Genomic DNA, 72,089 nt, shown 5'->3' on the forward strand with positions numbered 1-72,089 from the left:
TTTCTTTTTTACAATTTCCCCCATATGCCCAAAAAAGGAATGAGAGGTTTAAATGGTTCATGAAAAAGTATATCCGTTTTAGAACTATCTCTTTGATCCGTTATTGATGTTGCCAAGGTATTGTACAGTAGGTCCAACCCTAATGAGGCAAATCATTCAAGCATTCAGCGTTGCTTGGATTCTCCTCAAAACATTCACATCTGACTGGCTCTGGTTTCCGTCTAGTCCGTTTGGGAAATGCCACTGAACACACAGTAATGAGGCGTTATGCTGGCTCTGTAAGCCACCCTACACATGTTCACATTGTCAGATGCATCTTTTAGTTGCTTGTATAACATGATACTGTATCATCACACCTACAACAATATCAGCATATCCTCTTCCTATTCGAATTCTCCAGTATGCAAGCTCTGCAATACTACCCACCACACAGTACATTTGCTTTGCCTGTGGCGCCACCCTGTGGAGTAAACGATCACAAGAGAAAGACAAAAACAGTCCTCCTGGATATGTCCGAACATCATGTCAATATGCGCAAATCCAAGATGTACAGACTTATAGTATTTTCATATTTTATATTCAGTTCAACACACAAAAGGGGACCAACAAATCTGTTACAGTAGCACATTTTATTAGCCAGCACAGGTTTTATCTGTATTGTAAGGCTCCGTCTTCCTACAAACCAAAGACTTCCAGAGGTTAAACACTAGCGATCAAAAAGGTCACAGAGAGCTACAGAAACCCGCTGAGAGGTTCATAGATTGTTCAAACAACCGGTGATGTATATTTAGAATAGATGGTGTTCTAAATACAGTAAACTGGTACATAGTACATCCCTTAATGTATGTACACAGCGCCGTACAGACATTATACTGCCAATAAAACTTACTGTGACTTATCAAACGATAATGAAATAAAACAATGCTGTTTAAAGAGACTACCCCCCCCTCCGTAGAATACAGTACACCCACCATCAGTAACTGTAAAAGGACATTGACTAGTAGTATGTGATAAAGATAATTGCTGCATGCGGATAATAGTTTTATATCAACGGAGAACGGTGATGACGAAAGACACAGAAGCAAGAAGCAGGAGGGGGGTTAGGGAGTGTGAGTGTAAGTGTATGTGTGTGTGTGTGTGTGTGGGGGGGGGGGGGGGGGGGCGGGGGGTCACCAATTCTGATTCTGCTTATCGATGCAGCACTTTCTCAGTTTTCCATACCAATTCTTAGCATGGTGATGTAATTCATATAAGAAATTGCATAAATCTAAAAATAGACAATTTAATTTCCTTAGTGTCCAAATATTACCTATACATATAGTATTGTAATGTCTTCTTAACCATCTTTTCAACCAACCAGTCTTTACCAAATGCAGTAATAAGTAGTTTAAATGACATCTGCAAAGTCCTAAGTTCAACATCCACAACCAGTGTTACGACATAAAATGTACCGTTTACTCCCTAGTTTAGAAAAGAAACCCAATATTTGGAGAGTCTACAGAAGAGGTATCAGACAGGGATCACATTTGATTCCTTTCCGAATCCCTACCCTGGAGGCGAGGAGGAGGCCACCGCTACAGGATACTCCCTTCCTACAAACTAAGAAATGGGAGGTCACTTGAGGGTACTCACTGGCATTTGTGTTGCACTTAATTAATTCACCTGTTCAGTTCATATTGGTAAGAACATGTATTCACTGGAAATAACACCAACCTGTATGAACAAGGCATCAACTATGTATATGAATAGTTTTCATGGGGAACACGCACCTGGTGTGTAAGGACCTTGAGTCACACTACAAGGCACCAGATGGCCTTCCTCCCAAGAGCATACAAGCTTTACCAGAAGTAATACTTCTACCATTTGATCTTAAGAGTCCATGATCTCCTGACAATGTATTACAGAGACAGAGGGGGATGTGTGTGTCTATCACATAGCTCTATTGCTAGGTGCGTAGCGGTTACTATTATTTAAATAATATTTTAGAGCAGTCCTCTATAACCTGTAATAAGCATCTTAATTCATACGGTAATGCAATGTTTTCTAATAAACCTGAAAACTACATATGCACTCAACAAGGTGATTTTTCTATCTTGCTTATTTCAGCTTAAGTCAATAATTCACACCTCCCAAGGAGGAACAAGTGAAGTTGTTGTTGCTTGGACTTCTAATAAAAAGGTATGCACTGTAGGAATAAATTAATTTAGCACATCTACATTGCAAATATACGATGAAGTTTCACAAAGTGATTGGTTTACTTCATGTTGATGGGTGTTCCAGCCTGCCAGGTTATCATACACACATCTACGTGGAAGGTGCTGGACTGATGTAAATCATGTAGGGTAATTGAAAGGAAGCTTAACTTGCACGACAAGATGTTTGCCAAAGATCCACATCTGGCTTAGAACATTGTCCATCACGTCATCATGAATAATGGTGTGTATGGAGATTTAAATATAATGTATTGGGCTATAGTTTATTTTTTCTTCTTTGTATAAATGATTGCCTGAGGTGTATATAATTGATGGAGGGTGATATGTGACAGCATTCCGATTAAATTATTACTAGGATTAGGATAACTTGTGACCATCTCTTGTACTTGGATTACCCATTTCATACATTATTAATTCATTAATTATATTATTATTTTACTGTCTGTCATTCTGGTTTAATTTACTCATGTCCCACTGTTTATACTTGGTCAAAGATCATGTATTCTTGGTTGCTTGTTTGGACTGCTTTTTTATTTATTTTCATGATGAGCCATGTGTGGAGTAAGCATTGCAACTGATAAGACTGATAAGAGCATGGTATTAAAAATACAACATGCTGAAGACCTACATGAAGCATGTTACAGTACATTTGGAGTCAGCTGTGGTATTGTCAGGAGCCTGTAGCTGCTAGACTGTCGTAACTGGTGATGCCATGCAAGGATACTTGAGAACAACTATCGTACATTAGGCCACATAAACTGTAATTGCATCTGAACAGCGCTCATCTGTATCGATAGGCAGAATCAAAAGTCCTGGTATTGTTTCAATCAAACGCAGAGTTCCAACGCTGAATTTATACTTAATTGCGTGCCGTTGTCGCTCGCCGAAAATAGCAGATCTACAAGCTCATACAACGAGCCGCATCGCAACACTTCAGATTGTACCATGTGCTATTTTTGTTATACATCAGACTTAAGGAATGTGGAACCGTTCATTCCAAACCCTAAAGGCTAGTTTATGCTTCATCGCACTGCCCTTTGACAATCGTCAAAAGGGCCACACGACAATTCAAAATTCAAGTGATGATGTATAAATCAGCCTTAAGACTCTGGGAGTGATTCAGCACTGTGTGTAACACTGTTCCTCATAGTGTTCTCAGGGGGCCAGCGGCCCCAGATGCAGCTCCACATTGTGGGTGAGCCAGATAGCTACGGGCGTAGTACTGCCGCCACCCTCCTCGTTGGGCCTTACGGGAGCCGCCAGGTTGCGGAAGTCATGGCGGATCTTAAACGACACAGTAACGTCTGCGTCCTCCTCCTTCTGGGGGATTACCTTAATGAAGAAACCGATCTTGTTGGATTTTCTGAAGGCCACAACACTGCAAGAGGAGGAAGATGCAAAATGAGTGTGAGTGGGAATGTTGGGAAACTGAAGACGCTTCACAATAGTTGTGCAAGTTTTGGTCTCATGCTCTTCTGCGGACAATGTATAAGGCCTAAATGGAAACAAAATGCAATGACTTTTTGTGGTGCTATCCCTTTTGGACTGAGTGTTTAACTGTAGTCTGTTGCTATACATTTCTGTCTAATAAACTAATCAATTAATCAATGGGAACCTAGAAATGTAAGGCCTAAAAGGAATGTGTATTTTCATGCTTACAAGTTCAAGATGTATTTTTTTTTATATTATGGTTTATCTCAAAGATAAGATTTGTCTCAAAGATGAACTGAATCAATTAGACACAAAATCTTGTAGACCAAGTGGAAATCGTAAGGAATTAGCTAAATGTGCTAAATGACAGTTATAACGTGTACCTGCATGTTTATGTCCGTCCGTCTGTGTGTGTGTGTGTGTGTGTGTGTGTGCGCTTACTCTGGGTCATCCTGGAAGTCTTGAGGTTCAGCTAGCTCGTCGTATTCTGCTGCAGCATCCTTCCCTGCCAGGACCAACTCCTTAGTGGGAACCATCACCTATAAATACAAAGTAAAACACAACATTCAGTGGATTCACACTTTATACAATGTTTCAAATTACTTCATTATTCATTGTCACTGCACAAGACACTAATGAAAATATTTAACCACCTTGTAAATTAAGTGTGTGTTACCATCATTTAGAAGTGATCCTACAGTACATCACACACACAGCACACCCTAGTGCTGAAATGAGGAACTATCAATAATTGATAGTTTGAACCAAATGGACCCTTATGGTTTCACTTGTTCCATTTGTACACTCTCATAGTTAAACACTTTCCCTCCCATTTACGAGTTACACAAGTTAATTGATTGTAGAACAGCTTCTCTCCCAATAACGAGTTACACGAGTTATCATTGTTTTCATTGTTTAATTCACGTTTTTAATACGTTTTAAGACTTCCATCGGTTTCCATCGGACAGAGTGGGATAGGCGACGCGTTCTGATGACGTCACCGCATTTTCTTTGCGTCACACTGGCATGCAAAGGGTTCTGGGAAATTGAGGCCCAATGCATTCCAATGGCGGTGGTGGTGCGGTGCGGGCGCGTTCCTCCTCCGCTGTGTTGTTGATGGCCACTTTGGAGTATTTTTTACTACGACAAAGGATCACACATGATCCTTTGTCGACATGTCACGCACGTGCTGCAGGATGCCGTGATAGAAGCGTGAGACTGACACAGGATGCCTCTCTCTCTCTGCGTGCGCGCCACACACACACAGGAATAGCCAGGCTACACAGGGCGAAATGTTTGCGATATCGTATAGGCATAGCCTACGTGTGCTATAGCGAGACAGGACGTTAAATCTTGATTTATTAAAAAAAAAAAGAATTAGGCTACTGTCTGTCTCTCTCCGTATGCACACACGCACTACTATTTAACAGCAACATTGGGCTACCAATATGTATGACACGGGGACCGCATGTAAATCCGACGGAGCATTAGTCCGACATGCGGACGCATCTCGGACTAGTGCCTGCTCCCGTGCTTGCGGTTATGGTTAGGGTTTGAGGTGGGTTGTCGTTTGTCGGACCAATGACTAGTCTAACTAAAGTACTGCACCCGTATGACACAGGGATTTACCCAAGGAATAAAGGTTATATATTATCATCTGATCATCTATCGATACAGTCGACAGACAATGAGAGCACAACTGTCCTGTGCTCTCATTGGCTATAATACAGGTCTTCTCGGTGTGCGGTCGCAACCCAGTTCATACTGTATGATGTCCAGTCGGCGACAGTCAAATATCAAACCTGCTAGATATTCAGAAATGGTCGGGAAGGCGTCGGCGAGCTCTTTTATCGGCGCTATATCTTCTCGCAGAGCCTTTCACACAGCGAGCAAAACCTCGGCAATCAAAGCCCCATCTTGCGTCAGATCGGGAGTTGTCGGCGAGCGCGAAAAATGCTCCCCAACAGCATAATCGGAGCAAATATCGGGCAGTGTGTACGAGCCATAAAGAGAACAAATGTCCCACCTTGAGAACACCTGCTCTACGGTACCTTAGCAGTGCTGTTGACGTCATCCGAATCTCCCTCCTCGCAGCCAACCAGGGTGACATGGGTGATGTTCTCCACTGGGTTGGTGAGGGTCAGCAGCACTTGGCTCTCCTAAACAGACAACAAAGTACATATGGGGAAGAGGCAATACATGTTTTTCCAATTCCAGGCTGGTTAAGTAGCTCTCGAAACCAGACAACACAGGGCTCAAAGGTTCACGTTCACATAGTGGTTTTTTTCATGCTCATATTTTAACTTTTAACAAATGCCTCCAGGCGCCTCCTGACCTGCGTGGGTTGGCAATATGTACCAGGCTACCAGCACAAATCAATGATTTTTCTTAACTGTATCACTTAAGCAGTGGAAGCGGCAATTACGGCTGCAAGGAATGCATGCAGCCATTTTAATGCCCCTTGTGATGCACGAACATTGCTTGTTTTAAAAAAAAAATGATTTTCAGCAGTGAGTGAAAACACTTTGAAAACACAAAATAGAGGTCTCGATCATCAAGACAGCGTGTCAAACTCATTTCAGGGTAAGGGCACATTGGCTGAAAGATGACTTGATGAGGGCTGCTACCAGTTGCAGACATGCATGTGTGTTTGTGCACTTGCACAGCTGTCACATGGCTCAGTCACTGCTATAACTACAGTAGCCTATATATCAATTTACAGAATTCTAGATTCTGAAATTCCATGACACTTCCTTAAAGGCAGTGCTGTACAATGTTGAAAATGTATGAATAAAAAACTGAGGTCATGAGAAGGGTAAAGCTGAAACTGAATTTAGGCCTACAGCATGACTATAAGGTCCACAAAAAACATCAGCTGGGTGAAATTAAATTGGAATTCCCCCATGTAAGATAAGGTCTACAAAACAAAACCAGAAAACAACAAAAGAGTTAGATTAAAATGCTGAGGTACGAGTTATACAATTATTAATTCACTCACCTTCATGTAGCGGAGATTTGGAATGGACATAATCCTCACTTCAGGAATATAACTCCTTTGGAAGGAAAATAAAGTAATATTATGTTCTGACTGCATTAAAACAAGGCTGTGTCACAAACTACAAGCAGAGGTGGAACTAATTCAAAATATGAGACTCTAGGATTGTTCTTGAATACAAACTTGAATAAAATTGTATATTTTGAGGGGAGGGAGGGACTGGGTCCTACTTTACCCTCAAAATGTTTCGTTTTTGGCAGTAGAATGTTTGGAAAATGCACAAAATGTTTTTGATTCAAATGCAGCTACACTGTAGATTTCTGGTGATTTACTTGAGTCATGCATTCATGATCCAAAGGTCCTTGCTTTTACCCTTTCCACTTCTTATTACGCCTTCAGAAGTTAGTGACTAATACTTACACAGCCACCAGCTGAATTTTGAATTTTATTGAAGTAGGGTTGAATTCTGGCTTGCTCAAATTGTGCTCACATTTCTAGAGGAAGACAACAACAACAACAACAACAACACCACATGTCAGTTTCAAGTAACACATTGAATGATGATGAAGCTGTATGATAATGAGGGGTACTGACCCTGCAGCGCAGCGAGCGTTTCATCAGGAGGTGTTTGTGTTTGGGGTGGAGCTGAGACTCTCCTGCAGGCTGGAAGTCAGGTTGCAGAAGCCGCTGGCGCAGCGTGGTCACTATGAACCCCACAGAACATAAAGGCACAGTTAACAGTAATCACAACATGCACTTAACACATCTTAATACCTGCCAAACCTCACCAAATGTGTCACATCGCTGGCATGCATACGCCAGACTCAATCAGACACCACTGTTGCACACACAACACGGTACATTTGACAAATAGACTGGCATACACCCCCCCCCCCCCCCCCCAACAAATATGACAACATGTGAGTGCCGAGGGTCATCAAAGACCCCACACATCCCCATAATTGTTGCCATCAGGAAAGAGGTATCGGAGCCTCAAAGCTGTATTATTCTTTTAATTCAAGCCTTAATTTTTAAGTCTTAAGTGCAGCCCAACATAAGGATGAATCATTAGTGACTGATGTCAGGTCAGTAGTTTTGTGGAGCAGATCTTACCCTCCGGCAGGCTGATGGGTCTAGTGTAGCAGTCCTCAGGTAGAGGTTCCACCTCATCGAGGGCTTGGGCTGGTTCAATATTGATCTCCTTCTGGTCCTCTCCTTCTTTAAGTCTGTCCGACAACACGTACAGTACATTACCATCAAGCAAGCACACGTTTTATTTTTAGGTTTATGAATTGCTTTGAATGTGAATAATTACATACTAATCACTGTGTCACTAAAATCACTAAAATGTGCATCACTGATCTTATGTTGATGAAAACCGCACCGACATACTGTATGGAACAATGTTGTAAGGGAAAAGCCAGACCAACACAGAATTTACATTTGGGTGCCACCGATATTGTCCCTTATCATTTGACCCATTTAGGCCTGACCTCAATTTTTAAAAATCCTTCTAAATCCTCCAGTTTTCTGAAATAAATATTTTCACGATTTTTCAAAAATAGCAGACCTACAAGCTCATAGCGCGCCACCGAGTGGCGCGCTATGAGCTTGTAGATCTGCTATTTTTCAATAGCTAAATTATAACATGTTTAAAACACCAAAAGGGGTTCCCGCCCAAAATGGTTTAACTGTCCTTTTGCGCAGATCACGCAAACAGCAAAAAGAAAAGGACAATATCGATCCAACTGTACATTGCGCAAGCCTAATTAAGTCAATTCATTTATCCAAACTGTCTCTGTAACTCAAGACTTGGGAACTGGCCTATTGACAATGGATTAGTAAAAACATATTACACACAAAAACCCCAGGAAAGTGTTTCTTGTGTCCTGTAAAATAAGCTCTGGTTGCAAAAGGGGTGAAGTGGCCCTTTAAGTTATTTTGATAACAGAGAGACTAACGGACAGAAAGGAATGGGTGAAAGAATCGTAATAACAGTTTGTGAATTGTAGGGCAGCGTGGCTTTTGCTTTAAAGTTCCCATGAACCTGACAAAACAGAAAAGACTTGAATCACTATATTATGGAACAGTCTATTTTCCGTTAATACTCACGAGAGACCAGCCAGATTTGATACAGGTGCTCCAGGTCTCTGCCTCTGGAGTCTGGTTCCAAGGCCATATTTTTCCTGTGTGAAAGAAAAGAAACGTGTGACTGACTTTAAAGAGGACTGAATAAAGCGTCAAGATTTCTTAATCTAAAATAGTGTTCTAGATGCAACTTTTAACACCGTGTCCGGTATCAGAAGGAACAGTATTTTACACAACATAAATAACAAATGGCACTGCACATTTAAGGAAATAAACCCAAGACAAACAAATAGATAATTTACTTGTCTTATAGGAGACAACAATTAGGAGCTTTTGTGAGGTTAGATGTAGAGATGTGCTTTCTCAAAGACACTTGAGGCACCAACAAGGCTGTTTCAGCGTTAACTGAAATGTTTTGAACGGCCATACCTCAACAGAATGTGTCTTGCTCCCGTCCCTGTCTAACCTCTATAAAGGCTCCTATTGTGTGGGCTAATCTCATTTACACTGGGAGACATTCATGTGATCTGGTTACAACTTAAGACAGGGACCAGAGGGAGAGACGAAGACAAGTCTACTACTGTACACCATTTGACTGTCCAAGTTCAAGTTGTGAAAAAAACAAAATAACTCACCACCACATGAATAGTGTGTTGCTGGGGAAGGGGAGGGGTTAAAACCAAAATATCATTGTGCACAAGCCAAAGAAAAAGGAGAGAAGAAAGATCCAGGTGAAACCAAAGCAATCAAGCATTAGTGGCAACAGGTGTCATGCAACAGCAACAGAAATCTCTGATGGGAAAACTTGCAGGACATTAATGATTAATGTTGAATTTTAGCATTCAACATATATTCCCAGAACCAGTCCATAAAATTATTAATGTCCTCCAACAACAGAAAAAAGGCTGTTCCTCTCAATTAGCACATTACAGAAAGGGAGGATTACTTGAGAGAACACTAAGATGATTTTATAAGTGTATGGATATAATTTATATATCACATAATAGTTTAACATGCAAAAGCTCAAACAAATATCCCATATGGTTCATCTTGAATTCATTGTCATGTAGCATCATAAAGGCTTATTTATTACTAGACAATTTGTGTCCGTTTTCTGGTTGGGAATGGGAACAAGTTATTGTATACACACAAACAATTGAGCAGTACTTGGCCAGTCTCTGAAAAACGATTACACTGAATGGTGCTTTCATTAAGAAAAGCCAGAGGGAATCTGCTGTTACTCATTTTGGATGTGACTTTCAAAATTATAGAAGTCAAAGAAATAATCTATACACAGTTTCTCTGAAGTTTCAGTTACATTTTAGATGGCTTATTTGTCTTTCAACAACAATAGATGATAAAAGCGTTTCTGCAGTTAAACCCTCAAATATTTCAACTTACTAGGTAAACTCAATTATGGGTGATATTATTGACAAAAGAAGATTCTGCTACCACGGTTATATTGTTGCATTAATATGAAGTAAACTTTTCAAGATCAGTGTAGAGTTAAGACACCATGCACACTCAGTTAATTCAAGTAAACACTGTGACGAGAGTTAAAGTGGAAGGTGAGTACGGTAATCCTGCATGATGTCGCTGGTGTGTTGTATATACCGAGAACGCCAGAGGCATGCACTGCCGCCTCCTGGCTAACTTCTTCCTGTCTCTCTCCTGACGCTCTCGCTGGGCCAGCTGCTGGTAATACTCGATCAGCTTGTTGATCTGCAGAGGAAAATAAAATACCATCACAGAGTTCACTTATCACAGGGTCGACATGTGCCGTTCTATGAACAACCACAAGAAATGTTACTCAGCTTTTATTTACATGTCTAATGCACAGACCTACAGTGCATAAAGCTAAATGTATTCTCCATTGCATGATGGTGTATAAATTAGCCATAACCTGCGATCAGGGGACATTTTAACAAATCTTGAGAGAAAGTAGATTCAGGGTAGAACTTACCCGCTGAGCATGAGGGTTCTCTGGCTCTTGCCATCCGCCACTGGCTGGAGTGAATAAAATAGAATTGTATAAATGACCTTGAGCTTGCATAAAGGCAAAGGGTCTCACTCAGGTTAAAACACTGCAGGTTAAAACACTGCAGCTTAAAGGTGCCCGATTATCAGGCATATTTGACGATCGGAGGGGCGGTGGGGCCACGACTCGATCGGAAGCAATTCTCGGGCATAAATAATCGTCTAGTGTGACTGTTCAAAGATCCAATTGTAAACCCTCTGATCTGCTCGGGCCGCTCACAGCACGATCGGGCCGCTCCGATCAGTATTCCCCCCACCTTTTCCTTTTTTCTGTGGGACTGGGAGGCGCTGGGTTATGATATCATTCACTGGCGCCAGACAAGAGAAAAACAAAGCAACAGCAGTGGCAACTAAGTAGCAAATCTTTTTGGTTGGTGTTGAAATTGCATAATTGGACATCAGAAGGACAGATTTCTGGAACTTTGGCAAGAAGATGACTGCCTGTTCAACGTGTCTTCCGAGGCATACCACAACCATCGGAAAAAAGACAGATGGGAATCTGTTCTTAACTGTATGTACCCGCTGAGCATGAGGGTTCTCTGGCACTTACCATCCGCCACTGGCTGGAGTGATTAAAATATTGATGAATAAATGACAGCGATATAAGCCATAAAATACATTTTAACCTCGAGTTGATTAAGGGCAAAGGGTCTCACTCAGGTTAAAATGGGGCTCTCTCCAGGAGTTTGAGACAAATGGAATCAATATACAGTATGATAATCACTGCAGCTAAAGTTGTCCATTTTAGATTCAGTGTTTGAAAATTGAGACACACAACACACCCACATGGTTCCTCTATGACTAGTCAAAGCCTTTCAACCAATAGACAAAACCTCATTCACGCATCGCTGTTTGATGACGTTGCCTAGAGTGGTCCTAATGGGCAAAAGGTTCAGGTGGCTGAAATGTGCCTGAATAATCTGTTTTATATTAACTGTACAATATGTGAAGACTTTGAGGGTGGAATAATACGCCTAGAACCTTGGCAGAGTACTTAAAATAGTGTGGAAGTGTGGAGGCAAGTGGAGTGTTGGTAAGCTCAGCCCTAGCAACCAGACACCACGTCGACCCTATTCTGATTCTGGTAGTGGGATTCAAGTCAACATTTATGTTCTGTTATGGGTTTATTTTGAACCCAAATTAATTATTTTAACTGTTGACCCTGACAGTTATAAAGATATATTTTTATACCGCTCATTATAATATTGGAGAATTCAACACCCACTCACCAACAGATTTATCAGCCATGCCAACATCCCTGGAGGTCCAGCGACAGAAGCCACAGGCCAGGTAGTAGGCCTTCTTCATGGCTGTTTTGGTGGGGTCATCAGGCAGAGGAGCTGGGATATTGGTGGCCCGAGTGGACAGAGTGTGCATACAACATGGGCAGTCAAAACAGTTGGCGCACCTGGAGCACAGAGACAATGACACACCCAACTGAATAAAGGCTTTTGGAGTTGATCATACGGTCTGGCTGATAAATAAATAAATACAAATATGATAAATAGATGCTATAAAAACAAAATCTAATGTCACATTCAGAGACATGTACACGCTTGGCAAGACCTATGCTGTAGACTTAGAGTATCAACGAAAGTGCTGGAATTTGCCGGAGGTGCAGCTCAAAGGAATGACGTTGACGCTTTACAAATCTCTTTACATTCTCCGTGAATGAAAAAAGTGTTGCGATTGGTCGAAAAATATCGTATCCGGGAGAAAATACATCTGACGGATGTTCTGGCCCGACACTTCCGGCTATACACTCAGGTTTTTCACTTCGCAGAAGAGTAAGGCTGGGAACGACACACGGGGACTACAAATTTCACGCCCCCAAAAGAGACAGCGGCCACACTTCTGGTAAGTTAGAACGGTGTACTGCAGGCCAGCCCATAGAAGCCAATTGAAATTCAACTGCAGTTAGTCTACTTTTAAAATAATACGAAATGAACTGAAGACTATATTGATTTGCATGAAAATATCTTTCCTAATGTAGGAGTGTCTTTGTCAACATATCTTCCCATTTAGGAGGACGTGTTTCACATTTAATTTACCACTTGAATGGGTTACCCAGAGCATAGAGGAGACAGCAGACAGACAAGTAGTCGCATTTCAGTGATGTCACGGTCTTTCTTTACGAGGCTACGAGCGCCGACTTTGAAGAGTGGAATTCCCGACTGACTTTGTTCATGTCTATATTTTGACAGGGCTTATAAAAATGTTCTACCTACCGCGGAGCTCCGACGGTACATGAGAAATTAATGCGTGCGTGTTTTACTGTTGTTGTATTAACTCAATGGTCGCCAAGGACTTATTTAACTTCTTTTTCATGATGTCCTGGAGCGCCAAGGACGTGTTTTTCGTGTTTTGAAAAAAATAAAAATATATAAAATAAAATAAAAGATATATGGTGGCGGTCTGGGACTTTTGGCGCCCCCTGGTGGCGGTGGATGAGTTAACTTGGCTGAATGTAGTTGGGGAAATAATAACCCAACTAAATGGCGGAGTGACATATCCTGACATTTTCAACTATTTGATGCGGATTGCATTCACACCTGCAGTGAATCGAAGTACGGTGCACTTGGAAGCGAAGCGAAACCCCTGTTTTTTGGCAAACTAGAATGCGTTTGTTTGATGCGCACCAGAATTCGAATGAGCCTTCACCCCTGCCAAACGAAGCGCACTTTGACAATACGCAGCAGGATTTGTTTTCATTGCAGTATAACAGTCTGGTGTGAAGGAGACGGAGATAGTGGAGGTCAGTCAGCCTCACCTGTTCTTCTTAAGTTTTGCCTCTGCAGAAGGCATGTTCTCCAGACAACTTGGACAGTAATGAGAGTCCACCTGAACGACAGAAACAGTGACATCGTAAAGAGAGTAGCCAGTAGGAGGACTGGGTTATAATAGAGCCTAACGTTATATCGCTCATCTTTCAGTGAGATTGTATCATCAAGTTATAATCTGATACCGTAATCCAACATTCCGTCGTCTAAAAATTGACTGTTACAACCCAATTTAATTCAAAAATATGACCAGATTATTAGATAATTTACTCACTTATGCAAATATAATTTTGCATGATGTAATATTTATAGATGAGGCATAGCGCGCACGCACGCACACGCGCACACGCACACACACACACACACACACACACACACACACACACACACACACACACACACACACACACACACACACACACACACACACACACACACACACACACACACACGAATCTAGAGTTGCAATACCCTCCATTGACTCCCCATTCATCCAATTTGCTTTTGCGATCTGCTTGTATTAAACAACGTTAAACTCACCAACAATGCAGCTGTAGGTCAAGCTTGAATTATCCTCTTTCAATCTGCCAAGCTTTTGTTTCATAAAAATCCACCATAGATATGTTATGAGCTACTTTCTGTCAAGACATTCTCTGCAGGTGATTCGTTGTGTGTTTGAGTTTGGAAACACTTCAAAGTCACTGAACGGCCCTGCGTACCACCTGTTTCGCATTTGCACATAATAGAAAAAGAATCACCTGCAGAGAATTTCTTGACAGAAAGTAGCTCATAACATGTCTATGGTGGATTTTTATGAAACAAAAGCTTGGCAAATTGAAAGAGGATAATTCAAGTTTGGCATAGAGCTGCAATGTTGGTGAGTTTAACGTAATTTAATACAAGCAGATCGCAAAAGCAAATTGGATGAATATGGAGTCAATGGAGGGTATTGCAACTCTAGATTAATCCCATTATAATTTTTTTTTGCAGTATTGCAAATTGCAGCTAAAACATAACATAATATGCATTATTACTATTGCCAAATAGTGATTGCAGCTCCTGGTCATTAGGTTTAAACAAGAAGAGGGGTGTGGCAAATGAAAGTCTTCAAAGAACAATGCAGCTTGATTTAACATTCATGTTAGCATTGTCCACCACAGTTTACAGAAGAACAGCTGACACACCAATACACCATATACCATTCCTTCTTTTTTATATATATATATCTGTGAGTGGGTGTGGTGTGTGTGTGTGTGTGTGTGTGTGTGTGTGTGTGTGTGTGTGTGTGTGTGTGAGTGAGAGAGTTCAGAAACAACTTGTAATTCTGACATTGAACAGTTAAATTAGACCAGTCGCGGTCACTGCTTGTTTCTAGTGACAGAACTTCCATTTAAATAATATTCATAACTAACGGTCTCTCCCTGTTAGCCAGCTAGGTGGTGGAAATGCCGCTGTCATTATTCGGCCCGTTAGCCAGCATTATATGTCTGACAGTTTACAAATGAAGGTACAGGTGTGAAATGAAGCTTGTCAGCTTGACAAGACTGTTGCACAACAACATGACCGAGACGAAGTTAGACCACATCATGGTTTCTGTGGGTTTCTTCGCAGATAACCAGAACCACTGATCTGTCAAACATATAGCTAACTGGGCTAACAAGCTAATAACAGTGTAGCTAACGCTATAACAGCTAGTTCACGTAGGGAAGGACCAACACATACCTCGTGAGAAACACATTCTAGTGATCGCAGTTCACTGCAGTAGCGACAGAAATAAAGCTGAGACAACGACGCCCTGATCTGCTTCTCCCCACGGACCAGATAAAGAACTTTGTCCGGCTGCAGGAGGGACGCCATCGCTGCTAAACGGAGCAGCCAACAAACCAACACAAAAAATAGCTCAATGATAAAGACTAAAGGAATCAAGGATGCGTAGGTGACGTAAGTGTCAAGCGGAAGCCACAGCATCCAAGATGGCCGTATCCGCGAAACGACACTAAGGCCCAATCCCAATTGCCTCCCTCAAGCCCTGAGCCCTGAACCCTCATTGACTTTAGTGACGTCAGCTGTATAAGTGCTTGAGGGTGAGAGGCTGCAAGGGCTCCAAATTGTTGTGAAAGGAATGGGACAGCACTTTGAAGATGAGTCCGCCATTCATGACACTTTGCATCACTTTATAAAACCTGTCCTTATTCACAGCCAGTGCCTACATGCATGACTATCATGTCTATTTATGTCGTTTTATTATTAGTTTCATAAATACACTTTCCTGTGTGATAGGGGTTGTAATATTCATATATAATAATATTAATCATAAATTGCATTTCCATATTATTTTACTTTGCTCATTAGTCATTTCTCATCATGTTTCCCTTATTATTATTATTGTTATTAAATATATACCCTATCCTTCCATTCCGTCTCCCTTTGAGAACAGTGAGAAAGCACTATTGTGTTTGTTGACATTCTAACCGCGGTACATGACTAATTTGCATACTTAAATGATTGACGTTCGGAGGATCCCCCTCATTCCCCTGGTAACGCTATGAACTGTGGGTAATTTCTTTGCCAAAGTCAGCTAAAGTCAGCATCGATGCTGACTTTGGCAAAGGGCACATAAAGGGGCGGGGCTGAGCCCTCACTGACTTACCGATTTCAAATGGGACATCCCTCAAGCCCTCACAGACTTCACATGAACGCGCAGCTAAGTCAGTGAGGGCTCATTGAGTCAGCAAGGGAGTGGATTGGGATTGGGCCTAACATCATCCAGAGAAACACCATCAAAACAATCTGATATTATGATTATGTTTATGTCATAATCATAACAACATAATAACAACAATAATCTAAGTTCATAATCATAATGAACTTAGATTATTGTTGTTATTATTATAAATGTGACTGTCGTCTCGTGCTATGTTAAAGTTTTGGGGGACTTTAACGGCTAATTTTGAAACTACCTTCCAGAGTGGGAAAGTTTGGAGACGCGACTTTCTCGTCTCCGTGTGTATAGCAAATTCCGCCTAATTTGCTGAAACGGTGATGTCATAGTCCCCTCGCCCCCTCCAAACTTTTTTGATTGATTGATTGAAGAATTTATTAACAGTTTGCAGAATTACAGTACATTTCAATCACAAACTCAATACAAAGGCTGTTAACTGTGAGTGGACGACCCAATTAAGCATTACACTTGTTTCCAATAGGGTCCACCATGTTCAAATCATCAAAACATTTAGAGACGTACAACTAGACACTTCTATAGACAGAACAGGAATTCATCATAAAGGAGGTAAAAAGGGAAAAGAAATATATACAGTGAGGGGAAAAAGGGGGGGGGGGGCGGTGGGGGGGGATTCAGATTTTACGGGGGCCAGTTTCGAATTGCAGCCATCCGTAGGTGCCCTTTGAGAGCGGTTTTGAAGGAGTCAAGGGATTCGCATGTCTTAATGACAGTTGGTAGGGCGTTCCACATTTTGGTGGCATAGGAGCGAAAAGAATTTAGTCCCTTGTTTGTGCCGAATCTGGGTTGTACATGGTTCGTTGCACTCCCTCTGGTGTTGTGGGTGTGGACTTCGTTAACATTAAGGAAGTATCTAGACAGGTACATGGGTATCTTGGTGGTGTATCGAATCTTGTGGACCAGACCCATTGCAAGATGCTGTACTCTGTCGTCGACTCTAAGCCATTCCAGCCTGTCGAAGTGGGCAGGGGTGAGGTGGGTTCGGGGGGCTAGATCAAGTAGGAGCCTGACCAGTTTGTTTTGGGAAGTCTGGAGCCTGGTTTTAAGGGCCTTTGAGGTGCTGTGGTACCAGGAGGTGCATGCATAGTCAAAGAAACCCTGTACAAGGGCTCCTGTTAAGGTCTTCAAGGTGTTTTTGTTGACCAGTGAGGAGATCCTGTAGAGGAATCTTGTTCTATGGTTGACTTTTTTGATTACGTTGGTGGCCATTTTATCACCGGAAAGATTAGCCTCCAGGATGGAACCTAGGTAGGTAATTTCATCTTTACGTGTGATAACATTGTCACCCACTCTAACCATGAAGCCATTTGCCTTGCTGAGATTACTAATAGAGCCAAAGAGAATGGATTCAGTTTTTCCCAGGTGTAAAGATAGTTTGTTATCAGCGAGCCAGGTGCAGATTCTACCGAGTTCAGAGCTGAGGGCATTTTCAACCTGCAGTTTGTCCCTGTCCGAGACCAGCAGTGCTGAGTCATCTGCGAACAGGAACAAGTTGCAGTCACAAGCTGAAGTCATGTCGTTTACATATATTAGGAACAGTAGAGGCCCTAGTATGCTTCCTTGTGGAACGCCACAGCTCACTGGGAGGGGGGGGACAGTGTTCCGTTCACTTCCACCATCTGTTCTCTCCCCTCCAGGTAGGATTGCATCCAGCTCACTGATGTGCTATCGAAACCAATTGCTTTTAGCTTGTTAACCAGTATGGAGTGGTTCACGGTGTCAAAAGCCTTTTGGAGGTCCAGCATGACCATGCCGCAGTATTTGCCAGCGTCCACCTCTTGTTTGATGTGGTCGCTCAAATAGAGAAGGCATGTGTCAGTGGAGTGGGATGTTCTGAAGCCAGATTGGAACTCGTACAATAATTTATTAGTGGCAAGATACTTTTCAACCTGTTCATAGACTATTTTTTCCATCACTTTCGAGATGGAACTAAGAATAGAAATAGGGCGGTAGTTGCCGGGGTCTAATTTACTCCCTTTCTTGTGCAAGGGGGTTACTTTGGCCAGTTTGAAATCTTGGGGGACCTGTCCCTACACTAACCAGTGTTAATGGTTTATTTCACCATAACCACTTACATATAAGTATCACAGATATATTTGCACATAATGTCTATAAATCTCTTCTCCAAAAATAGCCGATCTGCAGCCCGCACGCACGCAAACAGTTGCTGAGATTGAGCAGGCATGCACGAGAGAGGAGTTGTGTGTGAGGAGCTGATCACAGATAGAGGGAAAGTGTTATATTTGGCCTATTATTTATGCTATATATTATTGACCGCGTCTGTGTCAGTCTCAGAGAGAGAGAGAGAGAGAGATGCTGCAAAATAGGCAATGTTTAGTGCTGTGCTGCCAGCAGGTGTAATCAATCTAAACGAGCAATTATCTGACATTCAGAGGTGTTGCGCACCAGCGAATATATATATTTCAATCTCCAAAGTCAAACTCATAAATTCACAATGTACCATGCCGCTCCTCGTTGTGAGCTGTGTATGATGATCTGAGCGAGAGAAGGGGTGCGCACGCTCTCTCTCTCTCTCTCTCTCTCTCTCACACTCTCTCTCTCTCTCTCTCTCTCACACTTACTTTGTGCTTGCTGCTGTTTTCAGAAGAATTAATCCAAGGTTTGTCATATATTATGGTTTAGTAGGCATACACTTTAGCTGGTCAGTCAGTGTGTGCAGACTCAGAGAGAGAAGCAGCACTGCTCTGCTCATTAAATTGATATGACCTAGATATGTCATATGCGCATCTGATCAAGATAATTAGTTATTTGGCAACACCTGTGTGAAATACCAACACTTTCATATAGCCTACTTTTAGAATAAGCTTTTTCTTTTTTTTGGTGGCCATCTACAGGCTGTAGATGTGTACTGCATCTTTATCTTGAAAACGGAGCAGTTTACCGGTCTTGTGTGTACAGCAAACATAATTAACATAACCGCAATGTAGACGCAGTATCGTTCACAAACTTAGTCGGGGAACAGCCCGCGACGTCCTTGTGTACCCAGCCTCTTAGCCAAAGAACAAAGCAGGAATTCATCATGAAGGAGGTAAAAAAGGGAAAAGAAACATATATACAGTGAGGGGAAAAAGGGGTGGGGGGGGGGGGGGATTCAGATTTTTCGGGGGCCAGTTTCGAATTGCAGCCGTCCGTAGGTGCCCTTTGAGAGGAGTCAAGGGATTCGCATGTCTTAATGACTGTTGGTAGGGCGTTCCACATTTTGGACTTTTCAAGACTAACATAATAACACAATACAATTACAAGAATAGGCAAATTAGACATATTTTTCTTACACCTTTAAAGGGAATAAAACCTTCCAGTGACCGTATACCTGGTCACTGGACGATATTTTCTGCATCAGAATGGCTTGGTTTCACTCCTGAGTGTTATATTTCAAGGATTATAGCCCATCTAGTCCTTGGAATACAATACTGTATAAGCCATGAAATTGCATTTTTCTACCTGCTGAAAAGTGATCGCAGATCTGCTGACCTAAAATGCCTTGATTTAATTCTCAAGGATTATATTGAAACAGACCACCAGACCAATGTATCTCAAGGAGGGCAATATACAAAAGGCCATAATATGCCATAAAAAGTATGTTTCCTCCTGCCAAAAAGTGATTGCAGCAACTATCTGGTTACTGGAAGGTATTTTCTGCATCAGAATGGCTTGGTTTCATTTTTGTGGGTTATATTTCAAACATTATAGCCCAATTAAACCAAGAAATAATACCCTCGAGAATGAAATCAAGTCATTTTGAGGCAGAAACAAGCTTTCAGTTACTACATTGCAATCATTTTTTGGCAAGAGTAATAATACATAAAGGCCCACTTGCCTTTTCGAGGTATGTCCACGCATGGTCTGATTGGACTATAATGTTTGAATTATAAACAAAGATTCATTCTTGATTCAGAATTAAACCAAGCCATTCTGATGCAGGAGCTGCCATCACTTTTAACCAATTTAGCCAACTAGAAATGCACTCTCTCGAGACGCCAACTTGCGCCTTGCACACAAGTAGGCCATGACGTATGGCCTACTTGGAACGATGCAAGTTGGAAATGCATGTCCCTTTTATGCCCATATGGAGTTCTTTGTCAGGCAGTCTAGATATCAGAACAACAATGTGATGTCAGAACAGGACAGCTCCAAATATGGAGATATATAGGGGTTATCAGGTCCAGATCCCGGGCAGAGGCTTTTGTGCTGGTTCTGGACAACCGGCTATCCGACGGACTCGACACCAGGCACTGCACTCCCTGTGGAGGTGTGGAACGTGTGTGTCGAATTTGAAGTCGGTGGGACTCTTATCTCGAGTTACGTGGACTTGGTGCAATTATAGACAGATGGGTACATTAAATATATTTAAATTCGTAAAAAAAATATATATATATATATATTTATAATCTATGGGAGGCTAGAGCAGATAAAACTATAGAAAAGTCGCAATTTTGAAAAATCGCAACAGGATTTATTCAATAATGTCACACACCACCCAGTAGCCTGCTATGGACGGGTCTTCTAAAAAGTGCACTTGAGAAAAACACAAGCCTCATATTGGTTCATTACTCCAGTCAGTGTGCATATATTATGTTCTGATGCTTCTGGTGAAATGGAAAAATACCAGAAAGAAAAGCATGTTTACCATGCACCTGCAGAGCATAATGGCCAAATCAGCTCACCATGGCAACAGCTGAGGGGAGAGTTGGTCCATGTTTGGGGGAAAAACCCACATCTGGACCGGTTCATGCAACACATTCTTATACTAGTAGCTAAATAAGACAGTCCTAGCCTACTCTAACATTTGGCATAATTTGCTGTTTATCACAATCATTACAATATAGTCTATAATATAATATTGATCCATGCCTCTTTCTCTAATTGAATTTTATTTTGATCTGTAGTGCTGTGAACTTTAAAATCACACACACGTCAGTCCTGACTCCTAGTCCTGAATAGAGTAGCATACTTAGGTAGCATGGTTACCGTACATAAACCTGACATAAACGGTAAACCACCAACCATGGGATCATTGGGATGGTGGCCAGAAACAGAAAGTGAAGCGTGGCAGCCTAGAGTAGCTGGCAGCAGACAGACTCAGGCATGGTCGGACACTGGCGTCTGATTGGCTGAAAATGAAAGGTGCGTCAGCTTTCTATTCTGTCGTTGCGTGTGACCAGCGTCCAGCGGTGCCCACAGCCCAGATTGAACTGAACCCAGAGAGAGAACTTGGTGGTCGTATCGTTATTATGAGCTCACCCAGAATGGGGTGGATGTGGGTCTTACCTTTGGTCCTGCTGGGTCTCCTACGACCCTCTGTGGGAAAATACGCACTAACCCAGGTAGGCAGCACTTTCAGCCTGGCGCCCCTGGGAATTTTATTAGGCAAAACAATTCAAGAATCTAGGAAAATAGCAAAAATAGAAGATCTACAAGCTCAGCTCACACTGTGCTGTACGCTTGAAGATCGCAGATCGACTGTGTGCGTCATTGGTGTGTGACAGAGTATATACGTGGTTAAATTGATAAGTTGACAAGTCGTGCAGTCGCCACTGCTTATTTTAAATCAGTGATTATTTGGGAATTATAGGCTACCCTACAGCAGTTGGAGGACCTATTTTCCGGCCGGGAAGAGGAGAGATTGGTGTTACAATGTCGCAGTCCCACATTACATTTTCAAAGTTTATGCAAGCGCGGTGCTGTTGTTGACGTTTCAAACTCAGAGTTTGTGTTTTAGTTGAATAGGATTTGAGACAACCAGGCAGGTTATAATAGAAAAGCAAGTGCGGGGGGTCCGTTGCTACAGTGTCTATTGTGTATAGTCTTCTAGTTTATTATTGTATTGTATGTCTAAATGTCTTAATGAATTGAATACACAGGACCACGATGGAAACAATTATTAGCCCCTATATGGATTTCTGTGTTATCATTTTAACAATCATTGTAAACCGTACAAATTTCTCTGTACAAAAAACAGACGAGATTGATCGCCTCATGTTTGTTTGGTTGAATCTGGCATTCTGGCATATACTCATATAAATTAATATCATAATATGCATTATATTCCATTCTGCAGCAGAACGTTAAAGTGATAGCTTAATTAACTGTTATGTAGTAGTAGGCCTATATGTCCTATTAGTAACAGTAACATCATTTAGGCCTTGTTTAATGTTATTCCCTCTTTCTCTCTCTCTCTCTCTCTCTCTGTTGACATCAGGATAAGGATAAGGATCAGGATCTGTTTTAGCAGTCATGTCAGTAGGCTACTCTAGTTTAAACAGAGGGTTGAGCCAAAACCTTATTTATCATTATTTAATTATTTCCTTGAAATACTACTTAAGCACATTTATTGTTTTTATATATATTTTTTATCCCACGATTTTGTAACCCATTTTTCACCCCTGTGTCAAACTAATGTGATCCTGGGCTCTACACACCCTCCGCCAACCTAGTCCCCATATATTAAGCACATTTTTGTGTATGATTTCGATAGTTGCGCTGGAATACTGATAAAGATAACAAATATTTACCTAACTTTATCACATTAGACATTGTTTCATAATAGATTACATTCATGTGGGTGTTTTCAGAATAATGCTTTCTACAAAGAAGGAAAATAGTCCACTCCCTCTTGAATGTCATGAGTCACTTTATTGTATTTTGTTTCATCAAAACAAAAATGTGTGCACGGTATGTACACCATGTACCGTATGTTACTATTTTCTGCTAAACAAGCTGACAGTTGACTAGAAGTCAAAGATGTTGAATCCAACAGTGAACACTGAACGGTCAATAGTATACACAGATCTGTTACTCTATCTAGTGTGGGCAGAAGTCAGCTTTAAAACAGGTAGGTTGCTGGTGCTGGACAATAGGTAGTTTAATACCATGTAAAGAAGAGAAGTCTGCACACAGCTCTGCTCCACAGTGTTTAGTTTATTTTAAAACACTGGAATTTCGGCCACGTTTGGCCTTCATCAGTTGACCTGGTGAAATCATGCATCATCTGCATCATTTTGGATGTCAGTGATGTGTCTATTGTCAATTTGGTGTGTAGGCTACTTAACAAAATCACAAAAGGCTTCAGCAGCCTCCATGAATAAAATACTACACTGAGGAGTTATTGATCACTCTGTTGGCTGTTGGCCAGATTAAACAATAATAAGCCCTTCTGATTTGTGTTTTTCTATCCACAGCGGTGTGACTCATCCACAGACGGCACAATTTATAGTCACAGGGCCACAACCTTGAACGGGAGTCGCACGGTCTCTTTCAGCGAGTATGCAGGAAAAACCGTCCTCTTTGTCAACGTAGCCACGTACTGAGGTCTAACCTACCAGTACTTGGGTAAATACTGATATACAGCTTGTATAGGCTGTATTACTTTGTATTTAACAGCAGTGTAAATCACAGTGTATCCATGTGGCAGGTTACCTGTCCTGAATAACATGAATTTTATTTGTCTTTCTTTTGTCAGAGCTGAATGCACTACATGAGGATTTGAAGCATCATAGATTCACCATTCTTGGCTTTCCCTGCAATCAATTTGGGAAACAAGAACCAGGGAATAACCATGAAATCCTAGCAACAATAAAGTGAGGAAAAAATATTTTTTTCTTCTTCCTAGTTCAGCCAAATGCATAAAAACAGAGAAAAGAAAACATGACAATAAGGCTAAAGTCTAAACTAAACTAAATGTCTTTTAATCAGATTGTGTTACGCAGGATGTAGGGAAAGAAAGTGCTATTTGGGAAAATCCCCCATCAATCAACAAAGCTTCATTTATTCTGGCTAAGCATCCTTGGGGGAGTGGGATCACTTTCACTCTTATATGTACATAGAATCTATAATCTTTAGATCCTGTCAGTCTTCTCATATCCATAGCCAGGCTTATGTGATAGAGATTGGCGTTGTGTAACCTGTACTGAATATAGGGCAGCTGCCAGGCCAGGGCTCATGAATTGGCTGGTTGAAGTGCTCACAGGCATGTCCACTGATAAGCTTACCCTTCCTGGATTCCAGGCATGTTAGACCCGGCAATGGATTTGTTCCAAATTTCCTGCTGTTTGAGAAGGCTGATGTGAATGGAGTAAATGAACATGGAGTTTACACATACCTAAAGGTTAGTTCATTTAAGAATTGTGAGTCGAGTATGACATCTACTGGTTCATAATGTCAATAAAGTTATTTGAAGCAGATGCTACACCGGATTGGACACCAGATGCGGACATCTTTATTGTACTTCAGACATCGTTGCAATAGGCCCAAGACAAAAATAGCAAGACTCAACCATCTTCAGTTTACTTCCCCTATATGTGTGAAGTAGGTGGCTGTGCCTTTTTGGAGACCGGAAGCAGGTAGGAGTCTATTAATTCCAATGGAAAAGTGAATGTGATCACAGCTTCTGAACCATACTTTAGCTCCATGGTCTCTGAACTAAATATTGGACCTGATCGCCATAAGCCTCACAATATTCCCAGGAGTTTCATACAAAAATGATCAACCTTTCTCTGTTCCAGCAACACACTCTCTTGTGGTCTTCGAGGCTACACACTCGCACCAGTAAACATAGAATGTTCGCAACATAGAATTGCCGTCAGGCACTGGCACCAACTTAGGAGACCATTAGTGGGATTTGTGTACCACGTCGCCTCTAGTGACCCCATCAACCAAGACAGTTATGGAAAATTATATTATTGAGCATTGGAACTGTTTTTATTTCAATTTTGTCATTTATGTCCATAATGATTTCATGTTATATTTAGAATCTCAGTTTATAATATCTTAAATATGGTGACAGAACCCTCTGTGTCGTCCGTCAGACTGCAGATGGACTCTTCAGATATCGCGATAATCTCGCGAGAGTGTGTTGTGTTGCTGGGATAGAGAAAGGTCGAACAAAGTTAGATTTTCTCCTGATTTGTCTCGCTAAAAAAAGTAATTTTAGTATGAAAATCTTGAAAATCTTGTGTTCCTTGTGACAATCAGATCCAATATTTAGTGACCATAGAAATAAAGAATGGTTCTGAATCTGTGTTAACGTTCACTCTCCCATTGGAATGAATGAAATGAAATGAAATGATTACTATATTTACCCAGGGTATCTGGGCTAAGCTCAAGAACTTGTTTCCAGCCAGGCCCTGCTCATAGAACATTTCATCGTAGTGGTTCAATGCCTTGTTCAAGGGCACTTGAACAGACTCCAACATTCCTCCGGTCTCCTAATAATGTGTCCGCCCACTTCACGCAGATACAAGAAGTAAACCGGAGATTGCGTGTCTTGCAGGGATGTGCTGGGCCCATAATTCAGCCTGGGAAGTGGAGGTGCGGAGGTGCGGAGGCCCTCTAGGCGCGCCAAAGGCTGCGTGCCAGCGAAACGAAACACAGACTAATCAAGGGCGTGTGGGCGCATTTTAGGTAACTTTAGGTCCTACAGTGACCTAAAATCATTGTCCATGGATGTCATGTTTATACCTGCCACAGAAGACAGTGCTGCATTGTTTTACACAAAAGGGATTTTTTTAGTAGCTCAGGGGCCTATTTCACGAAACTTGGATTAACTAATCCAGGATTTAAAGGACCTATAACATAAAATTCAACTTTTTCTATTTCTTTTGTGTTTTTGGGGCTCCCATATGTGTTTTCTATCCCCACAAATAACCAATTTTGAACAATCAGGCTTTCATATCATATGGGTGCTTTAATGGAAATTGCTCTCAGGAACAGCTCGACTGATTTTGGCCTCATCGTGATGTCATCAATGTCACCCTACTTTGTATAATTCCACCTCTTCTTCAGTCTTCAGTTCCAAATTTGCATTTCCACTTTGTTTACAATGTCCGCCATTGTTGATTTTCCAAGCTGGCATGGAATGGAAACAAGCCTGGTTTTATCTAGCATCAGTATTATAATGACTCAAATATTAAATAATCTGCATATCAGCACCCCCGCCACCTCAGGACATTGTGGTACTGCAGCTAAAACTGCTTTCAAAGTCCAGAAAGAAAAGACAAGGACTGGTTATATCAGAGTGGTGATTGAGGGTCAAACATTAGAATTAAGTTTGAGGGACATAGACAATATGATATTAAATATATTTTTTTTAAATGCATGTTATTTGCGCTTTAAGCCAAAACCAGGCTTGTTAAATCCTGTTCTGTACAGCCTGGTTTATTCCGTTCCACTAAAGCCAAGCGAGGCTTAGAATGGGCGGATTTAGCGAGCCAGGATCATAAAACCTGACTGAATAGACAGCCTGGCTTTTTGTCTCTAGACCCATTTGGTGGAACACAGATTTACTGATCCTTCTTCTTCATGGGGTATTATGGCAGTTTGCATCCTTAATAGTTGCATTACTGCCCCCTTCTGTATCTTTACTAATCTATTCAAGACTTACTGATACAAGGACTTAAGCTTCTAAAATAAATACTGCTGCTGTAATTAAAGAGAGAACATACTCTCAATAGTGGATAGACTGAATGATTAACTACCCCAAAAATATAGTTAACATTTTACCACTACTATTAACTTAAAACAGAATTCTTAATATTGTAAGTAAGTAAGTAATGATATTGTCGCATTATGATATTTGGCCATAACTCCCTCCTCTGAGGGAGCTACCTTTGGGGAAGGGGGTTGTTGTCCAGACAGGGGCCAGACTGGTGAACTGTGGGTCATGGGTTCAATAGTGGTTGAAACGTTACAATGGTACTATGTTGTAAAACAATGAGTAATGGTAATATTTAGTGGTTTTCACTTTTACAAAAAAAAAATATATATATATATATAATATAATATATTTCTTAATAATATAATAATAATATATAATATCAAAATAATATAATTCTTCTTAACCGTGCACTTGTACGACAGCAAACCTATTCTGGGGAACGTTCACCAAAAGCAGCTGATCTACAAGCTCACAAGCTGTCATGATGTTGTGCAGCCTATATATTTTGGTTCTTTGATTTTATATAGTGCTTAAATTAGTCCTTTAATGCAGACCGATAAAAATAAGGCAACATAAACCCATAATAATTGAATAAGTGTGGAAAACATCATTGGTTTGTGATTAGTTTGACTGCTTAATGAACAGTATAGACATCAGGATTAGGTTAAACCTGGCTGTTAGCCTGGTCCGGAGCAGGCTAAGTCCAAAGCATTAGTTTCCATGGTAACTAATGTAGCATCACTTTCATGAAACCGAATCAAGCCTCAACATATCCAGGTTAACTGGTTAACTTAATCTGGCAAGATTAACCAGCTTTCATGAAACCGGTTAATCGCTGATCCAGGATAAACCAGGATATCTGTTAAATCCCGGCTTAATCTCTAATCCAAGTTTCGTGGAACGGGCCCCTGGACACAAAGTCCAGAAATTCTAGCTTGATCAAACCAAGTGATGAGACAACCATGGGAAAATCACTAAGGCACACTCCATTTTAAGGTGAAAACAAGTATGATTGGTTCAATCAAATATTGGTTATATTTCACTTTTTGCACAGTTCACACTCGGATACTGTACTGCAAGTAACATTGTGCTACATTCTAACACAATAACAAAAAGAAAGCAATATAATACAAATGCTGCACCGTTCTCCTCCTCATCCAAGACCACCTCCTCCTCCTCCAAGTCAACCACCTCCTCATAAAAATGATAAAATGTATTTATTATAAACCAGAGTACTTAAATAACACACACACACACACACACACACACACACACACACACACACACACACACACACACACACACACACACACACACACACACACACCTTCTACTTGGACTTTAGGTCACCTACAGTGACCTAAAATCATTGTCCATGGATGTCATGTAATACCTGCCATGATGAGACAACCATGGGAAAATCACTAAGGCAAACTTTATTTCTCCTGCTGCTGCCCCCCACCCCCCAGGCAGGCCAGCCCAGGTCATTGTGAGGTCAGCAGCGCGCTGTCTCTCTGCATGTTGCGCGACACGTGACGTCACACGGCCGACCATACTCTAAGGCATCTACCCACAGCTGTAGGCCGTAGGCTATAGTTAATTAGCCGGCCGTGTGGAGTGTGTACTGTGTGTCAGTGTGTGTGACACTGACAGGCTGCAGCCAGGATGGCTGAGGCATTATGTCACAAAGCAACATGATTATATAGGCTGTTACCTTGATAAAAGATAATTGTGTATCTTCGAAATAAAATATATGATTATTATATATATATATATTATTATTATTATTATTATTATTTTAACGGCTGGCCCAGACTGGCCTGGACTGGACCGGCCGTTCGGGAGTTGTCCCGAATTTCCCAATGGCCAGCAGGTGTCTGGTGTCTTGCTATTTCCATCTTGGACTGTAGTCAAATAGATTCTATATAGAGGGCGAAACTCCTAGATGGCGCAGTGGTAGTGCTGCCGGCATCGCTTTGTCTATGTAACACTTACAGTATGTTTTAACAGCGGGCGACAGCCAGACGAATTTTCCGGAAGTGCATTATTTGTCAATGGGCCCCAGAAACTACTGGCGATAGAGGCGATAGCAGGCGAACAGGCGATGGTCGAAAAGTGGGCGGAGGAACGTCGGCCGAAAAGATAAAAATAATTCATCTTTTGGGCGACGTCGCCTGGCGATAGTGGGCGATAGGGCGATAGCCAATGAAATTTAAAGCGACGCTCGCCGTTGGTCTCTACTAGGTCTCCCGCTGTTAAAACGTAGGGTTACAGTGCGTTTTAACAGCGGGCGAGCATCGGCCAACACATCGCCCAATCCCCCAGTATCGCCCGAAAAGATTAATTATTTTTATATTTTCGGGCGACGTTCCTCCGCCCACTTTTCGACTATCGGCCGTTCGCCTGCTGTCGCCGGGTCCCATAGACAAATAATGCACTTCCGGAAAATTCGTCTGGCTGTCGCCCGCTGTTAAAACGTACTGATGTAACACCTCAAACACGCACGTAAACATGCATGGTCGCGCACACACGTGCATACATGCATACGCACACATGCATATGATGAATTCACAATGAATATGATACTTATTTCTGCTTTGATCCTTTCATAAATAGGATAAATAAATTAGTAAATCAATATATGAGAGTAGAATAGGAATTATCTTTGTAAAAGTACATGGGTACACTGGTTGAAAAAATGGGTTGCAAAAAAAAAGAGATAATATCACGCTTGCACTTGGTCACCTTGCCGCCTCATGGTGTTCAGCACAGGATACAGAGGTTCAACTATATTTTTCCAGTAAGCCATACAGAGAACAAACATCGCTTGATATTTAGTATAGAATGTAGAAATATAATAATAGAATGTGTACAAAACTGATGCTTTAGTTTTAAAGGAGCACTTCAACCATTTGCACCTTTACCTTATCTAAAAATGTGTCCTCACTAACTGGTACCATTTTTGTTTACTCGCTCTGCACCTCAGAGGTGGGCTGTGGGTAGTTAGCAAAAAACTCCACAGAGTTTGTGGGTTTTAATCCACCATGGTGCATCCGGGTTTGTCGGGCGTCTATGCCCACCGTTCGGAGAGGGTGATATTGGTCATTGCACGTACTCCTACAGGCTGGTGAGGCACCTGTCAGCAGGGAGTGTTTGGCGGGAGGAGTAGTCCTCCCGGTGGGGGCTCCTTCACTGGCAGGTGAGTCAGTAGGATACAACAGAAGTGACAACACAGAAATGTGTTTGGGGAGGAATTAATTGGCATAACAACTAAATTGGGGAGGAAAAATGGGGTAAAATAATTGGCTAAAAATGATCAATGGTCATTTCAAAGAAGATTTCAAACTTGAAAATGGGTGAAATGCTACTTTAGCTGGGAACTGTTCGGCACAGTTACGGGTTGAGCAGAGCCATGCATGTGATTCATATCTTTTATCTTGCCATCCAGAACTCCTGCCCACCTGTTGGAGACAGCTTTGGAAACCCCACCGATAGGCTGTTCTGGGAGCCTCTGAGGGTTAATGACATCAAGTGGAACTTTGAGAAGTTCCTGGTTGGACCTGACGGGAAGCCAGTGATGAGGTGGTTCCCCCGGGTCAATGTGTCTGTGGTCCGGGCCGACATTATCAAATACCTCAACCAACTCCCACCAACTGCTCAGCAGGTTGTTAATTAGAGTCATTAAAATAAGCTTATTGTTATCTTTCATCTTCTGATGAAAGGTATCCAACCGATTCTAATGAAAACCCCTTTCTGTTCAAGTAAGAGTAAAATATGATTGTGTAGATTTTAGCTATTAACACACAAAGCATTTGACTAACCATGCATGTTTAGAGCCTACCAGTGTGTAACAGGTCCTGGAACATGGAGTTGATGTGTTGAATGAAGAGGAGGCTTGAAAACAGTCATTCTGTGGTGCCTACTTCGGAGTCTGGGGTCCATGCCAGCTATTCAGTGCATTCAGGCTGCCCTGCGATCTCAGAATCACATCATTCTCCCACACCCAGGACCTGTTAGCCACAGTAACTTGGATGTTAATGACTTTCAATAAATCATGTGAAACAAGATGCTGTTGTGTGCAAACTTCTTTCCAGAAACATTGGGCTGTGCACAAATACAAGGTCAATGACAACACAAGCAGGCATACTTCAGAACGACTTGCAAAGTACAAGATCAGAGTAAATGGCATGAACTCGCAACAATTAACAGGGTAAATATAGAACCAATTTAGTGCTACAAAGTATTGTAACCATAATACCAGTTAAACATCAAACCTAGCATCTCTAAACAACATGCACAACAAAATACTTAACATGTGGTACATGTGGTAAAGCAAACTGTCCATATGTCTATCTCAATAACATATGTATCTATCCTAAAATAGGTACAAAGTAAAACAAGGAAAGGGGTGTTAGAGGGTGAGGTAGCTCAAGAGGTGAGTTTTCAGAAAGCCATGAAAAACCAGACCATGAAGCGAACAGACATTTAGTATATATTTATTAAGCCAGTCAAATACAAAAATTCTCACTTTAATGTGCTTTTCCTACAGCAAAAAAATAAAATAAAATAAAAAGATAGAAAAAAACAAAACAAAAAAACTAGGCTACAAACCAAGAAAATACAACTGCCAGTAATTACAGCATACCTTTCAAAGTGCAATTCAGCTAATGTCTCATTTCAGCTCTCACCAAACAGGAATATGTTCCCTGTGGATAACATGTTGGTTCATATGGAGGCTTGTTCTAATTTAATCTACATACATCTGGAGGCCCCTCCATCTCAAAGTCTGAAATACACACATTAGGGAAAACTCGATGGATATTCAGCTAAACATTGGGTTGATTAAAAAAGGAGATACATGGCGAGTTTACCGTCACATTAGTCACAGCCATTATCTAGAGGGGTGAAGCTTGTGTGAGGGTGCGTGCGTGGGTCTTTTATTAACGATGCAATACAGCAGTTCACAGGTCAGTCGGCAAGGTGTGGGTTGCTGGTCATAGAGGTGTTTAGTAAGCGAAGCCAGACGTCCTGGCAGAGTATTTGTTTTATCTCTGAGGGGAGGCAGCGCTGTTGTGACACTCTGGATACTGGTGAAAAGCATCCTCAAACAGGCTATTTATAATGTTACAGATAAAGACCCACAGGAAAAAGCTGGAATGTTATACAGTCTACATACAGTACATTGTTGCAACCCAGCCTTTACAGACAGTCTGCAATGCCTGCTGGGTCAAGGTCTAAATGCTGCAGTTAATTCCACTTAAGCCCTATTTTATACTTAATCACACAATGGTGTTGATCTACAAGCCTCACGTCATATCGCACCACACTGTGAGCAAAGAAAATAGGGATGGCGACCACTTTCAACCTTAGGGCACTAATATTATCTGGGATTTATATAGCGCATTTCACAAGTAGATGCTTCTCATGTGTGAGGGCCAGGGGAGAGAACATAATATGCACATTTGTGTACAGGTGACTCAGTCGGTAGAGCACTCGCCTATCAGACCAGGTTCTGGGTTAGACCCCGGGCACTGGCATATGAGTAGCAGAGGTTTCTAATTCATGCGGTATTGGCAGCTGCCGGTAGGTGTAGTGCTCCACCTCAGCATTCCATCACCCAGCTCTCTGTAGCATATTAAAAAGGGGATAGCCACGCTCGTTGGGCTGATAAGCCACGCCGGCCTACAGTACTTACTAACTTACTTCATTGTACGATGGTGAACACAGCCGATCTACAAGCTCATAACGTGGCATATCGGAACATGCTTTGAGCAAAGAATATAGGGATGGCAACCACTTTCAACCTGTCATCACTATTTTGGTCATTATAAGCAAAATGTTTCACATTTGGGTTTTTTGCCACATTGTAAGCTTGTAAATTGGCTATATTTGAAATATTCAAAAGTATAAAATAGGGCCTAAGTAGCTCAACACTGATCTCAATCTGCTAGATAATGTTGAGACTAAGCCGAGGGCAACTATTCATTATTAAGTAGGATACTGCAAGACGGGTGTTCAAATTGGAATGAGAGATCAAATCAAATAAATTATGGTAAAGCAAAAGTGTCGCAATCAATGAGATTAGGTCCATCGGATGCTGATATATGAATGATACTAAAACCAAAACTTGGTTGTATGTGTATGTACTGTACGTTTTGTGTGTCTGATACAAACATACAATCTCAATAGCTACAATATATTGGGAATACACTAACAACATAGAAAGAACAGCATTACTAAAGACAATGATTTACACTTAGTCAATGCAACTATCAAAACAGTAGATTATAAATAAATTATCAATAATCACAATCATGTTTTTTAGAATTTTTTTTCTTCCTTTTTTCCTTTTTTTGTTTTGGCTGTGATGCCATCAAAATTCATTTCCCAAAATTTTAGTATTTGAACAATCACTTTGGAACAGTTACACATAATGGGACAGTTCTATAACATCAATGATACTGAGGAAATTATCATAAATGAGTTAACATTCACATTACAATTCCTATGAGTCAATGTACCTATATATAATCATTCATTGTAGGAATGAATATATGTAGTCTTTGTCATATTGGGGAATGGCTTCCGTTAACTCTACAAGTAACAAACTAAGTGTAAAGTTGTTACACATTTGCAGAGAAACAATCACATAGGTATTATTGTCTGAGAAGAAAACAAAAACCTAATCAATTTTGATCATTGCCAACCTATTGAACAAATGACTTCAGTTTCCTGCATAGAATCATATGAAGCAGATTGAGTCTCGAAAAAAGAAACAAAAGAAAAAAAATAGATTAAAAAAATCTAAATAATATTTCATGTATATATATATTCAGAATAGCGAAACAGTGTTTCACAAATAGGTTTATAAAACGCAAGTGTATAAACAACATTACAATAGGATATCTACAGTTTCAGTAGGAAAAATTATAGTTCAAAATCACACCTTTTTTTCAACTCAAACAAACTGGTTCATGCTACTACCCGCGCTCCCTTTGGAAGCGGCGATGCTTCGTTTAGTGCTTTCCAGGGTCGATGTTCTGTCTCTCCCTTTTGCCAAATCCTGTAGCTGTGGACTGATCTGAAATTACAGTGGTGGGAATAAAGATCTGTTAGCACACAGAAAATTACCTAAACTGAAACAGTACTGTACTATACTGTACTTCTCGTACTGTACTGTACAAGCCCTCCTCCCTGGCCTCTGTGTGTGTGTGTGTGTGTGTGTGTGTGTGTGTGTGTGTGTGTGTGTGTGTGTGAGACACTGCGCAATAGTGCCATCCAGGGGTATTGCTCGGACAGACACAGCCACACATAGCTGTGTACTGGAGCGGAGGCACCGCTCAAAGATCTCTGGTTATATGTTGTATTGCATGTATATTTTATTCAGCTGGTACTTGTAGTATACCTGCATTCTCTGGTGGGGGTCTGGAGCCCTCCCCTGTGCCTCTGGCCACTCTAGGCTGCGGGAAGGACGACTGCCACGGAAAACCCTGAACAGAGAACAACATCATCACCCAATGCCACTTTTCTATTAGATGGTACCGGCTTATAACCTGACCCCGCCAATCAGCGGCAGCACTGTGTATGCCTTGATCCCGCCTCTAGCTGCCACTGATTGGCCAGGCCGTTTGGTCTGCCTGAGAGTTCCCAGATGGGAGCAGGAGGGGGGAACCCAGTGTACTCTCTGCTGCCCCATCTGACGGAGTCAGGTTAACCGGCTTAACCTGCCCCGGCAATTTATTTTGTATCTTCTCTTTGTTCTTTGTGAGGACATCTACATTTTGTTTGTGAGACAGGAATTCGTTATTAGATTTGCAGACTGTTTTCATTAGCAATAAATCACACATTTTCTTGAATTTATTACATTCTCTCTTTTGTGTTGTTGTGCGCTCAGACTCGACAAGGGCATTAACAAACTAACTGAAGGAAAACCGAGTAAGCTGAGGACCGTAGAGTAGAGCCACGCTGATTCTATGGCTATGCAATGGAAAAGTATCATAACCTCCCTCAGCACATCTAGTACTCCACAACAGAGGTTCCCAACCACCGGTCCACGGACCGGACATGTGCCACTGGTACGCGAGTAGGGAATCCCAAGTTTTCCCAACCGTCACCAGGATTTTCCAAACAGCGGTGAAAAGTTGCCTGTCCACTGTCCGGTCGAATGAAAATACCAAGGATTCGTCAGCAGACGAGTCAGTGACTGTGATTTATAAACGGCTTTGAGTCTGTGTTACTTCTGTGATGCGTAACAGTGACATCACTGTCCAACCTTGTTATCTTTACCGTTCATGTGTGCTCAGCGAGCAGCAACAAGCTGTAGGCTATTTTGTCCGTCGCTCATGCTAATGAAACAAAACGCTACATGGTGACCGTATAGGATTATTATTTCATGTCAAAACAGTCAAGTATCAGAAGATGATGCTGCTACCCAGGTAAAGTAATGAGTCACTCTGCATGTTTAACTAAAGTTTTCCACATGTCCAAAGTCATTTCTGAAGAAGACATGAGCCTAACCTTTTTTTAATCATACTATTATTGTTGATATAACGCTATTTAGGTCAATGAATGATATATCATTATGTTGTGATATAATAATTATATAGCAGCGGGTAGCCTGACTACAGTCAACTGTCTTCCGTGAGTTAGGTTTTGGTACGATGACGCGCGGCGCCTACGACCCATTACATAAATGTCAACCAATGTCCCTTGCGACCCTGAAGGGCTAGAGGACGGTTTTCTGTTCCCTCACACGGCCAGCCTTGGTGGGTTTCTTACCGGGGCAACAGGCTGGAAGTCTCGTCCGGGAGGCGGTGCTGCTGCGGCGGCTGCTGCTGCGGCTGCTGCGTTGGGCATCCGAGGGGGGAAGTGTATAGGCCAGCCCTCCAGGCCCTGCGGTCCCACCTGCACAAACGGACCACAGTATGGAGGGCTCAGCGGGCCGTTCACTGAGCCTGACGTGGGGTCTGAGGTACGTCTTTCCTGCTGCTGCCCCTACGAGGGATCACAAGTACACACGTGACCCCCGTCAGAACGCAGCCGCTACGCTGCCTCAGTCACGGCATGGGGATTCTACTGGACTTTAGACCCTCTGCCTGCCTGCACCGCCTCCCACAAAGGGAATGATGTAAACGTTCCACTTTCTGTCCCTGTCCCAGCACTGACAACAAACGACCAGAGGGGAGCGAGGCTTGTGTCATGGAGTATCGAGTGCTCTAGTCTAGTGTGCACCTGGTACAGTCTGTGTGTGTCTTGACAGCTTTCCGCCACAAGGGGGTACTGCTGCACTGGGGTTTGCATTCGGGTCTCAAAAAGACACAAACTTTCAATGAAACGCTATTCCATAAGAGGAATGTACGTTTCAGAAACGTTGATATTGAGATCATTTGGAAGACTGACTCATTTGTACCTGTTTGTGATGCTGCATCTGCAGTCTCTCCAGCTTACATCTCTCCGTGCGCTCCCTCTGACACTCGTTCTGTGCCTGGTGAAGCTGAAAAGTATGAAAAATAAGACCACCCATTAATGCTTACATCATTTAAAAATATGATATGATATATGATATGATATATGATATGATAATGATAACAATGCCTAATTACTAGTACAGATACCTGATTGGTCAGATTTGTCATCTGACCCTGCAGCCTCTCCACTTGCCGTCTCAAGTCCTCCTTCTCCTCGTTCATACGTTCCCTGTCGCTCCTCTCTTTTCTGAAGTCTTCTTCAAAGATCTTCACCTGAAGAGCAGCACAGGGACTGTAAGAAGTGAAGTCGGTGTGTGTGTGTGTGTGTGTGTGTGTGTGTGTGTGTGTGTGTGTGTGTGTGTGTGTGTGTGTGTGTGTGTGTGTGTGAATGTTTTGATTTAGTCTTAGGCTTTTGAATAACACCCCATTTAGTCTTAGTCCTATTTAGGCCTCACTCACACGTAAGACGCACGCAAGACACACTTGTGTTCTGTGTGTCATGTTGCATGGGGGGGGGGGGGGGGGGGGGGGCAGAAGACAGCCATGCAACAATGTTGTGTCATGAAACCATGTGACTCCCATTGGAAATGCATTGAGGCAGCCATAACACACAGAAGACACAGGACACAAGTGTGTCTTGCGTGTGTCTTAGGTGTGAGTGAGGCCTAAGTCTTCTGAAAAACCTTAGTCTTTTAGTCTTAGTCAACATCAGTGGCCTTGTGGTTAGAGTGTCTGCCCTGAGACTGGGAGGTCGGGGTTCAATCCCCGGCCGGGTCATACCAAAGACTGTGGGACCCAGTGCCTCACTGCTTGACACTCAGCATCAAGGGTTGGATTGGGGGTAAGTCCCTGCGACATACTAGCGTCATGTCCAGGGGGTGTACTTGTACATCAAGCTGCCTCACGCTACAGAAACAGGAGATAGGCTCCTACCCTATGGGCCTCGTGGCTCGGCAAGGCTACAACAAAATTAACACTGGTGTGTGTGTGTGTGTGTGTGTGTGTGTGTGTGTGTGTGTGTGTGTGTGTGTGTGTGTGTGTGTGTGTGTGTGTGTGTGTGTGTGTCTGTGAGGCCAAGCAATGCCAGAGTTTGGAGAGTCCTAGGCCACCACATGCCAATGTTTTGACATGTTTTGACAAATAGATACACACAAACATTTTGATCATTTTTGAAGGATTTTGCATGACAGGTTGAAGAAATTGAAAAATCAGGAGGACACCTAGCTCCTTTTCTGCCAAGGACAGGATTGTACGACTTTAATTAATGATCACAGATCACCAAGGACGAGATTGGACGAGATACGATTTTATACTGATTTTCTTTTTTTTTGTAAGATTTTCTTTTTCAGCGTATGTGACCTCATCGGTTATATTCCATCCAGGTCCCGGCCTAGCGCCGATCGAAAACACTCTTTGCATTGGAATTGAGCTCAGATTGAGTTGATCATACAAAATATCTATTTTTTGGAGCTCAATAAAAGAAATTGGTGACTGCGCTGGACCGTTTCACCATGTATCTAGGGTGCACCCCTGAAATGCTTCTGTGTTCCCGGAAGTACGTAAATTTTGTCGGTCTCGCTTCTTAAAGGGCTGCATAGGGCTAAACCCATGGCGGTCTGAGCCATTTCTAGATGGTGCTGTTGGGCAGCCATAATTGCCAGTACCGATGTACTGAGGTCGTCAAAAACGTTAAACAGTGGCTGGCTCTAGTGTGTGTGTGTGCGCGCGCACGCACGCGCGCATAGATATGTTTTAATGCCTAACCTGTTCTTTTAGCACAGCTATTTGGGTGAGCAGTTCCTGCTTTCTTAGGTTGCTGGCTGCGTCCCCCTGTCCAGGTGGCTGCTGGGAAGAGGAGGAGGAGTGTAGGTTCAGGGCCTCCTCTAAAGCCTGGCGGAGAGGGAAACAAGAGGACACATTTATACCAGTTGTCTCCATTTCATTCTGTCCTTCTCTTGTTGTCTCTCTCATTTGCATGAGCAGGAATACAAAAATGCATTCATAATCATGCATGCACAAAAAATGCATGCACGCACACACACACACACACGTATAAGCATTTGCACAAAACACACAACCACCCTCACCCTGTTGAGACGTTGGATCTCCTTCTCCTGGTATTCTCTCTGCTTGCTGAGGGGGAGCAGCTGGTCCTGCAAGTAGCGAACTTTCTGTTTCAGCTCAGCAGTTTCAGTGTTCAGACACTCTTTCTCCCCCTGAGAACGCACGCACGCACACACACACACACACACACACACACACACACACACACACACACGCACGCGCACACACACTCAATATTGTGTTTAATTTGTATTTCTCATTTGTGATAAATTATTTCAATTGAGTGTCAGTTTGCAGTAAGACATTTCAGACAATCTGTGTATTCTTACCTGTACATTTTCGATCTTGGACTTGGCTAACAACAGTTTCTTGTCGTAGTCTCGCTGCCGCTGTTCACGCTCTGCCTCCAACTCTGTCACAGCCTTCTGGGACTCAGCCAGGCGCTGTCTTAGGTCAGTGATCTGGGGGGGGGGGGGGGGGGGTATATAGGTTGTTTACTTGAGGGCACTCACTATGTCCAACAGTGACGACAGTAAACAATTCTCACAAACATGAAGAGACACAAGGACTCTGATTAAGGTAATGTTTTACATATCACCATGAGCCAGACCCCCCTAATTTGCGCGTTAATTACGAAATGGGTGGGCAAATGAATGAATGTTTGAATTTTTGACTAGCTGTACATCTCTACATTTTTGTATACTTAGTGGTAGTTATCATGCATTGAATACATGCACCCCTATATTTTCACACGCACATTGGGATCAACTTTTGAACCTTACTTTGTGCAGAGACCAATGAAACCACTTTTCTGCATACTTCATGGGGAATTGATTGGAATGGTTATTTTACTTCCACAAAACTTATATGCTTAAATGGCCTTTTAATGCAGTATTTTGCACACAAGAAATTGAAATTAAGGCTTATAAATATCCCCATTTTCGAAGTGTGTTCCTAATGGCTATAGAAGACTGCTCACCATTCTAAGCTTTAATATGAGTGGTAACATGTGTTCGTACGTTTTGTAACTCTAGAGATACAATCAGAAACACTGTTATAGTATAACACGAGCCAGGGCGAGCTATAGAATCAAATGGGTGGCAAAGCAGGTGTGATTTTTTTTTAATTTGCTGTGCATCTCTACTTCAGTTTGGCATGATAACCATTGCAGAGACATATCTTAGTGGTCGTTATCATGCATTGAATATGTGGACTCCTATATTACCACGCACACACACACATTGTTACAACAAATATATGATTAACTTTTGAGCCATTATTGTGTAGAGACCTATAAGCACACCCTTCTGCATAATGTATGGGTAATTGATTAGAATAGTTATTTTACTTAGTCAATACTTTCATATATGCTTAAATGGCTTTTTAATGCAAAATTCTGAACACAAATTGAATAATTTGAAAATAAGTCTTTGCTGCAAGTCTTCACATGCAAATTGTACTCGGCATCCACAACAACAGAGAACATCAACACATTACGCCACCAGCTTTTTTCTGTGCATAACGTGGGGCACTTGAGTCGAGCCAGCTGCCACCATGTGAGGACTGTCTTTTCATGCATGCCATGTGTGCCAACTACCAGGCTGGCATTTGGAGAGGGAGTCTTCAACAACACCAGCCCAGTTCAGCATGGCAGGGCCAGAAATGATGATGGTCGGCTCACTGTCGAATGGATGCAGGGATCGACTCCAACTCCTGATATAGTGTTGCAGCTGCTGTCCTGCAACTGCAGTCGCAAATGCAAGCTCCCAGAATGCACATGCTTGACCAATGGCTTGAAATGCACTTCAATGTGCAAATTACAAACATGCAATAACTAACCAAGAAGAGGACCTGATTATCACAGAGGCAGACTTGACTGACTCGGAAATAGAGGACTGAATTTGCTATGCATTAGCCCTGTTATGTCCCAGAACTCCCTGAACCCTCTCCCTGCCACACCCCTCCTTGGCCTTGTCATTCATTCCTCTTTTGTATTTGTCTCTATATATTTTTGGAAAGTAAAAATGAAATGTTCACCAATACAACAGCCTCCGTCTGCCTTCTGGGTCCCCACTTTCTGCATACATTTCCACATAACTAATCTTACTTGATAAACTGATCATTTGGTTCTTCAAACTCGTGTCATATGAAGCAAACCATTAGTTCATTTTGACTTGGTGTATAAAAAGGGTAACATGTTTTTTATCGAATTTGGGCCACCAAAGTGTTTATTTTATGCCTGCTCACAGTATTTTCTTATTTTATGCAACTAGAGCGGTGCCTGTTGGAGCCTCTACAGCGGTGCCAAATTGGGCACTGGCCTACTTGGAACGATGCAAGTTGGAAATGCTTTCCCCACCCATATAGTATCTGTGCACCTTTTATGCCTGACATATTCTACAGTATAGCCATGCCCAAATATGGAGTGTTGGGATGTCAGAACAGGCCAGCTTATGGAGTTCTGTGTCAGGCATGCCCAAATATGGAGTGTTGTGAGGTCAGAACAGGCCAGCTCCATAGGCCAGCCCGGGCATAGGCCTTTTTGGCGCGGTTCTGGACAACCGTGGGTCCAATGTGGTGGTGTGGAACGTGTGTGTCATTGAATATTCCCTCGTTTAAAACATTTGACTTTAAAATGTTAACTAAATGAAATAAGAATGTTGACTCTGGCTTTATCCAATAAGCCGAGTTTGATTCTGGAAAGTTAGTCAAAATCGGGGATATTTTCCTATAAAATGCCTAATTTGCATATTTAAATATTAATTAATTTATTTTCAGAAAACCTGTAATACGATAAATCATTGTCTTCATGTAATCAATAAACTAGGGAAGTTTCATGGTGATCAATATTTATTTTTATCCTGTATATAGGTGAAAATAACAAAATGTGTGATAAATATGAAAAAGCTACTCCTGTGGAAGGGTTATCATATATTAATTTACTTATATTGACCCTATAAACAATTTAATATAGGTATGGTTTTGCCCACTTATTTTGTAATGAAAACTTGTCTGGCTCATGGACTACATAGCAGTCTAATTGTGCTCATGTTTTATAGCTTTGAACAAGTCTGAATTCTGAGATGAGCAGTATGATGAAATATGCTGCAGCAACATACCCCTCCTTGACTGCAAAAAATAAAAACAGACGTGGCCTAATGACGTAAATGGATATATCGAGTGGTATGCGGGTTAAACCAAATGTTGCATGGTGTCCCAACTCTCCGTCAAAAACGTGTGAATGTGTGCTGCCAGGTTGTGCGTGGGCGCCAGTCTGAATGTGTGAGCTTGTGAGAACGCGTGCACGTGTATGCGTGCGCTTCTGCTGCCCTGACTGCACCGCAGCAGGAAGTCAGTGGGTACCAGAGAGGTGAGGGGAATTTTCAAGTGAGATGCAACTAGCCTTGTGGTGAGCGTGCTCAGAGAGTATGCCACTGCAGGACAAGTGTCACACGGCTGCTCCAGTTAACACAAACATAACAGATGGAGTCTGTTATGGAGATGGAGTTACTTTAACACATTTCATTTGTAGAAGTCTTGCACAAATCATGAAATGGTGTCCTGTGTTATTCCAATGATGGAAAACATTTAAAATAGCATCTAGCACGGTTTTAGTTTCAAGTAGATAATTTAAGTGCTATAGAGACAACGGTTGCCAACACAGATTCAGACTAAACAATGGCATTTTCTTTCCCATGTTTTCTGGTTGTGCTGTGCAATATTAAATGCGCAATTTACTCGATTCTTATATGAACAGAGAATCTGACAGGTTATTAATATGGCAAACTTTCAACAAATTAATTCACAACTGTCACAGGGCAAGTGACCAACCACATCAAAGTTACCAGCAACAGAAACATAATGGCTAACATCAAATTCCTTAGTAAAGCGTTTGACATTTACTATAATTACAAACATGACAATTTAAGCTACCAAGCTCTTCAAAAACAAGAGTCAGATAGCCACTGTACACATGCAGGGGGCTGAAATAATAGTACAATGGAAAACACTTATGGAATAGGTAGCCTACATCTTACTTAGTTTGACTTTGAACACAAGTTAACTGCTGCAGCAGAGGACATTCTCCTCTATACATGAACTCGAGTTAACAAATGCTTTAGGGAGAAATACATTTCTTTGTTACATTTTGACAGGATACCTAATTTAAGTATTTAGTGTAGAATTGCAAAAGGACACTATACTCTTCATAGATGAACATTGTTTTAACTTTATGAGTGTCTATTTCAACCATCTCTGGCAAGTTGTGGAGGTAGTGTTTTATGCTATGCAGGCTAATCACTAAAGAACATTCAGGCAAAGAATGAGTAAACCTAAATCTGGGGAGGTAAATGACTTCCAACAAGAGTCAGACCGAGTTGACCAGACGTGAGTACTTTTAACTTGGTGTCAATATTTTGGTCATGACATTATAGACGATTTGTGATTACACAACACGTCGCGTCATCTCTCACTCACACACACACACACACACACACACACACACACACACACACACACACACACACACACACACACACACACACACACACACACACACACACACACACACACACACACACACACACACACACACACACACACACACACACACACACACACACACACACACACACACACACACACACACACACACACACACACACACACACACACACACACACACACACACACACACACACACACACACACACACACACACACACACACACACACACACACACACACACACACACACACACACACACACACACACACACACACACACACACACACACACACACACACACACACACACACACGGTTAAAGGACCAAAGCGGTGGTTTGGCATGTTTGCCCTTGACTAACATTACTATCCTGCCATTACTGATGACCATTTTCCAAAGCATGTTGTAATATGTTCTAATTTACAAGGAAGCCATTGGATTCCATTAATTTCAGTATAGTATATGGCATTTGATATTCAACCAGCTGATTGACATTGGTTGAGATGTCAAATACAACACACCACGTTTTGCTGTGGCATTATTTTCTTGTTGACGTTACATTATAATTATGTTTAATAGATTTAACATGTATTTTTTGTATCAACAAAAAAGTCTGTGTTTATGTACAATTCACTGAAGCTGTGAATACAACAGAAACGTGTACAGACTGTGTAATGGTCCTTTGAAAAGAAAACACTTTTGTTGTACCTGATCTAAGAACAGTTAGGCCGTGGGCCATAGGCTGTTATCGTGACTTTCATAGGACGCCACCTCGGAACTGCGTTATTTTTAAGTGGTGCAACCACTTAAGTGACTATGTGTGTGGGTGGCTGGGTGGGTGGGTGGCTGGGTGGGTGGGTGGGTGCGTCTGAGCAGGAAAACAGCATGGTTGTTTTTCACCACCTGTGCGCAACCTAACACACACATAAACACACATATTAACTGTATATATGGTGATTTTGGGTGTGCCAGTACAGTACAGTGACAGTAAGTACAGTACAGTAGAGGGACCCCCACACGGTAACTGTCATTTCTCAACCGTTTCAGATGCGGGGCGGCTCGCCGGAATCGGGCCAGCACCCTGGGTGTGTTCCTGTGGGTCTGGAACAGATCTCGTTTAGTTGGGCATTTTGAAAGTAGCTCTGAAGTCACAAAAGTGTGGGCGCCTCTGTCCTAGAGCATCTTCAATGATATCAAATGAGAAGAATATTCTGAATTCTTTATTTTTTAGTTGAACTCCAAGGCCGTTCACTTCCCCGTTTACCGCTGCAGAAAGAATGCCTCGTATCTCCTAATCTAGGGAGCTCTCCATGGTTTTGATCAGATGGATATACTAAGATCTACATTTCTGACTTCAACATGCCTCTCGTTCCAAATATGAACGCGAGCGATCATCAGCGATGATTACCATAATGTTAGAGGTAAGCGGCCATATCTGCGTGGCCCCCGAGCTGTTATTTTGAAAGAAATCCCGGCACCGATTGTGTTAATGAAACGGAGCAATCCAAACTTCCATTTTAAGCAGGCACATTTTCCCATTGACTTATAAATGGGAAAATGCAAAAACTCACATTTCTCTGAAACTGTAAGGGCTAAAGTTACAACACGTGGCAGGGAGGTTCATAATAATTACAAAAAATAATTACAGTTAAGTTACAGTTAGTTACAGTTAATTCATTATTAGTTAAGTGAACTGGCTGGATTTTATTTCAGTTTTAGGAAACATTATGTACCTTTTGTTCAAATTGTGACTTCATGGAATTCCACTGTATGTCCCACTGCTTGTTCACCTCCAGCACCTAAAGTACAAGAGGTCGTTGACAATGAAAATAATGACAGCGCAGTGAGTGTACGTACATAAAGGAAACTAATTACACACAGATTTTCCCTATGTCGCAAAAGAGGACAGACGGTGTAGGAAAGACACTCACATCCTTTCTCTGCTTCTCCAAAAGCTTGATCTTTTTTTCATACACTTCCTGATCACAAGGTTTCGTCTGGGTTTTGTCTGCAGCTTTCACACTCTGGAGGGGGGATATGAAACATTCCTAAATCCCCAAAGAAGCAAGTCCACTACAATGCCACTGCTGACATCACTGCATTACTGCCAATATCAAATTGGGAGGCACAACGATGCACAGAAAAATAAAAAATATATTTTTTAAGGAAAGATATTCATTGATGGAATTTACTGGTAAGTTTCAAAAACAATGTTACAAAGTGAAGGAATGAAATTTTAAATTATCAACATGACAGAGATAATGTTTACCTTCTGCGGTGTGCTGACCTCCACCTTGGATCTTACGCTGGGGGTTTCGTCTTTTACCGGCTCCTCTCGGGTCTCTGGAGGAGCTGTGTCGGCCGGCGGTGTCGATTCTGTGACCAGCTCCTTAAGTTTATGGTTCTCTTGCCTGGAACAGTCAGAATAGAAACCTAAAGTCAACAAAGGTTCTGTGGCCAAACAACAAAGTCCTCAGGAACACCAAAAGTAAGGCAAACTGTCTTTGATGAAGTCAACTGTGTACATTACAAGGTAAAACAGAAACTAGTTCGACAAATGTGTCCCTTGTTGAGTTATACGAACAATACCACCAAGTCACCTCAGCTGTTCCAAGTCTCGATTCCTGAACTGATGATCTTCTTCCATTTTCTTGCGAAGCTCATTGTTCTCCTGTCTGAGCTGTTCACACAGCGTCTAAAAGGATAAACATCAATAGCCTGGTCATTCTTTTGACTTATTCATGTACTCAACGATTCAAAGACTGAAATGTAGCATTTTCAAAACTAAGCTAATATTCATAAGGGAGTTCCAACCGCGGTGCATCTCAGAGGCAGGACCGGTTACAGGAGGAAGGAATGCACTGGAGCAACTTTATTTTTACTTGCACCCGGATAATAAAATAAGGGCTTAAACTGTCCGAGTTGCTCCAGTGCCTTCCTTCCTCCTAATATTCATAACATTTCAAACACTGAAAGACAGGGTTTTCAAAATTAAGCTAATATAAAGTTAAGTACATTATATAATTTAGAGTAGTATACTCTAGGACCTCAGTATACATCACTGAGGATACGTCCCAGGTGCATCCATGCGATGTATTTTTAGTTATAGTTATTCAATTTATAGTGACTCATAGGAATAGACTAGACAACCGGGTATAGTCTGGTGACCACCGGAGAGACGGGTGACAGCCGGAATGTAGACGGCATCCGGGTGAGCAGTATGGGTTAGCGCACCAGCCTGTGTCCTCCTTGCGGAGGAAGCCCAACAAACCTTGGTGAGGCCTTTAGGAGGGCCATTATAATCCACCACTCCTGAATGAAGTGCCTGGTGCTGGGAGTCTGGTGCAACGCACAGGTCCTGGGCCTGGTGAGAGCAGGAGTGGACCTGGTGAGACGTAGGAGGGGCCCGGACAGGAGTCAACCCACAGAGCCTAGTCCTTCCACGCACCAGAATTTGGTTCTCCCAGTCCCGGCAGAGTAGTTCCCAGAGCAACGGATTGTGTGGCCTTGCTCATTCCCTGATGGACTGATCGAGGGTAGCTACTGGGACGTAAGTCGGTATTTGATCAACCCCGACTGGGTCGCCTGAGTGAGGGGTATGCTGTTGGTAGACCCGAAACCCCGTTGACCTCAGGATACATCACTGAGGATACGTCCCAGGTGCATCCATGCAATGTATTTTTTGTTATATACTATAAACACATTTCTTCCTGAACCAAGGACGAGACAGTTCTTCATTGACAGTTAGGTGTTCAATATGTTGAGTATGGTCCATTTGTAGAAAAGGGTCCATTTGAAGCAGGCTAAGGCTACACTTGCAGTTACAGAGACCCAGCTCCCAGACCCAACTTTGAGAATAGATTAATGGCGATATATTTTTTTAATCGCACGATAAGAGTCTCGCGTTAATGCAGCACGTTAGCGCCGATAACGGCCCAGCAGTGATATATATATATCACTGCTGGGCCGTTATCGGCGCTAACGTGCTGCATTAACGCAAGACTCTTATCGTGCGATTATATATATATCTACAAGCATAGATTTTTGGGCAACATTAGCACTAACAAGAAAATAAGTGCATTTTGTGGGAAAATACAGATGTCGGTCTACTTGGTGCACTTTGAGAGCGATAGAAAGGGGGAGAAGCTTTAATAATTGGGCGGCTGTGGCTCAGGAGGTAGAGCAGGTCGTCCAATGATCCATGGGTCGGCGGTTCGATTCCCGGCTCCTCCTGTCTACATGTCGAAGTGTCCTTGGGCAAGACACTGAACCCCAAATTGCTCCCGATGTGCTGGTTGGTACCTTGCATGGCTTCCGCCGCAATCGGTGTATGAATGTGTGTGTGAATGGGTGAATGTAATGCACAATCTATGTAAAGCGCCTTGGATAAAGGCGCTATATAAATGCACCATTTACCATTTACCATAATAGCCTACTGACAATGTGAATATTAGTTGGCGTGTCAAGATATCAGTGACGTGTTGTGAAGGTGAGACATAATTAGACAGGCTACAGTAATCACGGCCATGCATGGGCTTGGACATCTCATCTCTCCTTTCAATCTTATGTTTTTCTCTTTTGAACTCGCCAGTTAACGCACAGCACGGAAAATATTCAGTGTCTATAGAATAATGTCCGATCAGGGGTTGTATTGGCAGATAGTATACTCAATATCAAATTACTTAGATCAGGGACAAAATAAAATGTTATTTTGAATTTCACTAAGTTATTGACAGTTACTGTTAAATAGAATAGTGCTCCCTAGTAATGTTGACAAATAGGATTCTGTCAGGACTTATTTTTCATCTTCTGCCTTACCCTAACACCAAGGCCTATGTCCTTGTACGTTATTAGGCGCAGTAGGCAGCCACTAAGCAGTGCCTGGAGACCAGCTCCAGCTGTGAAGGTCAGTGCACAGGCAGGAGTATCTCGTTCTCATGTTTGGCCAAGTTAGGCTTAATAGCTTTCCACGAGATATCTCGAGAATGGCATGGATTGTGTTAAGTATAAATCAGGCTTAAGGTAATCGATCTGCTGGCTGGTCACCTGCAGCAGGGACGTCCTCTGTTCGTTCTTCTGGACCTTGGAGGACAGATGGTGAAACTCCACAGCCATGCGGCCAAGGTGGGCTAGGAGCTGGTTCGGGTTAGACTCCTCCGCGAAGATGCTGAAGGAGCTCTCCAGTCTCTGGAGTTGGCTGGCCAGCTCCATGTTCTCCTGGGGGATGAGCAAAGGGATCACTCCGGCTCCCGTAACCGTGGCTGCTGCTCCTGTCTGTTGATGCACAGTCACAAAGAGTCAGCTGCTGAGTCACTGGGGTCAAGTACACATTACAGCTCCATTACTCATCATTTGAGCAGTCAATGGGGGTCTCAACAAGGAGATGATTAGCATTATGAATGGGATTTCGCAGTGTTGAATTACAAAAGTATTTTCCATCACACTGTTGAAAGATGCATACAAATTTAGCCACACCACAGGCAATCAACCAGAATAAAGGATGTAATTGTTTAATTTTGTTGTGTATATTCTTGGAATTGTGTCTAGAGTTTAAAGACATGCGACTGTCTGGTGAACCATGTGACAAGACAACTACATTCTCACAACAACAGTGTCTTGTTAAGGCATTGACTGGGACGCTGTGTGTGAATCATTGGAGTAATTCTGGTCAGTAATAATTCTGGACTTTCCCTTGGCTGAGTCAGGCTGGAGCTAACAGCATTGAGTCACCACCCAGAGGATGAGTTCCTGATACAGCATAACTAATTACACAGAGCACAAGATGAATTTAGATGGAAGATATTCCTCGGATGAGTGGACGAAGATGGATAGATATTATATATTTAGGGCTGTAACCAACAACTATTTTCATAACCGATTAATATGTTGAATATTTTATCGATAAATATAGTAGATACAATGATGGTAAAATAATAATGTTATTTGGACCGCATTTTTATATATAGTGAATATATATAATTATTACTATTTATAATATGGAACAACATCCAGCATGAAAGGTTTCAGCCCTAGCACATGGGTGATATTGTATATGAAAGGTCTACTGTCTTGCATAATAAAACATGAACAAAAAAAAACATTTAGCTTTCATATACATGGAGCAACTCTAAATTTAGTAGAGCTGGGTGAATAGATCAATATAATATCAATATTATGATATGGTCTGGGATTTTGGATCGTACTAACTTTATAGGGCATAAGTGTTTTTTCCTGGTTCAATTTAGGCCTATTTTTTTTATCTTTCACAACAATTGTCAAAAATAGCTGATCTATCTATTCAAGAAATGTGAAAATCCTACCATTGTCAAAATATCAATGTTGATGTTAGATCTTGTCCTAGGTCTACCCACTAGAATCAAGAGCATTGTGATAAATCTAATGATGACTTCTAATTAAACCTGCTGCAGAACTACAATTTATGCAATGGAAATAACAATGTTATACTATGGAAAAAGCAGGGGGAAAATAGCACTAAGACTATTCAGAGAACCATGATATTTGACCATGCCTGCGGATAATCCCGGATATTATTATTATTTATTTATTTTACATACTTTATTTGGATTTTTTTGGTCAAATACAAGACAACACAACAATACATCAAATGACAGAAAAGTAGGCTTAACACTACATACAAGAGACACACACACACACAAAAAAACAAGGGGACACATGGGTGGGATCAATGACCATCAGAAAGCAGGGATAGTTATGTCCAATATTATTTGTTACATATATCCAGGATAGGTACTTACAGTAAGAGCATCCGATGTCTTCTCTTCCATATTAACAACCTCAAACTCTGTTAAGGCTTCCTGTGAATAAGTTAATGAAAGAACATGGAGAAAGGGGTCACATTCCTGGGGAAACTACTCAAGAGTCAAGACAAGCGGTGCCTCAAGTTCAAAACATAGCATGGTGAGCCTCTGAGGACAAACACACATGCGTTTGTTTTGGTTTACCACAGACTGAGCCTCCCAATACCTGCAGAGACAACCATCCAAAGGAACACCTGATGTTACACATCATTACCATACAGTACAGTCTTCACAAACCTGTTTGTTCACTCATAAAAAAACACAAACAAAGCTCTGAACATACAACTGACAGTCACTCGTACTCGTCACTTGTACTCCTCTTAACATAACTCACATTGGGCTTTTCCGATTGGAGAGCCTTCCCCGCAGAGCACGGCTGCTCTTCTTTCTGGTCTGCACTGGGATTTCCACGAGGCTTACCCTGGCCTGGAAAGATCCAGAGTTAATATTAACCTTGCGTATCCATAGAGCAGAAAGTTATATTGGAGCAACATACATGGCTGCAATGTGCAATATGGGTGCCTGTGGCTTGCCAAGCAAAAGTTATCTTTACCAGTGAAGGTGTGACACGTCCCCTGGGACTCCATGTGAACGCCCATACACATGCTGGCTGCAAAGCTGGACGACTTGAGGGCCTCGTTGTCTCTCACCAGCTCTTCTACTCTCTGACGAAGCTTTGAGGCCTCTGTCTGGGACTCCTCCAGCAGGTCTCCTATACACAACACATTATAATCACTGAGCACACGTTGACATCTTAACATATCACTTAACCTATTTTAATAATTAATTTCAACCTGAGAGTGTAGGCATGCGTCACTGGGACCAGACAAAGTAAGCAGATTAACGAGTCGTTCGATGAGTAGCCATCAAATAGGATGTGGTGAAGAACAAGCTTCAGGAGAACTTAGCTTTGTTGTAACTTAGTATCTTTTGGGTGACTCATGAAAGGAAAGGAGCCATGAGACGTTCTAAGAACATTCACTTGAGGGAGGCTCCCCTGACATGGCGACATCACAGCGGCACGATATCGGTAAACGGAATCAGGTGTCACGGCATTCCTCCTTTTGTGGCACAAGACAATGGCATCCCTAATCCCTTCCCCATTGCATGATGCAGTTCCAAGAAAAAAAATTGCATTGTGTCCACTCGAAGTTCACAGAAGCATTTTAAATGCAGCTCCATGAATCTACAAGACGACTTCTGTACTGACAAGAATTTAGGACTGACTACAAAAGAAACCTGGAGGTTCTCCACATACATTTCACAATTTTGCACACATACAAATCAATGTCAGGACACGATGTCAACACTATTTGACCATATGCAAACAGCGGTGGTGCATTGAGCCAGCACCACCGCGGAAATGAAATGAAATGAAATGAAATTCCACCTACCCCAAATGTGAGGTAAGCGCAAAATGGCTGCAGCAGTGTGTACAACAGTCAATGTCAGTGAACAGCTGGCACTTGCCCTCAGTCCACAGCCATGATTTAACCATGCTGTTTTTAGGCACCTACCTAAGCTCTTTAGTCCCTTCATCCGTTCCCTTAGGATGCTGTTCTCCTCCAGTAGCTGTCGATAGCTGCTTCCCCCGCCGGCCTCTTCTCTGGCCTTCGCCTCACTCCCGCCTGGGTCGTATATGCGGTACGGGCCTTTCCCTTCCATCGCCACTGTGTCACTCAAAAGGCATGCTGCTCTGAACTGAGAAGATACAACACAAACTGTTTAAAAATGGTTACTGGACACTGTAAAAGAAATATGCATGGCCATTTGCCCTTAACAGAAAACAAACAACTGTGGAAGCAGCAGAGGCCCTCAATATAAGAGCATACTGTGTTACATAATATCTCTGAAGTATCACTCCTCGCACTTCGCTATTTACAATGCAAAGAGTCATATTTGAATGGCACCATCACACTGGGGGACTTCTGCAAAAATAAATTCATGGAAGCGACTTGAATGCACACGATCACATTATAAAAGGGACTTGAATGCACACGATCACATTATAAAAGGGACTTGAATGCACACGATCACATTATAAAAGGGACTTGAATGCACACGACCACATTATAAAAAGGGACTTGAATGCACACGACCACATTATAAAAGGAAAGAAAGATAGGCCATGAAAGCAATGAAATTTCTCAAATGTCAAGCCAGTGATCATGCATCATAAAGTCACATGTTTAACAGAAGCACTGAATGAGGTGAATTCATCACTGCCAACTGCCAAGTCTTGACAACACTGGAACTCCACTGTAACAGTCACTGAGAAATACACAGCGATGTAATGCTCCCGTCACTGGTCATGATGACAGTGGTTTACGTTTCATGCACCAGACATCCTGTGTAAAGAGTTACTGTACCCCCTTGGATTCTTTTCGACCTCGCTTCCTCTCTTCGTTCATAATTCATTGAATGGTGATGTCTAAAGGTTCCAGTCAGCAAAAAGGATAAGGACCAATTGACAGGTTAGTGGCGACGATATCATGTCATGCAGGATGGCAACTATCTCAGATACAGGACCCTTTAGTTGTTTGGTGCTCAAGGTGGGGTCTGAGGACCCCCAGGGGTCCTTGAGGGGCTTCCCTGCAGCGCCCAGCAAAATGGACAGTTTAATGTCACTATTATTTAACAGCTAGAAGTTAAACCAATGAAAGAACATTATAAGAATGACTAGTCATATCATAGGTTTCACTCGCTCCACTCACTGTTATCACCATGTACAGTAGGTAGAATTCTGTACCAAAATATCATCCAAAAACAAAAATATTCTCTCCCTGGCACAAAGCCTTTTCAAGTGGTCCTTGACATGAAAATGTTTGAGAACCATTTTGGTTGCTGTCTCTCCTGTGGATACCTGCCCTGATACAGGGCCCTGTGATCATCATATACAGTAGGACTAGGTCGTCTCTCGCAAAGTATACCTACACAACCAGATGGTCCTGCATCAGGGCTAGATGGCAACAAAAGAAACATCAGCGTCCCTTCCTCCCTCCCTCCCTCCCTAGTACTATTTAAGGAAGCATCCATACAGTTGCCATGCAAGCCTCCTAGCTTCCAACTGGCAACATCTGGCAAATGTGAGCCAACGTTCATGTTAGCTACATTGGGAATCTTAGGTAAGATACCATCCTGGGAAATGTAGTAAGCTAAAGTAAAAACAATAGAGGATAGCTGTAGGTCTAACACAAAAACCATCGGGCTGGAAAATAAACAAGTGTCTGCTACAATACAAGCTAGCCTGTGTTGGCTAATGACGGCTAATATTAGTTTTCGCTGTTGTCATGCAAATAGCTTAGCAACAGCGTTAGCTGGCTGCTGTCTAGCTGACGTTACACAGTGCGTGGGGGACAGGACAACAGTCCCTGCATAAATCACACAACCGCTTCATTTCAAGTAAACATGTCTGAGTTTTAAAACGACAAACCGTAGAACAAAGAGGTGTCTCCTTCTTTTTGCCCTGCTACCTTTCAGCTTGAGTGGCCTCTCTTCTTCTTCTGCCCAGAAATCGTATTGCGGAAGTGGTTCTATGATGCTGTGTAAACCAAGGAGTATATAAAAGAAGGAGCGGACCGACACGTCACGTTCCAGGCACTGGGAATATGGGATGCAGAAAGTTTGACGTTGACGTTTGATCTGATTCAGTGCCTGATGATGACCCTATTGCAAGTGTAATGCTTTATGGTGTCGTCCACAGTTAACAGTTTTTGTATTGAGTTGTGCTTGAAATGTACTGTAATTCTGCAAACTGTTAATAAATACTTCAATCAATCAATCAAAGTGCCAGGTGGACAGCTGGGTCAGACAGGTGACAGGTGATAGGTCAGGTGGACAGACTGGACATAAGGAATGGGAGTCGTGTGGGCGAGCAGCAATATTAAAACACTATTTATGATTTGTTTAGAGTAGACCTTTGTCAAACTAAGACACAAGTCACACCACACGTTGTTACTTGTTTTCTGGTCTTTTGACTCTAAAGAGACTTGATCTAGAGGGTGTCCAAACTTTTTTCAAAGGGGGCCATATTAGAAAACATTAAAACACCCAAGGGCCAAGTACATAATGTGTCTTCGGTTCGGTGGGGGGGGGGATTCAGATCATTTTACGATCATTTAAATTTCGAATTGCAGCCGCCCGTAGGTGCCCTGTGAGAGCGGTTTTGAAGGATCGGGATTCACTATAATTTTGATGACAGAGTTACGACATCTCCGTTGGAACCTCAATATCTACGCTGCTACGCTTTAGCTCCGAGATGAGGTTCCGTCCCGTGATATCCCTGCACAGGTCGAAATGGGGTCTACGTAGCTTAGTCAAGGCCGTACACAAACGGTGGATTAAACCCTTTTCGCAGTATTGATTCCAAAAAGTAAACATATCAGAACCGAGATACAGTTGATAAACTTGCATGTAAAAGTTTTCGTCTGGGGTAAAACAACTGCTTAAATCAGGCTTTAAATAAAAATGTAGTCCAGTCACCCCCGTTCGCATGCAAGATAGGCTAGCTGCTTCCGTAAGATTGCATTGGGAAAACATGGTACTGGCTGACAAGCGGTTGTTTTACCCCAATGTTACGTGCCGGCCTTAAGTTTATCAACTGTATCTCGGTTCTGAAATGTTTACTTTTTGGAATCAATGCTGCGAAAAGGGCTTTAATCCACTGTTTGTGGACGGGCTCGACCCAGCATTTCGACCTGTGCAGTGCAGGGATATCACGTGACGAAACCTCATCTCGGAGCTAAAGCGTAGCTCAGCGTAGATATTGAGTTTCCAAACGGAGCTAGTCCAATCTCCAATGGCGGCTCTTCTACAATAAACTGGCAAAGTGCTAGGCGAAGAGTGACAATGGGACCGGAAGTTGGCAGAATGCACTGGACTCAGGCAACAGCCCAGCTTTAATGATCTTAAACTTAAGTTAAGTTAATCCCTTTATTTTAGATCGTTTTTTGGTAATAGTACAAGTGTACTACATAAACATTACAGAGACGGTCCGCCCCAGTAACACGATGTGCACATGCACGCACTACAGTGGGGGGACACGCGGCAGGCCAACAGCACACACACCAAGGCCCTCCCCCGCTCGATCGTGATTGGCGGAAGGCCCCTCTCTATCCTGATTGGATGAAGGCTGAGCGACCTAGCCAAAAACGAAACCTAGGTTTCTTGACCCCCAGGGGTTAACTGGGGACAGGGAGGAACTCCTTATGTGGTCAGCACACTCTATAGTAGGGAGGATTATCACAACAAAACAAAACAAAAATAAGTGATATTTGAATTAAGTGAAATCACTGAATATACCTTTAAAACAGTTGTCATGTTGCACTTGCACACATGCCTAAAATTGCCGATATTTGCCCTCGTTGAAAACAATGTACCGGTATTTCAAACTCCAGCTTGTAACTCTCCAGGGTGCGCAATTTGGAATGGAATCACACCAACGCTCCGCCTTACCGTGTGTCTGATTGGATCTGGGCAGAGACACCAGTTATACTCTATGGTATAACTGGTATTGGTAATATGGCTCATTGGCTCTGGTCAGTAGGCACTGCATGGCAGTATGGGCTGTCAGGGCGAGACTGTCTCCAACTGTCACCTTTTATGTCACAGTTGTCACTTATAGTATGAATGAGCAGTATAAGTCTTATACTGCTCATTCTTGTCTCTTACGCCACCTCCTGATATCAAAAAGTAATAACAATTTTAGTATGCAATATTTTTGAACCATTCACGTTTCCCAGTTCAAAATAATGAATCATATGTTGTAGTGTACACAGTGAATGAAAGGGAGTTATCCTTCACTTTTTGATGATTTAACAGGGAGGGAGCTGCTTCCTTGCTTCTCATCATCATGATGAGTCATCAAGACTATGGGGCTCCACAGAGATCAGTGACAGCCTGGCTGCCATGCAGCTAGACAACTGACAGTCAACGGTGCTGCAGTTCAGACACCCCACAAAATGTGTACAAGCACATCGATGAGTCCAAGTACAAGTTCAACGTGTATATTATGTTGTCTTTTTTATTTCCTGGACCGATTGTTTTCAAATGTCGCAATGATAGGCTAATAATATCTTTAAAAGGTTATTCATACACATGATACACTCCGTTTGGGTCAGATAAGATTATACTAAGATCCCCTGGGCCCTGACCCGTTTGGAGGTCCAAACCGAGCTAATTATACACTATCGCTTCTACACCATTCTACACACGACTACAATGCAAACATCTAGCTCGTTTGCCTCCCAGTTCTGTTACCCAGGAGTAAAATAAAACTTCTGGGAACTCAGATTACCCTTAGAGTATATAATTAATATAACTCTATGCTGGTGTATACTCAGTCCCATAGTGTTACCCCTCCTTCTTCAACACTCCTTGATGTAACCTGGGAAATTCCAGATCCATGGAGTAAGACAGAGTTACGACATTGAGGGGGCAGAAAACAGCCCGGTCACGTGGTTCACTGTCACTCATTCCGTAAACCTCCGGTTCAGGCCTTTGTCACTATTCGCCAATAGAAGTCTATGTAAAAGAGCCGCCATTGGACTGGCCCCATGAAGTGAACGGAGTTGTCGTAACTCTGTCTTACTCTATGGCTCTGGGAAATTCCTCTGGATCCCATGGCCCGGAAATACGTTATGTGATTCGCTAGTTGGCTAACCGCTGGTCTACATAAAGGTTCGTTTTGAAAAGTAATCTATTACAAAGTATTTATTTATTACCATCCTACACATTTAATAATAATTGTATTTCTTCTGACTCGAATAATGTAATCTGAATCTGATACATTTTTTCTTTACATTTATTTTAAGATTATTTTGATTGCTACACTCTAACTGTAACGGTTTTTGTGTAAATTTACCACATTTGTCTTTATGTGTAACTGATACATTTATAATGTAGGCCTATTTGATATTCAATATGTGATTCACCGGTTTGAGACGTTCTGACAAGTAACCAACTAGCGAATCACATTGCGACCGTCCCAGCAGACTATGGGATCTTGACTTTACCCTCAATAAACCTTTAATGTATAAAAGTAATAAAACAGCACTGATTGAAAGCCTGAAGGGCCAATGGCTGCACAACGTACAGTACTATCAACCAATGTGCACACTTGTCATAACAGCCTACCTCATCACATGTTTGATTTGAATTCATTTTGAATTTGAATGAACCCTAGCTCAACTAAGTCACCTGGACTGGAGTCACCTCACCTGAGGTCCCCATTTCCACTTTGACCCCATTCTATAGCCTACTAAATAGCTCTTCTCAATGCACTCAAGATTACTTGACTACATAATGACATGTTTTTGGCTGAGTTGACAAGAACTGTATAATTGCATGCCACCACAACTAGACATGGCATATTCAGCTGAAGCATTACTCATTACAGTGAAAACGTGTGGGGATAATACATAATATACCATAATAGAATACTGTGTGAACTACACAGTTCACAGTGTTCCTGTTTAAAGGAGCATTCAGTGATTTGGGTGATTTGGAAAACCCCCCGGTCCGCCCCGGTAACAAGATGTGCACATGCACGCACTACAGTGGGGGGACACGGCACGTGACAGGCCAATAGCACACACACCAATGCCCGCCCCCGCTCGATCATGATTGGTGGAAGGCCCCCCTCTATCCTGATTGGATGAAGGCTGGGCCACCTAGCCAAAAATGAAACCTATGGTTTTTTGACCCCAGGGTTTAACTGGGGACAGGGAGGAACTCCTTATATGGTCAGCTGTCAGCACACTCTATAGAGGGTATGCACATGCATAAAGTGAATGGCAGATCGAGTGGTAAATCGAGTGGCAAAGTGAGTGGTAAAGTGAGTTTAACGTTGTTTAATGTCGTTTAATGCAATCAGATAGGACTTTGTTTGGATGTATGGGCTGTCAAGGCCAAAAAAGTAGTTTTTTGCCACTCGGTAGGCGTTCGCATAACTTGCGGGTATGATGATGATGTCACGCGCATACCCTGGCCTCTATAGTCTATAGTAAGGAGGAATTATCACAACAAAACAAAAAAATAAGTGATATTTGAATTAAGTGAAATCACTGAATATACCTTTAAATTGTTCATATGTCTCATTTCCTGCTCAGGTACATTGTTAACATTAAGCTCTACACACAGCTCAGGTCACAGTCACTCCATGGTTTACAATACAGTAAATCCTTCAGCAGGTTGGAATCCTGCACTGTGTTTTCTTTCATAACCACTGTTGGCCACGATACCATTAACTATAGCTATAACTGAAATTATTGTTAGAGGTGCTCTGCTATTGATCATTTTTATCATGCCTTATTCACCTGTAGTCAGGGGATATTATCAGAATAATGTAAAATCTGGGATTACATTTCTTACCAAGAATTTTCTTCACCAACCGTCATCACAAATGTGATGAGGTCAGCACAAATGTGATGAGGTCAGCACATTTGGGCACATTTGGGCAAGTGGCTATGGCCAAACTAGGGGGTCTATGGCCAAACTAGGTGTCAAACTAGGGGGTTTTCATGATTCTGAACCCATTCTGAGCATTAGTTTTGCACGAAAAACACTCCTTGGGTGGTTGAATAGAAACCAATGTGAGATATGTTAGTAGACACCATTACAAACACATTGGTGAAGAAAGTTCTTGGTAAGAAATGTATTCCCAGATTGTATTAATATCCCCTGAATCAACTGGATCAAATTTGACAACATGTCTTGTGAAAATAAACACCCTCCCGAGTCCCGAGAGTTGCATGTATGTTCTTGTGAAGTTACCACAAGCATGTTATGTTAGGAAGACTAAGTACTAGGTACTTTTGCTGGAATCCATGTCAGGTCAGAAGCAATTGGCTCCTGAACTGACTATGACAGATTGATTGTGCCAGTAACAATTATCCAATTGGAAAATCCCCAGAAATACCATATCTTTATTTCTCAAATGCAGAAAGACATAGTAGAACACACATTAAAGGAGAAATCCAGACCAAAACACATGAATCACACGAATCAGCCTATAATCCTGTTTTAACATACATGTTGGCCTTGAATTGTTTCATAGATGCCCCTTGTTCTCCCCCCCCCCCCCCCCTGTAAAATGCAGCTAGAATGGTTGAAAGCTAGTTAATTGTCTCCATTCTGATACAGGTATTTTAGTAGCTCCAGACGTTTTTCTTTCTTCTTTTATCTACCCCCCCTTTTCATGAATTTCCTATTAATAGTGTCCTGGCACTCACACGTGCACCGTTTGTCACCCTCAAGCTGCCATTCAGAATTAAGGCCCGACTCATTAAGAAACAATTCAAGGCCAACAAGGCCAGTATGTTGGGACAGGATTATAGGCTGAGTCATGTTTTGGTCTGGATTTCTCCTTTAACTCGTTCACTGAGACCTTACGTTATGTTCACTTAACACTCACAAACGCACGCACGCACGCACGCACGCACGCACGCACGCACGCACGCACGCACGCACGCACGCACGCACGCACGCACGCGCGCGCGCACACACACACACACACACACACACACACACACACACACACACACACACACACACACACACACACTACTATGGCATATCACCTAATTTCTGCTAGCAAGAGCCTCTATTCCCACACTACATAAAACTATTTCCATGAGAAAATGTCCAGGGATCAGCTCATTAGTGGTCAGATTGTTACAATTTATTCATGAGCAGTCTATTATCGGACAGGCACAGCAAATAGTGTCTATCCAACTCACATTCTCCGCACAAAGTTCCAGCTTCACCTTCTGGTAGAATATTCAGGGTTCCCCAGAGAGAGGAGGTAATAAGGCTGAACAATTATAAACATGAATTCCTGTCTAAGTCCATTAAGCTTCTCAGTAGTAACAGGTAATGCAGGATGTTGGTCATGGGTGACATTGTGCAATATTTCACCTCAACACTTTAACAGGTAATGTGCATTAGGAGGATGTTGGTCATGGGGGTTGTGCAACTTCAGAAAGGTAGAGCCCACACACCAAAGACGGTAAAAGATATGTCACAATTGTTAGAAAGTTTGTACAGTATGTGCAAACTGTCACATGAAAGTGTTGTTGAGACACTGTATGACTTTTATCTTCTGAGGAACCGCAGGACAGAGTCCAGAACAAATTTCCCCATCTGAACATTAAAGTATTTCATGGGTGTTGGACATGGATGTCACAAAATGGTCCAATAGGCTAAACGATTTCTGAATACCTAAACCCTTCAGCAAGTCAGCCATTTTTAATTAATTGTGAAAAGGTTTACAGGTCTTTCTTAGCTGATGAGAAGTTGGGTTAAATCTTGTGCTGTAAATACATGCTGTATAGTACCCTCCTTTGGAAGAAGTTGTGTAAAATTGTGTGTGTGTGTGTGTGTGTGTGTGTGTGTGTGCGTGCGTGCGTGCGTGCGTGCGTGCGTGCGTGCGTTTGTGTGAGTGTGTGTGTGTTTAGGCTGCTCAACAGTGCCACTTTAGGTCACCCAGCGGTTTTGCAACTGTTCATACTCCAAACATTCTAGGTGCTGCCAGACGGTCGAAAGAGCTGCGCACGTTCTCGGCTGCGCGCAGCTTAAAGCTTGAGTTTTTAGACAGCTGGTGGATGGAAATTAAGCTCCACCTCCGCTGAATTCTTGCGCGAAGGCCAGATTCCCGGAAACGCGCTCCTCCGCTCAAGTCTTCCGCGGAGGTGGAGCTTCTTTTCCATCCACCAGCTGTCTAAAAACTCAGAATTTAAGCTGCGCGCAGCTTAAGAAGTGCGCAGCTTAAGACCGTTTTGCGCTCAGGTGTGGAGACGGTGACATAGGGACATAGGGACTATAGGGACACACGCAGCCAGCCATTGGAGCGGTGTGCAGTGCACTGCTCAAAAATAAGAAAAGGGGGCGTGCCAATGGCCTAGTAGTGGTTAAGCGGCATACCACATATAGGCTCTAATGCAGCCTGACAGGCTGACAGCAAGTGGTGAGTTCAATTCCCAAGCCCAAAGGACTTTACTGTCTCTCTCTCCCTGTTTCCTGTCACATTCTACTGTACTATCTAGGCAGAAAACCCCCAAAAAATATAATTACAGAAGCAAAGGAATAAAGAGACAGTGAAACTACTGAAGGATTCACACTTATTGAAACAATAGCAAAAGCAAAAACAAACAAAAAACAAAAACAGCATGAGCGCCTTGGCTTTTGGCCTACGGGTGGCACAGAGTCATGGGGTCACCAAAATCAGTAGGCCTATGGGGTCCTCTGGGGAGCACGAATGTGCTTGGAAAGCTTCATGGCAATCTGGCCATTTGAGATTTGGAAATATCTTATGTGCAAGTAGCCTAGAAATGTTTGCGCTACAGGAAAGGCTATTCAGTCACCAAAATCAGCAGGGTATTCTAACAATAAAGATATTTGAGACAAATTTCATGACAATTTAGCCAGTACTTTTCAAGATACCATGAAGTGTGCAGTGGAAAATGTAACACAATGATGGATAGATGATAGAGGAGAGGCCATGGAGTCACCAAAATCATTAAGCGGCATCCTCTGGAGAGCACCAAAGGTGCCCAGCAAACTTCCATCATAGCCACAGTTAGAGGCAATCAATACATAAATACATAAATACATAAATACATAAATACATAAATACATAAATACATAAATAAATAGGAAATATACTAATTGTTCATCATTGAATCTGTTGTTGTTACCAGTCTTATTATATTGTATTTATATATGTATGTACTGTATGTTTTTTTTTTTAAAGTAATTGTATTGTCTGATGTATTATCTATTGTTCTGTTGTATTGTCTGTTTGTACAAAAAAGATAAATGCAATAAATATATTAATAATACAAAAATTGTTCATCATTGTTTTTATTCTATTTACATTATTATTGCAGTTTTGCTATTTAGGCTACTTTTAATATTCTTAATATGATTTAAAAGTTACTACTGCTATTATTATTCAACTCAACATATTATTCTATTCAAAATGTTGAGGAAATAATTACAAGAATTTCACTGTATTGTAAGTCTGTGACAGTAAATGTTTACCTTGAAAACCATTGAACCCTCGAATTTGAGTTTCCTTTACTTTCTTTCTTTTGCTTCTCTATTTTAGATTAGATTATTCTCAGAGCATAATTTGAGGCCTCATTATTAGATTCTAAGAGGAAAGTCAGACAGACAGAGAGAGAGAGAGAGAGAAAGAGAGAGAGAGAGAGAGAGAGAGAGAGAGAGAGAGAGAGAGAGAGAGAGAGATGACTTGGGACATTGGTTGTGAATGCATAATGGTATATGGTATAATAATAATTATTTGTATTATTATTTTTAAATAATAATAATAATATAACATTCTTTTTTTAACCAAAAGTGGAGATACACTCCTGTGGATGTCAAAACGATCTCGTTTTAATGGACATCTCAAAACTATTCCTTTACATTTCTCTCAGATCTATCATTCGATTTTGTTGAGCTTTAATATTTGTAACTTTTTTAACACAGTTTGTTGAGATAACAGTTTGTTATATAAACTTATCAAATTGCTTTCTAACAATGACTTAAGTTTCTTACTTTAAGTGACAAATTATAAATGTGAATCTAACAAATGTTTTAGACTCAAAAACATTATTAAAATTCACTTTAATAATTATAGCATTGAAATAAATAAATAGAAAATGAATTTGAATTAGATAAAATCAAAGCAGTAGTTATATTCTCTTACAGAATTGCAGAGAGAAAGAAATAGAATAAATACAATTGCAATAATAATTAGATACTGCTATGTCGAAAGTGCCATCCATCCATGTTAGACAGCAAAGATATTGATGACATCCATTTGAATGAAAACATGAAATACTTTCAGTTCACCGACAACCAAATAGACCCAACAAATACATAAAATGTTCTCTCTAATTCTCTCATGTGAATAAACAAGCATAAACTCACCCACACATTCTGCGTGTGTCGGAAAGGCACTTTTTAAGGAAACTGGTGAATGGGGGGAAGCAATTTCACAGTGAGACTTGGGGAATTTCCACATAGCCCAGTCAACAGAACCTGGTATGTGTCCAATGGCCCGCTTTAGAGAGTAAAATGACATGAAGTGAGAAACATTCAAGCCCATTTATTTCCTCTGTGTTTACAAACACGAAGAACTGTTCTATGGACCACAGCAAAGTAATATGAAGATTGCAATCAATCAAAAATCATTTGAACAGTGCAGCAAATGCAGATTAAAGGTGTGTGGGTGACTCTTGCAGCTATACTGACTAGTATATACATAGAGAGAACATAATTATCATTAATTTGGTCCAAAAATCTGTCAAAAGCCACACTTTTGCATGACAACTTAAAAATATGTAGATCACAATATTTGGTGTTTTATCCTGTACAAATTTAAGTGCTGCGCAGTAAGCTGTCAAAAGGAAATTCACCAAAAACGTATATTTTGACAGGGACTGCATTATAACTAGTATGCTCTATTGAATTTGATCTCTTAATCTCGGATAATTAACATCAAATGGAGCAATTTGAGGTTGTGTTCTGCCACTAAAACTTTGAATGCTGCAGAGTGTATTTTGTTGCCTTGGATGTTAGCCCACTGAAGGGGATTTCCTCGCCTCAGACATCTTTTTTCTCCTTTCCTCTTTTAACTCAAAGATGGCCTGCTGACAACAGCTGCACTCTAACTAACATACCCTGCTATGCAGTGAACTGACGCAGAGGCTCCAACAGAGAATGTGTTTTACTCCACTATCAGTTGACAGCTGTGTTGTCATGGTGCCTATAACCAAGTGTACACATATACTGTAACCAGGTTGCATGAAATGAGGAACACATTAGATGTGTGCAAATACCACAAGTTATGCATTTAGCAGACAAAGTATACAAGAAAGCTGCATACCTATCTAAGCAACAGCTTCTTTTAGAATTAAATTGAGTCTACGAGGCATCTTTTTTCATTTCTTTGTTCCTTCGTTGTGTTGGTCTGGATAATGATGGTCGTGGATTGACATTGTACTCTGATAGACAAAGCAATATAACTGCACGGTGCACCAGTCTTGAAGAACCTTGCGTGTCTTAATTAAGATCATTGTGAGTATATAACTGCCATAAAATATCAAAATGTTTTAGCATAGCCTCAGACCACAAAACACTGAAATGCTATTAAAAGCCTGTAGAGTTTCATACTGTATTTTGTTTGTTCAGTAGGCAGTGAATTAGAATGGGGAGTTTCCTGATGTTCAATCTCCCATTTCTTTCTGCTCTTCCCAGTGGTATGGCCAATATCAACAGAGTTAATCATTGAACTGGCCCTACCAGCTCTCCACATGAACCACTGGTCCCCTCCCACAGCCCAAAATGTACAAAGAGCCAAAAAGGATCTCTAACTATAACCACTCAGTCACTGTGAACCTTAATATAACATTCAAGAAATGTCTTGAAATAGTTTTCAATGGCACACCAAAAAGAAGAGGACAGCAATGATTTGGATTCATTTAATTCAGTTAGACGTGATAACTTGAAATCATACATTCGTCACTGTACGTACATCTCGGTCACAAGTTAGAAGATTGGATTGGAACAGGTTTAGTTAGACCTGTAGCCAAGCATTGCAGACTAAATTTACCATCATTCATTATACAATTTTGGGTTCATTATAAAACTAAAAAAAACTAAACAGAAAAGAAAAAATCACACCCGTGTGAACTGAGTGGTGCAAGGTCTTATATAGCCTGATCAGCTGTGGTCTGACGTAATGTCAGTGACCATAGTAACCATGCTCATTTTTTTGGGTCCCACGTACAGGTACACACACGTACAGGTACACGGGTACATACACGGGTACAGACAAAGCTGGTTGTTGGAGTGGTTTGCACCACTCAAAAACAAAAAATAAAAGCTTTCCTGACTGACAATAAAACACGAGCATGACAGCAGACAATTTGCTTGGAAGGCTAGGCGGTCATACTGTAGGTCACTTGGTTTGGCATGATAGAGTGGCAGCAGTTAGTGACAAACAACAAAAATATACTGACGGTTCCCCTCCACAATTCAATTCATACACAGTCATCTGTGTACACCATAAATAGCTGATATACAAGGCAAGCTCACAACATGTCGCTGCATGTTGTGAGCTTGTAGATCTGCTATTTACTGTGCACGACACCTGCATCAGGCTTCAGTCCTCTCCCCCACAGAGCAACAGCAGGGTTTTGCGGTAGTCTCCTGAGGCATCACCCTAGGGAAGAAATACAGCTTTAAGAAACAAAATTGGGCAGAAATATATAAAACAATCCTAAATGAAAGGAGAATTCCTGTTTTATCGTGACTCTGGTGCTGTCGCTCAGTTAGCCAAATAGTAACAACATTAAAAGAGGAATAAATGGTTATTTAAAAAACAGGAATTGTCCTTTACAATGTAAAGTTTACATTTTGCTACGATCAACAATTATGACAACATCAGATGTCTGAAGCTTTTAGAAGTTATTCTTTTGCTGTGGGAAACTGTGACACAAGGAAACAGTCAGAAACTCATTTAACAAACACAAGGTTAGTTACATTTAAGAGGAAAATAAAGGGAAATAAAATATAGAGGGTACGAATAAAAACAAAAAATAGATAGATAGATATTCTCATTTTAGCCATAAAACATACATAATCTGACAAAAAAATATACAATGTGACAGTCCACGCTGCAGCATAACTTTATAATTTGTGGCATCTATTCTGGCACTGGCAGACCAATATGACTACCCTAAATAACAGTTACCCTAAATGACATTAATGGTCTTCTGGGTGATCTAAGCGCTAAGTAAATATGGAGCTGCTGGAGCAGCTACTTCCTGTCTGTTCTGTTGTCCACCAATCACACACAGGTATACATACAGAGGAAGTCAAGCACACACAGGGAAATTCCTAAACAGCTGTAAAACAGCCACAGACCTAATAGTCCACCACAGGAAGATATACAGCATCACGCCCCACCACCCCACTAGAAAGGATGTGTTTTAAACTTCCTCTACAGAGTCAGGACACACAGAAGCTCACACGTAGACACTACAAATAGAGGGTGTTAATAAATAGACAATAGACACTTACAACCATGGTTTCTACCTGGATGAATTCATGGAGGGAGGCGTCTTGTGCGTCCTTGAACTCTTTGCGAATATTGAAAAGGTCTATCTCACTGCGGGAAACCAAGATCCGAATGAGCGCTCTGTCGTCTGTGCCGAGGCCCTGAGGAGGAGACAAGCCTGTTTATTCACATCGTAAACCACTTTCAACCTGCCATCCTCATTACCCCTAACTAACCCAATCTGAGAACCCATTATTTTCCACAAATGGCAGAAATAGCAAATCTACAAGCAATGTGTCCCGACTCCCAATGCAATACGTTGTGAGCTTGTAGATTTGCCATTTTCACTATTCTTCAGCGACACCATCGCACAACAAGTATGAAATAGGGCGTAAGTGGTTAACAGCAAGTGGAACAGCTACAATTCAAGAAATCACAGAAATACAACACAAAGCATGCATACACAGAATTAAAGTGCAGCGGGAGATATTCTATGCGCAATGACAATTATGACCCTTTGAGTAGCTTCTACAGACCCTGAATGTGGCTAGGATTCCTCAAGGCCTGGTGTTATAAATAGACAAAAGCATCATCTGCTTGAAAGGAGCATGCACACATAGATTTACCTTCATGGCTTTGTACAAGCGGTCTGCAAAATAGGCTGGCTGGTTCTTTACACTACGAACTGCAAAGGAAAGGAGAAATAAATGTCTGAGGATGAGCCACACTATAACTGTCATCACTCAGGAGGAACATTTTATATGGCCAAAGGTCAAGTTCCGTAATTACCAATTCCAATGAAGGCATTCTTAACGTCTCCTGACGTGTCCTTCTTGATTATCTGCTCAATGTCCTTATTGGAGGCTCGTACAAATTCTGTAAACACTGTAAAAGATAGAGTGTATCGTTAATGATCACACATCAGGCACGGACGGCTGGCGTAGCCATCTGGGCACCTAGTAGGCTGCTAATCCAATAGGCACGGACGGCTGGCGTAGCCGTCTGGGCACCTAGTAGGCTGCTAATCCAATAGGCACGGACGGCTGGCGTAGCCGTCTGGGCACCTAGTAGGCTGCTAATCCAATCAGGCACGGACGGCTGGCGTAGCCGTCTGGGCACCTAGTAGGCTGCTAATCCAATCCACCTAGTAGGCTGCTAATCCAATCAGGCACGGACGGCTGGCGTAGCCAACACGTGTAGTGTTGTTGTTCTTATCCATATATGCGCCTCGGTTCGTCCCGTTTGTTCCACGCAATTTACGTGTTTGCATTATTTTAAGTGTGTAGGCATACCATATTCTGAATGAGCAAAAAGAGGACACATGCGCGCGTGCATGTGGATGTGGACATGCGCGTGCGCGGCGTGCATGTGCATGTGTCGTGCGTGGGCGGTTATGTTAAATTCAGTTGTCAAAATAATCTATAGCCTAACATTAAATTGATCAAATATGCTCTATATTAGTTATGTATGTATTGAAAGCAGTGGCTCTCAAAGGTGTGATCCAGGGACCCGCATGGTTCCTTGAGGGGGTTCCAAATGGACCCATTATAGGTCTGTAACTCTGAGAGTGTGCAAATGGAACCAAGTGGACCCTACAGGTCTGTAACTGTGAGAGTGTACAAATGGAACCAAATGGACTGTTTTATAACTTTTAACTCTGATACTGTACAAATGGAATCAAATGGGACTCTTATGGGTCCATTTGGTTTTACTGTCAGAGTTATGGGGGTCCTTGAAATTAAAAAGGTTGAGAACCTGTATGCAATGGCTTATGTCATGTAAAAAGAGAGACCAGCCTATTCTCCAAGCCATCATATGTTATGCTTTGCTAGGTTGTCCAAAATAATATTGGGTCAGTATAATTTGCAGGAGTCACCGCGCGCACAGCTGCCTTGTCTGTGTTGACATGACATGGGCTTGCAGGACAGAACTTTTATTTGTGACAGACACATAGTTGCTTTGCAGACAATACAATCTGCTTGTCATTGGTCAGTCACAAAGCTAAGAAAACAATGTGAGAGAAAAGGTAAGGACTGGAAAGCTCTGTCTTTGTGTATCTCTCTTCCTACGTGAAGACGTGTGTGCTCTGTCTCTCTCTCGCTCTCTTCTCTCTCCTCCCTCTCTGGGGTGTGTGTGTGTGTGTGGGGGGGGGGGGGGGGGGGGGATTAGTTGCGCTGCCTTCGACAGTGCTATACTTCTCCAGCAGCGGTGCAGAACCGAGAGAGTGACACATTCTTGTGGATGTAAACGGCGCAACTTGTAGCTGTGAAGAAGTTCGGATTGTGTAGTCGCAGCGGTGCTACAAAGTGAATGTTACAACTCGCACGGTGATATTGTAAGTCTCAAATGCGAGTAGGTAGTCGCACTGTCGAGCCCTGTGTAGTGTAGTGCCATTGTCGCTGGATCGCGAGGCGATCCAAAGTCCCCCCCCGCGCACGCACGCACACACACACTGTACGTAGCTGTTTGTTGTTGCAGCGCGCGCGTGTGCGTGTAGTGTTGCTGTTGGTATCCATATATGCGGCTGGGTGTGTCCCGCTTGTACCACGCCATGTGTCGACGCGGTCGTGTTAGCATGATGGTAACTGTCCAAGTTAGAATCAGAGTGTGCGCTGTGTAGTTCTTCTTCTTCTACTTGGTTTTGGTATGTGTGTGTGTGGGTCACGTGGTGGGCTTTGAGCAAATGGGAGAGGGAATGTAGTGTTGCCAGGTCCGCGTATTGTAAGCGAGTGGTAGTGTGTGTAAGTAGCGTGTTGAATGGCATTTTTTCTGTGCTTGTTTTCATAGACGTGGCAACAAATTAGGCGGGGGTGTCGGTGCTTGTGGCGTGTTTGTGTTTATTATTGATATTGATATTGTTTGCGAGTGTGGACGGGAGCCGGCTTTAGTGGCAGTGCAATGACAATTTTTACGCGGGTGGTGTTGAGTGTGGGCGTGCGGCGCGACATGAGGAGATAGCGGCCGAACGACGCGGAGGGTAAGTCTGTGACGTGTTAGTGTGTTGTTGCAGTGTGTGTTGCTCCTGCTTCGGCTCCCAGCGTGTCGGCACCCAGCGTGTCAGTGGCGTAGTAGCTGGTGACTTTGGGTATTGGGTTGCGTACATGTTTTCAATTGTATAATAGATATATATGTGTATATATATATGTGTGTGTGTGTGTGTGTGTGTGTGTGTGTGTGTGTGTGTGTGTGTGTGTGTGTGTGTGTGTGTGTGTATATATATATATATATATATATATATATATATATATCATTAAGAAATAATCACAGATCATTTACTATTTTTGTTAAATTATTTATCATTTTGATTGCATGCAATTCATTTGTCCCTTAATCTTGGCACTTGGCAATAATAATAATGCACTTTCTGTTTGTTTATTTGACTTGCTTGTTTTTTACCTTCTCTTTTCCTCCTCTCTATCTTGCACTCTGTTTCTAAACAAAAGATATTGAAACCGAAAATATTTATTTAACCAACATTAAGGTTTGTCCAACTGTTTGGCATGCATGGGGTGGGAGGGGGGAGAGGAGGGATTAAGATAAGATATAATTGGCAAATTACACATTTCCAGGGAAACTATAAAACTGCAGAAATGTGAACATATTCTGAGATAGAATAATAACCACTATGGTTTTAAATGAAATTATTATTCTTACTACCTTTTGGGACGACTATGGTGTTTATTTGATCACTTGGTTATTTATTTTGTGTTCTTACCAGTATTAAACCGCAGTGAGGGGAATAATTAGGTTAATTAGGATTAGATGATAAGGAGGGTGATAATGACTACTAAAAATGAACCAGAGAACTTTCATAGTAACGATGATGGTGACATCAATAATGGTGACAATAGAGATTGTTACTATTATTAATATTAGTTCTATACCATAATAGGTATAGAGAAACATTTCACTCATTCATCTTTCTATAGCCAGGGGTTCAACCGCTTGATGGTTGCTTAACTCAAATACCTAATCATCTAAGCATTATTATTATCGTCCTACTTTTATGATTTAATTTCCCCTTGAGATCAACTGTGCCGCATCATGTGCCCTCTTTACTATGTTGTTGTCATTGTTGTTACTCTTATCACTATTATTATTATTATTTTGGTTGTTTATTTATTTATTTCTCTCAGATTGACTCCCCGACTACTGTATTAATATGTTTAACTGGGTCCACTACTAAAGTTACAGTATAAGCCGACGATTAGAAGTTGAACTGTCAGAAAATGGGGCGGGATAGTATAGTATATAGGGTCCTGCAGCTAGTCTTAGTTGAGAAGACAGGCTTAGGAATAGGGATGTTTTTAGTTATGTCAGGTTTAGTGTTGTTTAGTTTGTTTAAAATGTTATGTTTGTCTGGGTATATGTTTTACGTTTTGGGGGGGGGGAACTTTGACCCTACACTTCACCATTTGGTTGACCCTACACTTCACCATTTGGTATATATAGCATTACCAATATGGCCTACTTTGAATATAAAACATGACTTCTCTAAGCACTTCTCTTTCCTATCTTTCTCTTCTTTCTGTCTTTTTTCATGCCTCGAACCAGTTTACCTATCCTCTACCAGTCTAGCTTATGGCTAATATTTCAAACAAAGGTGTGCGAGTGGGAGGGGATACCTTGAGATTCACTTGTTGGAACACAGGGGGGATGAATGGACCAGTTAAAAGAGGACGCATTCTCTCACACTTGAAGCACCTTCAAACTGAGATAGCTTTCTTACAAGAGACACACCTGACCAAGAAAGACCATATTAGATTAAAAACACATTGGGTTGGTCAAATGTATCACTCCAATTTTGATTCAAAGACAAGGGGCACTGCCATTCTAATCCACAAAAAGATCCAATTTACCCCAAAAGATATTATTACTGACCCCTATGGCCGCTTTGTTATAGTCTCAGGATGTCTTTGTAACACCCCGGTACTTCTAGTTAACATATATGCGCCCAACTGGGATGACGAGGCCTTTATGAACAAGGTAATCTCTTTATTACCCGATTTGAACTCTTATCGTTTGATCCTCGGTGGCGACTTAAATTGTACAATTAACCAATCTCTCGATAGATCTAGTTCAAAGAGAAGACCCCTCACTAAAATGGCTAAAACAATATCCACATTTATGAACTTAATGGGTTGCGTTGACCCATGGCGATTTCAATTTCCAAATAAAAAATGTTTTTCCTTTTTCTCTAATGCACACAAGTCCTTTACTAGGATTGATTACTTCTTTATTGATAAACTCCTCCTACCCTCAGTCAAGAATACTGAATACTCAGCAATTGTCATTTCAGACCACGCCCCCTTACTGCTTGATTTAAACTTCTCAAATTTGCATAAGCCACGTCCTCCTTGGAAGCTAAGCCCTCTACTTTTAAACGATCCCAATTTCTGTTCATTCATTTCAAATAAAATTGATGAATTTATTTTAAATAATAAATCAGACTCTGTATCCCCATCTTTATTATGGGAAACTTTGAAAGCTGTAATAAGAGGCGAAATAATATCTTATTGCTCAAAGCACAATAAATTAAAAAGACAACAACAGGTCCACCTATTGGAACGTATTACAAAACTTGACAACGAATATTCAGCTTCACCCTCACCTGAGCTTTACAAAGACAGGTTGAATGCACAAATGCAGTATAACTTACTCACTACAGAGGAAACGGAGAAACTTTTACTGCGCTCACGAGGTCTTATCTACGAACACGGAGAGAAAGCCAGTCGCTTATTAGCACACCAGCTTAAAAAGGAGATTGCATCAAGAAATATTTCTCAGATTAAGACACCATCCAACGCATGCACAGTTATTCCTTCAGAGATTAATGACTCATTTAAAAACTTTTACTCTAATTTATACTCCTCTGAATCTCCAGCGGACAATACAGACATGCTGAACTTTCTTGGGGATCTCCGATTTCCGACCCTTCATTCCACAAAGCGTGAATCTATAGAACAACCGCTACAGTTGAGTGAGATAATAGACTCTATTTCAGCAATGCAAAATAGTAAATCCCCTGGCCCAGACGGTTACCCAATTGAATTCTATAAATTATTTTCCAACAAATTGGCTCCACTTCTACTGGACATGATTGTTGACTCTCTGGACCAGGGGTCTCTTCCACAAACACTCACAGAAGCATCAATCTCTCTCATTTTGAAACCAGACAAAGACCCATTGAACTGTAACTCATATCGCCCCATTTCGCTCCTAAACACAGATTATAAAATACTCGCAAAAACCTTAACATCACGGTTGGAGATAGTGGTACCAGACATCATTTCAACTGACCAAACAGGCTTCATCAGTGACCGCCACTCCTCCTCTAACATCCGCCGCCTCCTCAATGTCATCCACTCTCCCGCGTCCTTGGAGACCCCGGAGGTAGTGGTCTCCCTGGA

General features: G+C 41.8%; 4 protein-coding genes across 9 annotated transcripts in view; 1 reads left to right on the forward strand and 3 right to left on the reverse strand.

The window, feature by feature from the left end:
- Positions 1 to 614: 614 nt before the first annotated feature.
- Positions 615 to 15,478, reverse strand: dctn4 (dynactin 4). Its single transcript, XM_079504433.1, has 13 exons — positions 15,267 to 15,478; positions 13,535 to 13,605; positions 11,994 to 12,172; positions 10,691 to 10,734; positions 10,342 to 10,449; positions 8,752 to 8,825; positions 7,753 to 7,865; positions 7,234 to 7,343; positions 7,060 to 7,133; positions 6,643 to 6,697; positions 5,696 to 5,803; positions 4,086 to 4,183; positions 615 to 3,591 (listed from the first exon to the last, which is right to left on the reverse strand). The coding sequence occupies exons 1-13, from the start codon at positions 15,399 to 15,401 to the stop codon at positions 3,369 to 3,371; spliced, it is 1,392 nt and encodes a 463-aa protein (XP_079360559.1). The 5' UTR covers positions 15,402 to 15,478; the 3' UTR covers positions 615 to 3,368.
- Positions 15,479 to 21,441: 5,963 nt separating this feature from the next.
- gpx3 (glutathione peroxidase 3) lies at positions 21,442 to 30,788 on the forward strand. Its single transcript, XM_079501874.1, has 5 exons — positions 21,442 to 21,629; positions 23,484 to 23,634; positions 23,765 to 23,882; positions 24,310 to 24,409; positions 30,186 to 30,788. Exons 1-5 carry the CDS (start codon positions 21,537 to 21,539, stop codon positions 30,411 to 30,413), a joined length of 690 nt encoding a protein of 229 aa, XP_079358000.1. The 5' UTR covers positions 21,442 to 21,536; the 3' UTR covers positions 30,414 to 30,788.
- A 429-nt stretch (positions 30,789 to 31,217) lies between these two features.
- On the reverse strand, positions 31,218 to 53,181 carry tnip1 (TNFAIP3 interacting protein 1). 3 transcript variants are annotated; one of them, XM_079504387.1, is made up of 18 exons: positions 53,047 to 53,181; positions 51,131 to 51,314; positions 50,167 to 50,325; positions 49,948 to 50,039; positions 49,551 to 49,610; positions 47,821 to 48,048; positions 45,375 to 45,469; positions 45,044 to 45,185; positions 44,706 to 44,798; positions 44,508 to 44,573; positions 38,598 to 38,729; positions 38,292 to 38,420; positions 37,969 to 38,094; positions 36,352 to 36,477; positions 36,147 to 36,230; positions 35,516 to 35,641; positions 34,143 to 34,227; positions 31,218 to 33,818 (listed from the first exon to the last, which is right to left on the reverse strand). In XM_079504387.1, exons 2-18 carry the CDS (start codon positions 51,276 to 51,278, stop codon positions 33,754 to 33,756), a joined length of 1,956 nt encoding a protein of 651 aa, XP_079360513.1. In that variant the 5' UTR covers positions 51,279 to 51,314; positions 53,047 to 53,181; the 3' UTR covers positions 31,218 to 33,753. The 3 variants fall into 3 exon arrangements, with proteins under 3 accessions (XP_079360513.1, XP_079360512.1, XP_079360514.1); XM_079504386.1 differs by having other exon boundaries at positions 35,516 to 35,731; XM_079504388.1 differs by lacking the exon at positions 35,516 to 35,641.
- Positions 53,182 to 64,536: 11,355 nt separating this feature from the next.
- The window catches only part of anxa6 (annexin A6), a 24,638-nt gene continuing 17,085 nt past the window's right edge, over positions 64,537 to 72,089 (reverse strand). For 3 of the 4 annotated variants that reach the window (XM_079499821.1, XM_079499822.1, XM_079499823.1), the window contains 4 exons: positions 66,469 to 66,564; positions 66,306 to 66,364; positions 65,703 to 65,840; positions 64,537 to 64,842 (listed from right to left, as the gene is read on the reverse strand). In XM_079499821.1, the coding sequence (XP_079355947.1) occupies positions 64,783 to 64,842; positions 65,703 to 65,840; positions 66,306 to 66,364; positions 66,469 to 66,564 (353 nt within the window). In that variant the 3' untranslated portion in view covers positions 64,537 to 64,782. The remainder of the gene's footprint in view (positions 64,843 to 65,702; positions 65,841 to 66,305; positions 66,365 to 66,468; positions 66,565 to 72,089) is intronic. The other variant, XM_079499824.1, reaches the window with a different exon arrangement.

This window comes from Electrona antarctica (genome assembly GCF_951216825.1).
Source record: "Electrona antarctica genome assembly, chromosome: 1".
NCBI lineage: Eukaryota > Metazoa > Chordata > Actinopteri > Myctophiformes > Myctophidae > Electrona > Electrona antarctica.

Coding starts and splice junctions, on each gene's coding strand:
- dctn4 (XM_079504433.1), bottom strand. CDS start 15,401: ATGGCGTCCCTCCTGCAGCCGGACAAAGTTCTTTATCTGGTCCGTGGG. Junction 12,173..13,534: donor GCAAAACTTAAGAAGAACAG/GTGAGGCTGACT, acceptor TCTGTGCTCCAG/GTGCGCCAACTGTTTTGACT. Junction 10,735..11,993: donor CATGGCTGATAAATCTGTTG/GTGAGTGGGTGT, acceptor TATTCACTCCAG/CCAGTGGCGGATGGCAAGAG.
- tnip1 (XM_079504386.1), bottom strand. CDS start 51,278: ATGGAAGGGAAAGGCCCGTACCGCATATACGACCCAGGCGGGAGTGAG. Junction 49,611..49,947: donor TCCAATCGGAAAAGCCCAAT/GTGAGTTATGTT, acceptor ACTTATTCACAG/GAAGCCTTAACAGAGTTTGA. Junction 33,819..34,142: donor ACCCCCACCAGAGAATGCAG/GTATACTACAAG, acceptor CTGTAATTTCAG/ATCAGTCCACAGCTACAGGA.